Raw genomic sequence first — 69,040 nt, 5'->3', positions numbered from 1 at the left:
GTGAGAATTGAGATCTTTTTCTTTTAATTTATGACCTTACAAAGCTCAATAAACCCTAAATCACTGCATACTAAACCTTGGTTATGCATTTAAGTAAGAGAGCAATATTGGTACTGTGCTAAGTAAAAAGAAAGCGTGAAAATACAATAACTTAAAGCACCCACACAATAAAGCAACATTCTCGCAACATGAGCACAATCTAAGTTATTTGTGATAGAGAACCTCGTGTGCTTAAAGATGCTAAGAAAAAATATATAATGGCAGAACACGAGCTCACGCATATTTTCTCAAAACCACAATATTGAAACAAAGAGTAGCATGTGTTAGCTTAATTAGCCTAATTGAATTGACATATTCGTCTACTAACACTATTTGATATAAACATGTGCTTCTTCACATTAAGTACGCATTTGTTGGAGTGTGCACTTAGTACCAGTACGTAACGTAATTCACTCAAATACATTACTTCGAGTGAGCTCCTTTAAAACATTTATGAGGCAGCTAGGTTAAAATCCTAACCACAAAACAACTGCATGGATTTCTGGCGAAAAGCTCGGGGACGCAACCACGAAAACATATCCATCATCGTGTGCGCGTGTCAGGGCTGTGTGTTTTGCTATCACGTCAGGGGCGTAGCAAGAAATTTTTTTCGGGAGGGGGGGGGTTCAACCATACTTTATGTATGTGCGTGCCTATATACGCAAGCAAAACTGAAAAATATCGGGGGGGGGGGGGGGGGGGTTGAACCCCCCCAACACCCCCCTTGGCTACGCCCCTGTATCACGTCCCCAGTCTTGTGATAATTTTGCGTGTTATTGCCGAGTTTGGTGAACTCTCGCATCACCACAGTGAAAACATTATGGGACGACCCCATGTGTTTAAAAGCACACACTTTCTAACGGCGACAAGGGATTCTAGAAACACTCTCAAGCGATGACCTCGTACAGTAAACAGTCAAGGAATAACAGCACAACGACACGAGGCCTGCATGATCGAAGCATAAGATTGCGTAGCGCAATGCGCATCCTTCAAACATGTCATTTATGGTGGTGTATATAAGAGGGGAGTGGATATTCGCCCGGCATCCGGCTGAATTGCGCGAGCGGAACTTGGCCGGCAGTGTCTCCTCATTGGCCGGCTGTAGTCACGTGGTTAATGCCGGCATCCTGTGGCAAAAAGCGCTTTGCCGGCACGGGTATTTGCGAGTTTCATTTCGCGAGCGGCCGTCAAGCGAAGAGTGCCGGCATTTGGTGCGGGAACAATTACATGCCGGTAGTTTGACTTGCCAACGCCGTAGCCACGTCTGAAAACGCACGCCGTGACAGCAACAGAGTTGTCTGGTTGTGGTTTGACCGGCAGTTTGCTTTCGCGAGCGGCCGGCCGTCAAGCGACGAGCGAGTTTTGGCAGCTGTGACTACTACGACGGCACAAGTCGTCCGGCTGTGGTGTGACCGGCAGTTTGCTTTCGCGAGCGGCCGGCCGTCAAGCGACGAGCGCTTAGCGCGGAGACAATTATTTGCCGGTAGTTTTACTTATCCATGGTATAGGGTCCCCTGAAAACAGGCTGTGACTACTACGACGGCACAAGTCCTCCGGTTGTGGTTTGACCGGCAGTTTGCTTTCGCGAGCGGCCGGCCGTCAAGCGACTAGCGCGGAGACAATTATTTGCCGATACATGTCAAGATAGTGTGACGTAGTCCCGCCACGTCGGTGACAAACATGGTGAAATAAAGGGGAAAAAAATCACTGACGATTACGATACCACCTAATATTCTGAGCGCAACTGTTTAGGTGTTATCAGTGCCCTCAGTGATAAAATTCTTGAAGAAGATGTGAAAACAAAGCCAGATTTGCTGAACTGTGGTGTTTTGGATGAGTGCATGGACATCAACCTTGTAAGGCCCTTTTTAGCAGTGATGCATGGCTCTCTGTAACGAGCACAGTGAAGGTGAAACATATCAATGCACCAGTGGGAATGTGAACAGTGTCACGAAGAGCTTGAGAAGTTTGACTATTTTTTGTGATTGGTGTCTCTGCTGGTACCATATACCTTGCACATTGTTGAAGAGGCAGCCAAAAAAGAAACTGTGGCAATGTTCCAAGTGTGTGACTATTATATAGGTCAACATTGTGCATTGGCTTTCACGTCAACATTGTACAAACAACTTTGTTACTTGTTACTGATGGCTTGCATTGATGTCATTGAAAGCACCGTGTTGGAGCACCAGCATGTGGGGACGCGGCGTTTAGCGATGCCACATTAATGTTATCAAAACATCACATGCATGTACTTTTGTTATTTGCACACAGAGATGTTCCTGCCATGTTCTTTTCACAGACGAAACTTGTTTGTCATCAGAGCCACCATCGTGCAGTGCCAGTTCATTGAGAAGCTGCGTCTATGGCATCATGTGCAAGCCATTCTGAAATGACCTTTTGTGCACCATGCAACAACAAAAAAAGTGAGAAATGTCATGGAGACAATGAAGGGTTTGACTGGCACTGTAGCTGGTATCATACTCCTCCATCTGATTTGAGGTAGCCAAAGAAGAAACTGTGCAATGTTCCCACTGCGGGTGACTTTTGACAATATTTATGTGCATATCTTCCATGTAAAAATTGTTTAAAACTGAGACGTGCACCTTTTGTGTAGAGTTTGACCTCTACTAATTGCCATTATCATACCCCTTCATCTGATTTGAGGTAGTCAAAGAAGAAACTGTGCAATGTTCCCACTGCAGGTGACTTTTGACAATATTTATGTGCATATCTTGACCTTTGACAATATTTATGTGCATATCTTCCATGTTAAAATTGTTTAAAAATGAGACGTGCTACTTTTTTTATATCAGCTGACGTTACCTGTTGTGTAGAGTTTGACCTCTACTAATTGCCATTATCATACCCCTCCATCTGATTTGAGGTAGTCAAAGAAGAAACTGCAATGTTCCCACTGCAGGTGACTTTTGACAATATTTATGTGCATATCTTGACCCATGGTGTCTTGACCTTTGACAATACTTATGTGCATATCTTCCATGTTAAAATTGTTTAAAACTGAGACGTGCTACTTTTTTATATCACCTGACGTTACCTGTTGTTTGACCTCTACTAATTGCCATTATCACACCCCTCCATCTCATTTGAGGTAGTCAAAAAAGAAACTGTGCAATGTTCCCACTGCAGGTGACTTTTGACAATATTTATGTGCATATCTTCCATGTTAAAATTGTTTAAAACTGAGACGTGCTACTTTTTTATATCACCTGACGTTACCTGTTGTGTCGAGTTTGACCTCTACTAATTGCCATTATCATACCCCTCCATCTGATTTGAGGTAGTCAGAGAAGAAACTGCAATGTTCCCACTGCAGGTGACTTTTGACAATATTTATGTGCATATCTTCCATGTTAAAATTGTGTAAACTAAGACTTGTGTTGCCTGTTATAACGCCTGAAATTACTTTTTGTGTACCGCGCAACAAGAAAAAGAAAAAGCAATGTGAGGAGTGTGTTGTCGACATTCAAAGGCAAATTCAGGATAAGATGGAAGCTTGCAGAGATTTAAAAAATCATTGAAAAGGCATGTTGCTAGAGCCAACATTTCAACAGGTGGACTTGTTATCATCAAGGCTGCCCTGACAAAGCAGGCCCGTTTGTTGAAATGTTGGCTCCAGCGACATTCCCAGGCCAAGGACTTTTTCATCTCATAGAAACGCACAAGATGTTCAGTAGCGCCTTTGCTGATATCATACGTAGCCCTTCCATATGTCATCAGAGGCAGCCAAAGAACAAAAATATAAAACTTTCGTGTGAGTATTGTGCATTTCAGAATTTTTCGTAACTTCTAAATGTATGAGATTTATTTTGGCAACATAGAAATAAAAAATTAAAACACGACCCCCCCCCCCCCTTTTTTTTTTTCACTCCAATGTGCACTATGAAAGGCAACGGTACACTTGCGAAGTTCGCAGGGCATTCTAAGTGGACGTCAGGTTCTAACTGAGTTAAACGAATTAACAGCGCAAATGCCGGTCAAACCACAACCGGACGACTTGTGCCGTCGTAGTAGTCACAGCATGTTTTCAGGGGACGCTATACCATGGATAAGTAAAACTACCGGCAAATAATTGTCTCCGCGCTGAGTGCCGGCGCTCGTCGCTTGACGGCCTGCCGCTCGCGAAAGCAAACTGCAAGCCGGTCAAACCACAACCGGACGACTTGTGCCGTCGTAGTAGTCACAGCATGTTTTCAGGGGACGCTATACCATGGATAAGTAAAACTACCGGCAAATAATTGTCTCCGCGCTGAGTGCCGGCGCTCGTCGCTTGACGGCCTGCCGCTCGCGAAAGCAAACTGCATGCCGGTCAAACCACAACCGGACGACTTGTGCCGTCGTAGTAGTCACAGCTGCCTGTTTTCAGGGGAGGCTATACCATGGATAAGTAAACTACCGGCAAATAATTGTCTCCGCGCTAGGTGCCGGCGCTCGTCGCTTGACGGCCGGCCGCTCGCGAAAGCAAACTGCCGGTCAAACCACAACCAGACAACTCTGTTGCCGTCACGGCGTGCGTTTTCAGACGTGGCGACGGCGTGGGTCTAAATGCTGGCACTCTTTGCTTGACGGCCGCTCGCGAAATGAAACTCGCAAATACCCGTGCGCTAAGTGCCGGCGCTCGTCGCTTGACGGCCGGCCGCAAAATCAAACTGCCGGCCAAACCAGAACCGGACGACTGTTGCCGTCACGGCGCACGTGCGTTTTCGGATGTGGCGACGGCGTGGGTAAGTCAAACTACCGGCATATAATTGTTCTCTCATTAAATGCCGGCATCTTCGCTTGACGGCCACTCGCGAAATGACACTCGGCAAATACACCCATGCCGGCAAAGCGCTTTTTGCCTCAGGATTCCGGCATTAACCACGTGACTACAGCCGGCCAATGAGGAGACACTGCCGGCCAAGTTCCGCTCGCGCAATTCAGCCGGATGCCGGGCGAATATCCACTCCCATATAAGAGCACCCAAAGCACAAAACATACCTGCCTATCGGGTATCTGTTGATCATCCTCGCTGTGCCAACACGACGGTTACTGCAAACAGTTGTCATGCAATGAAGTAACAAAGTTACGTAGTTCAGCGACCTTCTTCAACTTACCCAAGTTTGGCACAGTCGCTCGTCAAAAGGCTCAAGCTTCCGCTCCTGTGGAACCGCGGTCGCCGCTTGTCAAAACACTCGGACGCGGATTGTCTTCGGAAGTACACTCGATCACTCGATCAACGTGAGTAATCGATGAACGAAGCAAGAAAGCACTTTTGAGCGCGGACACAAAGCTGTGCGTCCCGTGAGGCTGTGTTGAGTGGCAACGAACAACGACCATCATCCGCCACTGGATCAAGGCAGGAGAACGCCCCAACACGCGGAAAATGCCCAGTCGACGAATGTCGCGTACGATAAGCACGCAATAAACGCACACAATACACGATGAACATGTAAGCGCGGCACACATGTGTTCACGGGAAGCTGGTGGTGCTCCGGCAGTACGAGACCTGTTGCAACTGTTAGCTTACAGTCTAAACCAAAAAGAATGTAGGTGGCAGCAGTATCGTGATATGCTACAGGCCATAATTTTTATTAAAAATAAAACGTATTTGTGGCTTTTCACACAGGCGAAGGTCAGGGAGGCGGGGCTCTGTACATAAGCGTTGCGTCCGCCTTTCGCGTCGGGCCCCATATAAGCGTTGCGTCCGCTCGAGCCATTTCCGCCTCGGGCTCCATATAAGCATATAAGCGTTGCGACCGCTCGCGGCCGCATATAGCGGGCCCAATCCGTCACCGCAGAATTTGTCACGCTTAATGGCGATTGAAGGGCCGCTTATATGCAGTACGTTGTGGTGGAATAAAAATGGGCCGTTTATGTGCCGGACGTTATACGGTACTTGAATAAGAGTGTAGGGTGTAACGTTCTGTAACGGGAGGTCCCTACGTCCCCCCCCCCCTGTTCTGTAAGACGGGGAGGGGGGGGGGGGGGCGTCCCTACTAAGCGGTAGCATATTCTTCGGAACGAGAACTGCCGTAGAAGACTGGTTACAGCTTGATTTAAGAAAAAAACAAAAAAAAAACAAAAATGTAACTGATTACCCGTAATCAATTACAAGAAGATGTAATTGAATTACCCAGAACATTAGTGTCTCGCCATGTCTTCACGAGGGGAGGCTTCGTGCTTCCTTGGACAAGTTCGGGAGTGGAGAGCGAGAGCACCCCTGCCTCTCCGCAGCTTACGTTCCTGTCAAATAGTATTATAAGATAGGCGAATATTTCGTAGCGAAAATTCTAGAAGTACAACTCTGAGATTAATTATTTGTAAAAATCCTACTCTTCGTTATTGAAATAACTCACAAGTACCATATACTAAGCAAACGTATGTGGATCACATATAAAAACCGATTTTTCTGAGATATCACGTGAAAAATGCTCCATAATACCTTTGGGAAAATACGGGTATACTTATATGGATGGCCATATGATAACACGCAGATCATATATTGGCTATGCCTCATGTCAGGAAAAATGTAGTTTTGTATGTTCCACCGAGTGCTGGTATGGGTTAATCTGATGTGGAACATGCGTATTTCCCGCTAATGTCACCACGAATTTAAGCAAAACGTAATCTAGAAATGATCATGTATTGAAAACAACTGGTGATATTGTTTGCTGTCATAGTGTTCTTTCAAACAGTGCGTTACAACGAAATATGTTCCACTGTTCTTGACGCACCACATTTATCGCAATGTGGGTTGTTAGTCGAACAAAAGAGGCATATGCGCAGTTAGTGGTGAACGCGGCGTTCTGACAAAGTCGATGATACAGTGTCTCAACGTGACGTAGCAGTTCACGTGGTACCATTGTAAGTCGGGGTCGATTAATGAAGAAAGCGACATTGAAGCGGTAGATTCCACAGGTGATTCCATTCCATGTGGACGTACATTCTTTTTTGGCATTACTGGTGCGTCCGAATTATAAAAATGAGAAAAATTAGAAAATGAAATGAAAAATTATGACAACACGTTTTCACAGAAGAGTGAGCTCAGCTTCCCCACCACAACCTGACCAATAAACAATGCCAGGTTCCATGTCTTCTTTTCAAAGAAAATTCAAGCTGAAATTTAAAATTTTATTTCATATTCACCGAATACATTATCCTAACAAATATAGTCTAACCTGTTCATATCACAAGCATCACAATTATCTCACTTGTAAATACCGTGATCCCATACTTTCTCGCTTTTTATCTTTCCTTTCTCCGCCGTCCTCAGGGTCTTTCTGTTCCCGATTATGCAGTTTAGCGTCTAGTCGCCTTCATATAGACCGGCATCATTTATATTTTGTGTGTGTCGTGAAATGTGTCTCTCTTTCCCTCTATCTTTTGCTCCCTTATTCCCCTCCCCATGAGTACGGTAGCAAACTGAACGCAGTCTAGTTAACGTGTACTTTTTCACTCTCTGTAAAAGAGTGCCGTTTACTTCTTGAGGGCGTAAAATTCAGGTTCGATCTCTGCCCTTAAAACCGCACTACCCGTACGTTTGGTGCTTCCTCGCCCAAGAGGCCCCCGCTGCAGGAATACTGGAAGAAGTTCAACCCCATTGTGACGTCACAGATACGAGAGAGTATAACTGGTTTGCGCATCAATATATACACGATACTATTTGGCATTCCAATAAAACGTGCGACTTTGGTCATACCGATGACCATATCCACCAAGTCTATAGAACAGGTTCCAAGAGGCTGTGCCGGATTCCAACCGATTTAATCGAATTCCACATAACGTATTCTACCCAGGGCCATATCCAGGAATTTTTTTCGGGGGGTGTTTGTGGCGTTTTTTTTCGAAATGGGCTAAATCCAGAAACCGAAACTAGCTCAAATATTGCTCCATTGGTAAGTACATTCTCTCAACTTTCCTCTAAAAGAGAGATCTGAACGAAATGAGTCAAATACCAACAGCTACGTGTGCTCACAGATCCCGTTTCAAAACGAAATTGAGCCAGATCCATGCGCTGTATGGATCGAAATGAGTCAAATCCAGTATGCCGATAGTAGAGCGCTTCGGCGATCACGTGATTCGGCGAACGTGGAAGCCTCCGTGTGATTTCCCGCCTAGCCTGACTACTCTGCCTGTTTTCTGGGTGTTTGTGCAAGTTTTTTTTTTTTTTGCCCTTTCGGAGCTGGATTACGGAGCTGGATTATCATGGATTCTGGTGGAAGTGAAGAGATCGGCGAGAGACCGGTCCCGAGACGTCGACGACATCGTGAACAGAAGCAATGTCGACGCCGACGAAGCAAGAATGTGCCACTGCCCGAATTTCAATAAAGTTTTTTCAAGAATACCGCATTGAATTCCATGTCTCAATTCGAAATGAGCCAAATCCAAAGTTATCATGCTAATAATGGTGAAATCCGCTGCATATTTTTTAATTGATTGTGGCCAGAAGCTTCCCCTAGTCGACATGTAAAACATATCATAGAATAGCTTTGACAGCGTTGTATTTAGTTTGCATAGCGAATTTTTGCCGTTTTCTCAAATTCTCTTTGGATGGATTTGACCCATTTCGAAAAAAAAAACGCCTCGTTTGTGTGTAGAACGGCTAACTTTGACCACTAGTGGTCGCTGTGAGGGCGTGTAAGTATTTTATTATCACCCGAAAAGTTAAAGCATACGAAGAAATTTCGGGGGGTGTCAGAACACCCTCAACCCACCCTTATTCTACCGGTCTTCACGAGTCGGAGCTCAGAGTCATCTTTACGACGCGCCGCACGCCGCTCAGCCGCTCAGAAACCCGCATCGGACGCCGCGTCGCGTATACCACGTGTCTAGATACAGTGGCGCGAACATTCGCGATTAAATTAGCGTGACAGCGAGAGAAACCGCGACACCCCGCAGTATGCAACACGTACCTGTGGCATTGGTATCCCGGTCGAAGCAAATGACGCTGACGAGTAACATTATGACGACCCCGACATGCGGCGCAACCCCCTCGGGTTCGTCGTTGTTGTCCGAAGGCTTCTTCTTCGCTTTTCATCTCAGTCGACAAACAAACCCTGCCCGGTGAAGGACGAATGCGCCTAGAGCTAGGGCTGCGCGCTAACAAGCACGGCGAGTGGCGCAACGATCATTCGCGCTGATTGTCTGGGGCTAAAGAAAAGCGCGCTGAAGAAAGCATGGGAGGGGGCGTGAGGACTGAAAGATAGCCGAGCGTTTTGCGAAGTGGCACGACGCCAGAATCTACACGCATCGGCACGCAAGACGCAAAGGCGCCCGCTTATGAAAGCAGGGTGACGAATATGGGACAAATAGGTGGCCACTGACAGCAGTCAATAATATTCACTTAAAATAAAAAAAATGAACTTAGACTTTTGACACTCCGTTTATAAAGCAAGAGGTCGTGTCTACCGTTTGGTGGCCTTCGAAAGTTCTTCATTGCGACCTAATGAGGCGTACCTATATATATCCTCAGCGAAAGCACTCTTATTTTTTTTTAATACCAATCGTTATTGAGATCGACCTCAAGTTTCTTCATACGCGTGGCTGAGAAATGTCTCATTACTTGGGCCAACCAAGTATTGTCAGCGAGAGCTTAATCAAACCATTAGTCATTACTACGCTGTACATATTTTTACGCACTTGAAAGTCAACGTCGGCTTCATATGGATGACACTAAAACACGGAAACTTAACAAAATAACGCGTGATATTTAACACCCTGTTTCTTGTGTAATGGGGGCCATGAGGGCACTTGTGTTACATCATTAAATTTTGGCTGCATCATTATTAATCACGGGGTTGTGTACCATCAGATGATCCAACTTTTATACAGTCTGTAAATTTGTTCGAAAATGCAATGCAAGCGAGCCCATCTGTGTTCTGCGCAATAAATGTATATACATACAGTTCTAGCGTATACCATGACATACAGAGAAGTTCTCGGCCCCACGCATTTTGATTATATTGATATATGTTTATTAATTCCATTCGAAACAACAGCGTTTCATGCGACGGTGTACCAATTGTTCTCACATCCCTGATTAACACTTCAATATATATTTTTTTTCAAGTAGTAGACCATTCAAGTCACGTTGAAGGCGAGGGCATCATTTTCGCCTTTGAAGTATGGGTGGTCATAAAGTTTTTCTTTTTTTTTTCCCTCGACCGACTGTCAACCGACTCCACGCAACGAGACACAAGATGCGCAATAGAAGAAACTATAAATAAAGAGTTGGGAAGGAGATGCCGCGTTACTTCTGTTCATATCTGAATCTCATGGCAGGTGTCTTGTGTGCGCGCCTCCCCTGGAGTTGATTTATGTTGCAAGAGAGGACATACCAGTATTCGCAGAATGCGCGACTGCAGTTTTAGCTTTCCTTTTCGTGCAAAATCTCTTTGGAAGCAGGTACTTATAGTCCTTGAAGCCGAAGAACATGTACACGCCTTGAAGTCCAACAAGGATAGTAACAGCGATGTCGAGCACCAAAGCGGTGAAGAAGAGGTTGACGAAAGCCACAAGCCACGTAAGGCCCATAATGAGACCGAGTTTTATGAAGAGCGTTATGTTGGACCGGCTCTCACCGCCTTTGAAGTCGAAAGTTGCGGCCCGCTTGGCCGTTCTTCTTACGTGGACGACGATGTGCGCGTACAGACCAATGCCGAACACAATCATGATTACCATTGGCGCGAGAAGGAAGGCTACGAGATTCCACGTGCTGTCTATCCAACAGGAAGAGCGTCCGTAGTTAGGCGAAAGGGCGAAGTCCGAATCAACTTTATCTAGCACGATGCCCAGGACAACCATGACTACGGGGCCACCCCAAGCGATGAGACCGTAGACTACGAGTCTACTCCGCTTGCTGGAAGAAAGCCGGGCTGTCACCAGGTTTTTCCATATATCGAACGAAAGCACGCTCGTCCAGAAGAAGGTGGAGAGGAAGCCGAAATGAAGAAGAGGGGCGAAAACTTTGCAGTAAGGTCTAATTTCGTCGACGGTATTCACGATAAGGTGAAGCAGGTGGGTCCAGAACAGTGTTCCGGCAAGGCACATTGTACAACAGGAAGAGAACGTCCGCGAACTCCTGTAGAGCACAAATACAACGCCTTTCAAGAAGAGACATATGAGTGACAAGCTGATACATATGGTTGAGAGGTAGCTTCTGACATTGTAAGGATCGTCTGAGGTGATAGTAGCGTTTATAAAATTGCTTGTTTCGTTTGTGCCTGCCATCGAATAGTTCAGGAAGCGTCGGGGCACCCTCACGTAACACTTCCCGTTGTGCCACACGAAACATGAACTTTGGCTTACTACCGGCTTTAAGGTTGTGACTGTATCTGGATTAGCGATTAGCCCAACAGCACGGCCCCATGATTCGCGAACTGCTTGTTTCGGAATACACTTTAATGATGAAAGATTGGCTCCGTTGCAGAGACCGCAGTAGACGTTCTTGTAAACGACTTCGGAGGCGTACTGACCGACATCGGATTTTTCACGCATGTGCCCCACTGGAGCAAAGTAAGTCAAGCATCTTCGCATGGTCTCCGCGTCCGAGCCTTCGGGACAAGCGTCGACATCCACCAAGGTCGGATCGCAGGGCCAGAAGAAGACATCTTTGTTGTGCATTGCGTACTGCGGTGGATACACTGTTAAATCTTCAGTGTCATTCCCTGAGGCGCTCCAGAACATAGACGTGTTGTCCAAGTCGTAGTTGCAGAGGGCGCAGAACGCGTTGAAATACGTGACCTCTCGCTCAGTGGTGACAGGTACAAAGAAAAACGGATCGTCTTCCCTCGTGGCATTCTCACACGACATTCGTATTTCGTCCTTCGGCCAGTCCCGATTGCAACCCGAGACAGCATAAAACCCTCCGCCAAATTCATTGGCAGCGTTAAGTGAAACACACTTCGATCGCGCGGCAGGCGACTCGTGAACCTCGGCCTTCCAGCAGCAAGATCCGTAAACGTTGCAATTTCTCCCGCAACTGCAAGTGACGGCGAGGAGCTCCTCCGTGCAGTTGACTGGCGAGTCATTGCAGCCATGTTGTCCCTCTGGACATCGCAACATCTCTTCGATTCGATTGTATGGTACTGCCGGGTGGTCTTGGCTCGATATGTGCCAGGGAAGAGTAGCGTTGCAATCCATTTGGAAGCACTGGGCGCAGATTCGGAGGAAAACGCTGAAGGTGCCAAAAGTTGCGAAGGCATTCGTTATCTTTGGATGCTGCTGCATTGTATCTATAAGCACTGATGTTACGTTGTTGGAAATGTGGTCTCTGAGGTAGCTGCAGAGGAAATGGAAAAAAGATAAGCAGAATCAAAATGTGATTTATTGATGAGACGGTAATGATAACGATATAAGCTACTGCGACAATACAACAAATGTATTTTTAATAAGAAGCACTTCGCATTTCTACACCAAATACCCGCGGTTACAATGGTGACATAAAATTTAGCGGTGTTTTGTTTTGCCTGACGTTGCATTGACGATCAGAGCAAGGGAAGTGCCGAGAGCTCATTTTGCGGTACTTGCTATATTCAGGAGTTCACGTACATACCAGTTCAAGCACCTACCTAAACTCAGCTCATTCGCACTAATAAGACATAACCTGAATAAAGATGCTTAGTAGCGTAATTGGAGAAGTCAAATACTCAACAAGAATTCACTCGCGCGGCAACAAGTTGCAACGGGCAGGAACTCTGTTATATTTCGAATGTAAGTCGTCCACTTAGACATTGTAGCTTGCTCGATACATGCTGCTACACACGCACGAGCACCCTCGTTCTGTTTGCGTAGGGTCCTACATACCTCAGGTAAGCGATGCCCTGCTGTGCTGCAACGGAGGTGCACCTCGGCATCGTCAAGCGTTCATTCTCGGTCCTTTGTACGCATGGTGCGCAGAGAGTCTATGTCGACGATGAAATCCAGCCCCGTGTGGCAAATGGGGCGCGAACGTCGCTCCCATCAAAGTCGATAAGGAGAACTCGCTCCAGCGTATCCAGATGTCACTGCATGCACCGAGGACAAGCAGAAATGAAAAGTAGGCAAGATGGTTTCATTTAAGTCCGCTCTTTAAACTGAGCCTTAAGATAAAAATAAATGGAGCTGTGTTTTAATCAACAATTTGCACAAATATTACGTGCTGGAGGACACATACACCCCCCCCCCCCCCGCACACATACACACACAGGCCCGTAGCCAGGAATTTCTTTCCGGGGGGTGGGGGGCACTTGCTGAAAATCTTGACTACTTGATAAAAACACCTATATTTATTACTTATTTTTGGTAAAAACACTGCCCCCCCCCCCCTGGCTACGGGCCTGCACACACATGTCTAATAACTGGACACAAGATAAACCTTGATCCCATTACAAAAATTGTTTTTTGGTATCGATTGCAACGTGCTCCGTAAAATATAAGTGATCATGCGGGATTTTTGGGGTATGTCAATATGGGGCATTTTCATGGAAGCACATATCCAACTATAGCCTAATTTGTGGTATTAATTCAACATATACAGGGTGTTTCAAGAAATGTGTCCGAAAATACTAAAAAATTAGGAAGATGCGATATTTGTTCGACGCCTTCACAATTCTTTTGTAGCCGCAGGCATCTCAAGATAGCTAAAGACACCATTTGGGACACTAATTATGAAAGTTAGAATAAATAGCTTTTTTTATTAGTGGAGGTAGGTGGTTCATGGCGCACATACATTAACGAACTTGAAGAACTGCACCTCTGTACTCGTTGTCTTGAACAGTGACGTCATTCTGGTCGTCTGCTTGTTGCGCTCATCGGTGCTTCGGTTTCAGTTTCGCCGTTGAAATTGGTTGAATTTCATTACGCTGCAATAATTAATAGAGGTCGCTTTTTCTTTATCTCAAAGCTGCGATGGGTTCTTCGCATAAAGAACTTCAATTCTCCCATTTGACATAACCGCCTAACTCCATTAATTAAACAGTTAATTAGAATAACTTTCCTAATTACTGTCCCGAATGATGCCTTTAACTATCTCAAGATACCTGTCACTACAGAAGTAGCAATTGTAAAGGCAGCGAGCAAATATCGCATTTCCCTGATTTTAGAAGATTTTCGGACACATTTCTTGAAGCACCCTGTATCGGACATGCCTCGTGCGATGTATGCGGACATATTTCTTTAGTTGGCAAGCTGTGTAACACGAAAACAGTGAGACATAACTGAAGAGCGTGCTCGTTACCTAGTCAGACCTGTAGCAGTGTGGACGATGCGTGCGACTTAGAAGGCGCGAAATGTAATCCCAGACATAACTCTCTCCACTCGAGTTTTCGCCCATTATGTTCGCGATAAAGCTTAATACAATTCCCGCCGCTAGTACAAGTGTGGAACAATAAAGAAACGTGCGTCTATGCCTGTTTGATAACGCCTCATGTGATCTGGTTATACGGTTTTACGTGTGAGCTGAAGTACAGCTGTAGCGATTACCGACAACCACTTCCCTTAAGGTAATCTCATTTATTTGTCTTACATTAACGCAGGCTCAAGGTGTGGGACCTCTGAAAGAGGGTCATCAAGAGTCCGTAGAACAAGCACTGGTGTAAAACAGGAGGTACAATCGATGAAAAATGTCAAACCTGACGCCCTGGCATTGCGATAATGAATAATGAGAACAAACGCTCCAAATTGTTACATCGACTGCACAATAGATGTAGTATAACACCAAGACAGTAGCGTAGAAAATGGAGATGTCGCAATGATTGGTTCCTGGTTAGTTGTGATAGTTTCTAACTGGTTACAAGCAGTTCCAAGGGATTCCAACAGATTTCCACTAACTCTGACAGATTCATCCAGGTTCCATTATATAGTCGGAGCTCAGAGCTATCTTCCTGATACCCTGCACCAAGTGTTTGATTTGCATATAAAGAAAAGTTTCGCTAAGAAAGCCATAGAAGTGGCGACACGACGCGGAGTTCGACACATACCTGATGCGAGGTGCCTCGATCGAAGAAAACAAAAGATGTTGACGACTTAAATCGTGACGACATCACGCCGTCGCTGTTGTCATTCAGTCGCCATCTCCGTCGACAAACAAAACCTTTCCGGCGAAGAGCGAGCACGTTTCCAGCGTGGCCCGCATGAGCGCGCTAAAAGGCGCAGCCATATGCCGCGCCTGCCACTATGGGGGTCAGAGAAAGCGCGTGCAACTAAGCAGAAAGGGGGCGGTGCGGAATGAAGATAAGTAGCCGAGTGCTTTGCGATGTGGCACGGCGCCAGCGTCGGCGCGCAGGCCAGCTGTGGAAAATAATGGCTGAATAACATTCGCTCGAAATAAAAAGATGTAAAGAATGTTTGGCCGTTTGATACTCCTTTTATGCTCTTTTTTTTTTCTGGGCGCTCTATGACGCGCCTATATAACCCAACGTCGAAGCGATGCGACATGGTGGTTATGTGAGAGAACACTAATTATATCCACAGGCTACCAATTCAACAACAGGAAACGCTTCTATACTTAGGCGAAATAATGAAATCGACAAGGGTGGCGATCCCGACCGCGGCGGCCGCATTTCGATGGAGGCGAAATGCTAGAGGCCCGTGTACTTAGATTTAGGCGCACATTAAAGAACCCCCGGTGGTCGAATGTTTCCGGAGCCCTCCACATGCGGCTTCCATTATAATCATATCGTGGTTTCGGGACGTTAAACACCAGCAATTATTGTTATCATTATCACGAGGGTGGCGAAATGGACTTGTTGGTCAGTCATGGTTGAGACAAGTGCTAGCTATTGTTGCGCTATCCAGATAGCAGTTCAACTATGACAGAATGAAGAGTGACGTAGTGATCCCTAAGGTACTAGTTACACACGCACCGGAGGCGATGCCCGGGCCTACCGCGAAGAGAGGTCTGCCCCAGGCGATTATAATGTAGTGCAAGAGTCTATTGCGTCTATTCGAAGCAATCCTGAGTGTCATACCTTTCATAGAATATAGAGTAGTTGTGCACAACGGTGAATTGACAATTTGAAGCCTTGACTATAATAAAAAAATTGAGGCGGTGATAAAAAAACTAAAACACGCAGAAGTTGACGCGAACAGAAGGCGAATGCAAGCAATCACAGCGGCACTAGCTGGCAGTGGTGCCATGGATCGCCGCTGCTGTTGATCTCACAGGCGGCCGTACCCCAGTTTTACAGGCTTCCGACACACGCCTTTGATAGCTTGTGTACATAGGTCGCAACACCTCGTTATGTCAAACGACTAAGCCCAGCGCTCTGCCGCGACAGCGAGGGTGCACACTACAGGCGATGAAGTTTGTCGCAAAAAAATAACGCACCTGTGAATTCTGTGGTTTGCCTGCACTCAAAGTTGCTATTGGAGCTTCTGCGTCTAGAAAGTCATAGGCGTGCGCCAGGGGTAGGGGAGGCAGGGGGGGGGGGGGGGGGGGGCGGACGCCCCCTCTAATTATCTATAGGAGGGCGTCAGTTCTGCCCAAGTCAGACCTTTGACGTCATTTTTCAATGCTGTTTACTGACGACAATGGCGACCAAAGACCCCTAACGTTGCATTAAAAAAACTGTTTACTGCCCACCTTTCTCCCGGTAAGCCGGGGACCAACGGCAGGCCTTTGTTAGAAGCACGCCATCGCTTCATTTTCATTCTTGCATCCATTGCGGAGGTTGTTTTCTTTCGGACTCGATTAACCAGGGAGGAAGGGGATGAAACTACCCCCCCCCCCTTTCCCCTAATGGAGAACCCTGTGCACGCCTATGCACAGAGTGATACGATTGCCTATATTTCGGGTAAACACAGGCGTATGCCCAGCGCAATACAACGTGGTTATGTCTTACAGAGAGTGCCGGGCCGCATTCAGTTATAATATAGTATACAACTGTGCGCACGAAATAGTGGAATTAACATAACGTGAAGCAGGAGAGTACGTTGCGGTTATTTCTCCCTCCAGTCTCACCATGAGGCTCATTATGAATAAACATGAATGCAGTGATATCTGACAACGTGGTTCGACGGCGCGATGAAACGACTCTGAAGGCATTAGACCGGGAACTAAGAATGAGGCTTTATCTTAACTTGCCGAGAAACGGGAAAACTGTTTCACCGAATTCGGCTACGTGCGATCTTCAACAACCACTTCCTGTATAACATTTTACTCACTGATTCATAATCACATTCTTGTAACGAACCAGATCAGCACATCTCGCCTGTGATATCCGAGGTCGTACGCATAACAGCAGAGCTGTCTGTAAAATTAAGAACAATAGGGAGGCCTGCACTATCTCTATATAAGGGTAATTATTGGGCCGTTGCCATCGATCTCCCGCAATTGCAAAGAGGGTATTATGTGCCGTGCAGATCTCATTGTCACGCACAGCCTCGCTGCAAAGTGCTCGGCATATATATGCGTCCGACGTTTTCCTTTCATTATATGTTTCTCTTTTACCGAGTGTGCATGAGTTTGAACATTTCAAAAATACATTTATTTTGAGCCTCGGGCTTAATTGTGACATCGAGCCATTCACCATTTTGTTTTCATTTGTTTTGGTAGTCGACGTTTCCTTTTGTAAGTTTTGTCACTGACAATGCCTTAGCCTATAAATGAAATTAATTATCAGAAACCTTGTGCTTCCAGCCTCACCCCCTAGTTCCCTTCGGCCCCCCTCAAAAGAAAGGGTTGTCGGAGGCGTTGGTACGTCATAATTTTAGAAAGCGGAAAAACGAGGACACAGAAAGGAAGGGCTCGTGTTGTCGCCTTCTTTTCCGTGCTCTCGGTTTTGCGCGTTTTTCATTATGACCCCCCCCCCCCCCACTTCTCCCAGCTGAACATACATATCTAGAGGAAAATGAACAACCACCAGTTTGTTGCACAAATCTGCAAGGAAGTCCATACAGGTTTTCGCAGAAAGTAAGGCCTTCTATAATTGACGAAAAATTCGTCCCGGTCCAGGGATCGAACCCGGGACCAACACCCATCCAGAGCATGAAACACGAGAAACCCCTCATGTTCCAATAGAGAATAATGGGATTGCAGGTAACAACCGATAAACAACCGATAAAGCATTCACGACGTGAAAAGACCCATTGGGTTGAATTCAATAAAACATTAACAGCAAAAAAGGAAAGGAAAACGTTAAAGAGTATGTATTACGGTTCAGGATATTTCATGAGGGAGCTCTATAGAATACTGCCTTTACGTTCATAGGGGGTCCGTAAATAATGGCCACGCATTGGCAGTATTATGTCTCGTCGCTGGATCAGAGTTATCCTCATGAACGTAAAGGATGATGCGGTATCCTTGATGAGTCGTTACCTCGGATATATATATATATATATATATATATATATATATATATATATATATATATATATATATATATATATACACACGCGCGATAGGCGGTACGCCATAAAACCAATGTTTGTTTGCAGGAACCCTGTACTCTCTTTCGCCACGCCAAGTCTTGCATCTTGTATTCGAAGATTCGAGACGACTGCGATCCGGCGATTGTCTGTTCGTCTATGCATACGCTGCTTGTGATTGAATGTGAGCCTGTCGCATACTACTTGTGCACGCTCGTGGAACAATACGCCCGAGAGGGCATCGCTGAATACTTGTGTACCTGTGCTACACAACCTACTCGCTTTTAATGAGTTCTATAATGGTGCGACGAATAGGAGCCGGCACCACCTTAAGAACCAGTGGATCTCGCTAATTTATGTAACACAGGGATAGGATGTGATCGAATAGGGAAAAGAAAGGTCGACAGGGGTTGCACCCAATGTGTTAGCAAGCGTAAGAGAAGGAGAGGAGTGGGCGAAAGGATGCGGGAAAGCAACTAAGCGAGTACACACGTGGTCGTCTAGCAAGTACTTAGAGGCAGCAGCATAGTTCAGTACAACAACCACTAAGCTCAGAATGGCTCCTGTAGCTTTCGCACATGGAGAACATCTGATAAGTACCTTTTGTGTCGTCAAAGGTTTCTTAACTCGGCTGCCGCTGCCGCGTCGCGGTGGTCTAGTAGTTATAGTGCTTGGCTGCTGACCCGAAGGTCGCAGGATCGAATTCCGGCCGTGGCGGCAGCACTTCGATGGAGGCAGAACGTTAGAGGCCCGCGTACTTAGATTTAGGCCCGTGTGGCTAGATGAGCGCAGATAAATCTGCGCTTATCGTGGCGAATTCCGGCAGGACTGCACATTAATAAGCGTTTCTTCTCGAATTATAATGGTTGCCTTGAGGACACTGCTGGTATAATATTGAACTGAGTCAAAATGGGCTAATAAGCGGACATTCGTTTCTCTTAGACAATTTCATGGGCGTAACAAATACATCGAACGATGACGAAAAAAAAGAACAAAAAACCCTTGTGATAACGTTGTAACCACTCTAAAGGGCGCGCTTACGCAATGCAGGGAAGCTCACGTTACACTGGACTCACCTGAGAGTACTGCTACGTCGCGTCGCTTTCATAGGTTCGGGCAAGCAAAATAAACAATCATTGTTCAATAAAATACTCTCACCGACAATCATATGAATGAAGGGCCAACTGCGAATCTTTTCTCAGATGCAAGGACGTTATTTAAAGCAAGTCATTTATGATTCAATCCAAGGGCCGCTGGGGCGTTGTTCTTTCTTGCGTCGTTCAATTGAACACTGAAGTACTTTTCTGTTTCCTTAAAATTGTTACATCTAACAACACCACGTCCCGTAATTTCCCTTTTTGTTTCTTGCTGATGAGGTCCTGCGAATGGGCTTCATTCAGTGGCGAATTTTACACAGGATACTGTCCTCGTTAGCGGACAGGCCACAGGTTTCATAAGGACATAACCGCAGTTCACGAAAGACAACCGCAGGAAAGAAGACAGCACCTTGCGCAGCTTCTCCAGTTTGGTGGTCCTTTTTTTGCGCTGTAGTTATGTGTTTACGTAAACACCAACTCGCTCAACAACATGTCCTTGCACAGGTTCCTTGATGTTCAACCGACGCGAGAACATGTCGCTTAAACGCAGAATACACATCCATTATTAGCGATGCAGGTGATAGGTAGGTGTTGGGACGTAAAACCCCAACAAACATTAGTGATCGGTAGGGGCGAAATTAAAAGAAAATAGTTCTCACAAATATCAAAGAATTTTAGAGGTCCTTAACGACTCATCAGTAATAATGACCCTGAAAGGTACATGAATCTTCGCATCCACTTTTTTACGGCGAAAATAGTTAATAAAAAGAAGCCGCCGCTATCAACCTGGTTTGCAAGCTCTCATGTACATTCATTACATAAAATAGAAGATTCGGTTGTTTAGAGTTTAAAGTCAGAGCCTTCCACAAACGCTACTGCAAGTTTCGTTCAGAATTACATTTAACTGCACCGCGGTTTCAGTTCATGAGCAAGCATTTCCACCTCCTGCACAAAAACAGATGCGCACACATCTAGTACCTTGGTATACAGTTCTCGTCATCATAGTTATGTAAACAGACACGCTTTTGTTGTTGTTAAACAACTTCGCACACCAAGCCGAGATGTATTTTAGCCACGACGTCGTCGGTAAATGAGACAAGGACACTGCACAAACACACCATTAGTTCAGCTTCTCAGATGACCTGACAGCGGCAGACTGATTAACGTCTTCCCTCGAGCTGAAGTCTTTTCCCAATGAAGATAGCTCGGTATGTGCTGTCGAAGTACCTGCGGCGGTTCTTTGTTGTCTTTTGAATCGTCTAGGCAGCAGATGCTTGTAGTCCTTGAAGCCGAAAAACAGGTACACTCCCTGTAGGCCGATCAAGACGATTACAATGATGTCGAGGGCGAGAACGTTGACGAACGCGCCGACGAATGCCAGAAGCCACGTCGTCCCCATGATGAACGCTAGCTTCACAAACAGCGCCATGTGGGACTTGTTGCCACCTCCTTTGAAGTCGAAGGCAGCGGCTCGCTTGGCGGTGTTGCTGATCTGCAAGACGATGTGGACGTAGAGGCCGATGTTTAGGAGGAGCAATATCACCATGGGCATGAGAAAGAAGGTGAGCTGGCTCCAAAGGCTGCCTATCCAACAAGCGAAGCGCCCGTACTGAGGCGAGAGCACGAAGTCCGGCGCTGTCCAGTTGAGCACTAGGCACAACGTGATCACAACAAGTGGTCCGCCCCAGGCGACGAGAGCGTAGATCAGGAAACCGCCATGCCTGCTGGACGTCAGCCTGACTGCAGCCACGTTTTTCCAGATGTCGAAAGAGAGCACGCTCGTCCAGAAGAAAGTGGAGAGAAAGCCGTAGTGCAGGACAACGGCGAAACCAATGCACACCGACTTGGGCACATAGAAGCTATTTCCCAGGAGGAAAAGCAAGTGGCTGCAGAACAGCGTTCCGGAAAGGCAAAGCGTGTATCTCGACGAAAACGTGCGCGAGGTTCCGTAGAACACGTAAACGACGCCTTTCAAGAACAGGCATACGAGTGACAGGCTGAGGCAGATGATCGTGAGATAGCTATGCACGTTGTAAGGCTCGTGCCCGGAGCTCGTGACGTTCGTCATGTTGGCCATAGTTTCGTTTTCTGTCGTGGGCGTCAAAGCATTCGCATAGTGGTACTGGGGAGCCCTGATGTAGCATTTCCCGCTGTGCCACGAGAAACAGGAACCTTGGCTCACCACTGGCCTTATCAGCGACAACAGGTTCGGCCGGAACCCTGACTTTTTTTGTGCACGGGGCCAAATTTCGCGCACGACTTGTTTCGGCAAGCACTTCATCGACGAAAGCTCGGCACCGTTGCAGAGTCCACAATACACGTTCTTGTACACCACTTCGGTTTCATTGGTTTCGTATCGCACTGGCGCGAAGTAAGTTAAACATTTGCGCGTAGTCTCCTGGTCCGCGCCTTCCGGACAGGTCCCGACTTCGACGAGCCCGTCGTCACAGGGCCAGAAGAAAACCTCGATGTTGTCTAACGCATACTGGGGAGGAGCCACTTCAAGATTCCTCCCAGGAGTTCCCGAGACGTTCCAAAACATGGACGTGTTGTCCAAGTCGTAGTTGCAGAGCGCACAAAACGCGTTGAAGTAAGTCAGTTGTCGCTCTGTGGTGACCGGAATTAGGTAAAACGGATCTCCGAGCTGTGTTGCGTTCTCGCAGGAGCTGCGGACGTCGTCGGCAGGCCACTCGGGGTCACAACCTGACACAACGTAAAACTCTCTCCGAGAATACTTATCAACGTTTCTTCCGATGCACGTGGACGCCGTTGGAGAAGAAAGACTGGCACCGGCGTCCCAACAGCAGTCGCCATAGCGTTCGCAGTTCGCGACACAGGAGCACGTCAGGGCATACTCCTTTTCTGTACAATTGACTCGCGAGGCACTGCAGCCGTGGAGCTCTTCGGGACACCGAAGGAGCTCCTCGAGGCGCGCTGGGGGTATGTCCGGGTGGTCTTCTTTCGACACATTCCAGGGCAGCGTTGCGTTGCACTCACTTTGGAAACAGCAACATTTCTCGCAAATAAGTGTCACAGCGATCAAAATGAGGACGCCTTCCATGGTTTCCGGAGTGCCACCCTACAGGATCAGTGGCATGGTGTCACCTCGCAGCGCCACACGTGGTCTTGAATACACTGCGCGCAGAGAACACGAACGAACGAAAACATTTGGGCGAGTTCGTGATGCATGATGAACCACAGCGCAACTACTAAGACAAGGACGGCACAAGGAAGGACGAACAATGAAAATAAACGAAAATACAACAGAAAATAATACTTTTTCTAAACCGTACTTGGGACGCACATTTCGTGCAAGCTGCAATTGACCACGGCATCCCGAATTTCCCCTGGCAATGTGTGATTAAATGCTACAGAGCAGGAGACTCAAACTCACCTCAGCCTGCGGGCCGCAGTCACTAGATTGTCTCCCGCAAGGGCCGCGGCAATGCAGATTAAAGCGAGGGGGGCGGGGAGAGGTTGAAGAGAATGTCACCTAACGTTGCCATTTTAAGGAAGGCGCTTCGCATGTGTTATATACACATCATTTAATGAAGGGGATCTGAAGTCAGGATTCGAGGAACATACCGATACTGTTCCCCACATTGACTGAAATCTGGACGTCGCTTCTGGAATACACTTTTACAGCCGGGCTCTTAGAATCCTCCTAGGTTGTTCATTCCTTTGTGCGCAGCTTCGCCGGTCTGGGGGAGAGCTGATGCGAGGTGGAGAGGAGGAGTGAGGCACGTGCTAGTAGAGCAGGTCTCAGCGGGAGAGAGGGAGCGACGCGATGGGCGCAAGTATTATGACGCCATAGCTCTCCGATAAAACGCGCGCCCATGCGCTCGCTTCGGCGGTCCTCTTTCTCGCAGTGGAAAGACAAGTGAGGTGGCGTTTGCTTAACCCTCCTTCTTGCAGTGGAAAAGAAATGATCAAAACGCCAGGCCTGTGCGGAAAGTGCGGCACAGTCACAGCGAAAGCTGGAGGAGCGGCATTTCTAGAGTCCGTTATAAACTCTCTTGTGGCTACTAATACAAGTACACCAGCAACGTACCCACTACACCACAAATCATAATTTTTGTGAACTTGGGAAGTACCCACCACGACATTATTCGCCATTCTGCGGAGAAGCGAGGTACCATCTGTAAGGTATTATGTGCACTTTGTTGATGCTGTGGCTGATGGCGATGAAGAATTAGGGCAGAGCCTTTGTAATGGGTTGGAAGCATTCAACAACCCATTCGTTGCGCACTTCGCATTGTGTGACGCCTGGTTACAGAATTCGCGTTGTTTGAAACCTGGTTGTTATTTTACTCTTATACCACACTACATTACATATGTTAATATGGTTCCTTCCCGTGATGAAGCCTGTATAGGGTGTTCTTGCAAAGCAGTTTCAAGCACCGGCATTGCTGAGGTAGAATACTGGGCTCCCACGCAAAGGGCCCATGTTCGAACCTCGTTCCAACCCGGATATTTTTTCGCATTTACTTTTCTTTTCTTATTTCGCGCGATAATGGTTACGGACACCGGCGGCGGCGGTGGCGGACAACTACGGCGCCAAAAACGGCCCTTGTTGTGATCTCATGACAGCTTTTGCTGTAATACACAATCATTTTTCACTAAAATATTCTCAGCGACATTCATATGAATTGAAGACTAACTGGAAATCTTTTCTCAGATGTAAGAACGTTATTTAAAGCAAGTCATTCATGATTTAATCCAAGGGGCGCTCAGGCGTTGTTCTTTCTTGCGTCGTTCAAGCGAACACTGAAGTTCTTTTCTATTTCCTTTAACATCGCTACATCTAACAACAATACGTCCTGTAATTTCCTCTTTTGTTTATTGTTGATGAGGTCCGGCGAATCGGCTTCATTCAGTGGCAAATTTTACACAGGATACTGTCCTTGTTAGCGGACTGGCCACAGGTTTCATAAGGACATAACCGCAGTTCAAGAAAGACAACCGCAAGAAAGAAGACAGCACCTTGCGCAGCTTCTCCAGTTTGGTGGTCCTTTTTTTGCGCTGTAGTTATGTGTTTATGTAAACACCAACTCGCTCAACATGTCCTTGCACATCTTCCTTGATGTTCAACCGACTCGAGAACATGTCGCTTAAACGCAGAATACACATCCATTATTAGCGATGCAGGTGATAGGTAGGTGTTGGAACGTAAAGCCCCAACATTTATTAGTGATCGGTAGGTGCAAAATTAAAAGAAAATAGTTCTTACAAATGTCAAAGACATTTGGAAGTCCTTAACGACTCATCAATGATAATGCCACTGGAAGGTATACTTTCTGTGAGTCTTCGCTTCCACTTTTTTTTACGGCGAAAATAGTTAATAAAAAGAAGCGGCCGGTATCAAGGTATTAACCTGATTTGCAAGCTCTAATGTATACACATTCTATAAAATAAAGGATTCCGCTGTTTCGAGTTTAAAATCTGAGCCTTCCGAGAGCTCTACTGCAAGTCTCATTCAGAATTACATTTGACTACACCGCGGTTGCAGTTCATGAACAAGCACTTCCGCTTCCTGCACAAAAATAAATGCGCACACATCTCGCACCTTGGTATACTGTTCTTGTCATCATAGTTATGTAAACAGACACGTTTTTTTTTGTTGTTGTTGTTGTTAAACAAGTTCTCACAACAAGTCGAGATGTATGTTAGTCACGACGTCGTTGGTAAAAGGAGACAAGGACACTGCACAAACACACGATCAGTTCAGTTTCTCAGATGACCTGACAGCGGCAGACCGATTAACGTCTTCCCTCGAGCTGAAGTCTTTTCCTGATGAAGATAGCTCGGTGTGTGCCGTTGAAGCGCCTGTAGCGGCGGTTCTTTGTTTTCTTCTGAATCTTCTCGGCAGCAGATGCTCGTAGTCCTTGAAGCCGAAGAATAGGTACACTCCCTGTAGGCCGATCAAGATGATCACAATGATGTCGAGGGCGAGAACGTTGACGAACGCGCCGACGAATGCCAGAAGCCACGTCGTCCCCATGATGAATGCTAGCTTTACAAACAGCGCCATGTGGGACTTGTTGCCACCTCCTTTGAAGTCGAAGGCAGCGGCTCGCTTGGCGGTGTTCCTGATCACCACGACGATGTGGACGTAGAGGCCGATGTCTAGGAGGAGCAATATCACCATGGGCATGAGAAAGAACGTGAGCTGGCTCCAAAGGCTTCCGATCCAACAAGTGAAGCGCCCGTACTGAGGCGAGAGCACAAAGTCCGGCGCTGTCCAATTGAGCACTAGGCACAACGTGATCACGACGAGCGGTCCGCCCCAGGCGACGAGAGCGTAGATAAGGAAACCGCCATGCCTGCTGGACGTCAGCCTCACTGCTGCCACGTTTTTCCAGATGTCGAAAGAGAGCACGCTCGTCCAGAAGAAAGTGGAGAGAAAGCCGTAGTGCAGGACGACGGCGAAACCCATGCACACCGACTTGGACACATCGAAGCTGTTTCCCAGGAGGAAAAGCAAGTGACTGCAGAACAGCGTTCCCGAAAGGCAAAGCGTGCACCTAGACGAAAACGTGCGCGAGGTTCTGTAGAACACGTAAACGACGCCTTTTAAGAACAGGCACACGAGTGACAGGCTGATGCAGATGATAGTGAGATAGTTTTGCACGTTGTAAGGCTCGTTCATGGAGCTCGTAACATTCGTCATGTTGACCATAGTTTCGTTTTCTGCCATTGGCGCCGAAACATTCGCATAGTGGTACTGGGGAGCCCTGATGTAGCACTTCCCGTTATGCCACGAGAAACAAGAACCTTGGCTCACCACTGGCCTTATCAGCGACAACAGGTTCGGCCGGAACCGCGTCCTTAGTTGTACGCGGGGCCAAATTTCGCGTACAACTTGTTTCGGCAAGCACTTCATCGACGAAAGCTCGGCACCGTTGCAGAGTCCACAATACACGTTCTTGTACACCACTTCGGTTTCATTGGTTTCGTATCGCACTGGCGCGAAGTAAGTTAAACATTTGCGCTTAGTCTCCTGGTCCGTGCCTTCCGGACAGGTCCCGACTTCGACGAGCCCGTCGTCACAGGGCCAGAAGAAAACCTCGATGTTGTCTAACGCATACTGGGGAGGAGCCACTTCAAAATTCCTCCCAGGAGTTCCCGAGACGTTCCAAAACATGGACGCGTTGTCCAAGTCGTAGTTGCAGAGCGCGCAAAACGCGTTGAAGTAAGTCAGTTGTCGCTCTGTGGTGACCGGAATTAGGTAAAACGGATCTCCGAGCTGTGTTGCGTTCTCGCAGGAGCTGCGGACGTCGTCGGCAGGCCACTCGGGGTCACAACCTGACACAACGTAAAACTCTCTCCGAGAATACTTATCAACGTTTCTTCCGATGCACGTGGACGCCGTTGGAGAAGAAAGACTGGCACCGGCGTCCCAACAGCAGTCGCCATAGCGTTCGCAGTTCTCGGCGCAGGAGCACGTCAGTGCGAACACCTCTTCTGTACAATTGACTCGCGAGGCACTGCAGCCGTGGAGCTCTTCGGGACACCGGAGAAGCTCCTCGAGGCGCTCTGGTGGTATGTCCGGGTGGTCTTCTTTCGACACATTCCAGGGCAGGGTTGCGTTGCACTCACTTTGGAAACAGCGACATTTCTCGAAAACAAATGTCATAGCGATCAAAATGAGGATGCCCTTCATGGTTTCAGGAGTGTCACACTGGAGGCCCAGAGGCATGGTGTCACCTCGCAGCGCCACACGTGGTCTTGAATACACTGCGCGCGGAGAACACAAAACGAACGAAACATTTGGGCGAGTTCGTGATGCATGATGAACCACAGCGCAACTACTAAGACAAGGACGACAGAAGGAAGGATGAACAACGAAAATAAACGACAACACAAAAGACAACAATATTTTTTCTAAACCGTACTTGGAACGCATATTTCGTGCAAGATACAATTCACCATGGCGTCCTGAATTTCCCTTGGCAATGTGTGATTAAATGCTATAGAGCGGGGGTCTCAAGCTCACCTCAGCCCGCGGGCCGCAGTCACGAGATTGTCTCCCGCAAGGGCCGCGTCAATGTAGATTAAAGCGGGAATGGGGGGGGGGGGGGGGGGGGGGGAGGAGGTTTGAACAAAATGTCTCCTAACGTTGTCATTTGAAAGAAGGCCTTTTCGATAAGTTATATATAGATGATTTAATGAAGGGTATCTGACGTCAGGACTCGAGGAACATATCGATACTGTTCTCCACAGTAACTGAAATCTGGACGCCGCTTCTGGAATACAGTTTTACAGCGGATCTCTTAGAATCTCCCTAGGTTGTTCATTCCTTCGTGCGCAGCTTCGCCGATCTGGGGGAGAGCTGATGCAGGGTGGAGCGGAGGAGTGATGCACGTGCTAGTAGAGCGGTGCTTAGCGGGAGAGAGGGAGCGGCGCGGCGGGCACAAGAAATATGGCGTCCTTGCTCTCCGATAAAACGCGCGCGCCCGTGCGCTCCGCTTGGCGGTCCTCTTTCTCGCAGTGGAAAAAAAAAGGGAGAGACGCGGCTTTTCCTTAGAGATGGCGAACATTACCGTCAGGACTCCCGAAAAAGAAACCGCTCGATTGCAGGGCCGTCGAGAAGTTAATCGTGAGCGGATGCGGCGACAGCGATCCGATTCTGAAGCGAGAGCTAGGGAAGCTGAAACCACGCGTCGCAGTAGTGAAGATCCCGAGTTTAGACTGAGGGAAGCCGAGAGCTCGCGTAGGCGAACAAATGAAGATACGAAGGCTTGTGAACGTGGCCGCTTGACCAGTGGAGCTAGGCGAAGTACAGCAAAAGTTGGGACGAAGACTAAGTGTGAAACGAAGTGTGGGACGAAGTGAGGGACGAAGTGTGAGACGAAGTGTGAGACGAAATGTGAGACGAAGTGTGAGACGAAGTGTGAGACGAAGTAAACACCCAAGACCAGCTCCGCTGGTCTTTGGTGTTTACAATAGCAGAGCCGCGCATATTTTTTTCCCCGTGCTTATTTTACAACACACGGTGACTGCATGGGGTGGCTCACAAAAAAGATAAGGAAAAAAAAAAGATGTCTAAGATCAGTCACGCTTCTGTAGCTCACGAACATTCTTATTAAGAAGAAACAAAATATCGGACGAAGACAGTCATCTGCGTGCCGGGCCGCTAGCGATAGACCCAGCGGGCCGGGTGTTTGAGACCCGTGCTATAGAGGGAGAGTAGCGAAGGAGTTGCACACGAAAACTGAGTCGCACACTCCGTGATTACATAATTAACATTTCGCCATTTTCAACACTGTCAGCAATTCAAGTTGTCTTATTCAATCATGGGGGCGCTAAGCCTGATAACCTTCACAAACGCTTGGTTAAAATCAGTTGACTACCTAATTACCTACGTCCAGTGCGAGGGAAGACATTTTTTTTTTTTTGGGGGGGGGGGGGGGTAAGAACTCACCGTGATTAAGACAAATGGAGTGTCATTTGAGATGCCGCAGTTACACATAAATGCAATACAATGTGAGTTAAAAATTGCTCTCATAAACTTGGTAATGACTTCATTAATTAGCGCCAAAAATATACAGCCTAGGGGAAATACCCAACTTGATACTTTGAAGGAGACAATCACTGTCGAAGGCCATCCTACTTCATAAATTTTGACTCGATTGTATGTTCAGATATCTGCTGCCGGTATCAGAACTGAAAATACCTATTTATATTGATAAATTCTTATAGACCTACGCCTGCTACCAGGTCCCCAAGATTTGATCGTAATTCATGGCAATCCACATTTATTAGTTTATTACTTCAGTCTTCCTGACAGTACGCCGTTTATGCCGCGGAAGTCGGCCTACACACACAGTGGCTGTATTGCAATCGAGTTGATTTATGTGAGTCGAGTCTTTGTCGATTAACGTCAAAGGCCCTTCTGCAAGATGAAACCACGTAATGTAATTTTGGAATAGGAATAGTTAGATATAAGTGTCAAAAGTTTACGGGACATGAAATTTGCAAAATAGTCAAAAATTTTCTGTGAGGACAAGTCACACAACTTCGAATTTTACGTTGTATCGCGCTTCAAACAGTAATTTATTCACTCAGATAGAGAGAGAGACACATGAAAAAAAATAAACGAATAAATAGAGAAAGGAGATGATCGTCCAAAAAAGCACGAAAAGTGACTCGTACCTAGTAAGCAATACTTTCAAATCCTCGCTGCCCTTACAAAAATATGTTACGCCGTCTATAGACACTCTAAAAATGGGTATAGGCAGTCTATAGACTGTATAAATGGATTTTTGTAAGGGTGGGAATGCAACTTCGACACATAAAGCGAAATATCAAAGCTAGATTACTTCCGTGATTTAAGAAGGTGAGACAAAATTGACAAAGTAAACCAAGCCATTACTTGAACAGTATTTACCTCGACATTCCTTTCGTCATTCGATGTTGTTTCAGCTACGCAATCAGGATGCAGTGGTATCCCCCGATTCAGGTGCCATTGCAGCAGCGTCGTCGGTCTGGGAAGCTTTTTCCCCTGGCACTGATCTGGGAGAGAAGGAAAGAGAGAGAACGTTACAACAACGTGCGTGCGACCGCAACAGCCACGGATGAAATGCGCCGACAGCACAGGCTGTGTCGTAGAGCCCAACTGTCGTGACCCTGCTCGCATCCGGTATATGCATCCGCGCCAGACGCGATAGTGCATCTGGAGACCCTTAATTTGCGGGAAAATATAAAGCGGAGGCAGATAATAACACGCATTGAGCGTATGATTTGCTTCGTTTCACTGACGCTTAACGTAGCAAGGACTTGGGCGATGAGCACGTCATAGTGGAGGCCTTTGGGTAGTAGTCGTTTCGACTGCCACATGCTTTGCAAAACGATTTCTGGCTGCGGGTTTAATATGTGAAAATTGACGTCGCGTGAAAAGCAAGGTATGTACGAATAAATGGGTGGAATGACTGGATGAGCGGGATGAAAAGCCGTGCTTAAAGTACCGTGTACGCCGATTCGCATGACCATGGCATCACGCGTTTTTGTTTTGCCATCATCTTTATGCCTACTCGTTATTATTTTTTACCTCCTCTGTCCGTACATTTAAAATTTTTATTTCACATCCCTGTAAAGCAGGAAACAAGAATCATATTCTCCAGCCTGAGATCACTAACTTTTCTATTGTTAGTATATTCCTGTTCGTTGTACCTTGGTGAAAAACATAAAGCAAATGAAAAAGTGTTATTGCAGATTTGTTTTTGCCTGTGCTGCAGAACTCATGAAGTCATCGATACCTATATTTCCGCATTTCAGCCATGACATGATCAGTTGCTTCTCGGCTAACGCCACAGTAGATGTTTCGCAGCAAAGGCAGGTATCGGTGAAAAAAAAAAGAAGCGCAATCGCATGCATGAACGACAAAAGCATGCCGCACTTGTTACTGGGGCATGTGCAAAATAGCAAGAAAAATTGTGTCGCGAGAAACAGGCTGTAGACGTAGTTTGTCCATTTTTTTCTTTACAAGTTCAACGGCGAATGCTGTTTTCACTATTCGAATCAAGTAAAAGAAAAGGAACGTACTTCACTAGAACAATAAAAAGTAATCTGATTAATTGTTTCCTCTTCGTGACAAATGGCAGGAAGGCAACCGGCAAATGCAAGTTACCGGTTCTTCCAGTCCCGCCGCGTCATATCTCCCCTCCCGAAGTAAAAAAAACAAAACAATAAAGATCACACTGCGAATAAAAACACAATAGTCCTACCAAGGTTATTATAAATCACTAAACAAAATAATACCTCTACCACTGATCAACTACAAGCAGTTCGTGAAACATGTATCGCGGCATGCATTATTGCATGTATGTCTTCCGGGCGCCCTTTGACATCTCGCAGTGTTTACGGTTGTTTCCCACGACCTCTACAACGTGGCCTGGCCTAGAAACTAAATTTTTCTGCTTTCATTCTTTTGTAACACGGACTGATGGAGTGCATCGAGCCCGCGACTATATGAGGCGGGTCTTATATTTCTCTGAGCTGCATCTGTCTATAACGATAAGTATATATATATATATATATATATATATATATATATATATATATATATATATATATATATATATATATATATATATATATATACATATACGTTACGCGTGCATATTGTCAACACATGGCATAACACTTACGAAGTTGGTCACATGTCCCCTTGGTTCAGCTATGTGAGCTCCCTAGCAACTACGTAGCAGGCATACTCATGTCTCACTCTACGCAGTCTGTTCCAGGACCCGCAGTCATTCACATCAAAACAGAAAACATTAAGAGTTTACGCGTAAATATTTGGTTTTTGTTAAGTATATTCTCGGTGAGTCGTAAACATTCCTGAGAATCTGAAAAAGTCCGAAGCATAGAGGGCAGCTCTCACTTTTAGAAAAAGGAAATCGTAAAGTGGTTCTGGTTGTCAAGCAATGGGCTTGGTATTTCAGACAAGCAATATCGTCGTCCGCATACATTATCACTGAGTCATAGCACGGGGGTTTTGGGAAGCATAGCACAATCAATCAATCAATCAATCAATCAATCAATCAATCAATCAATCAATCAATCAATCAATCAATCAATCAATCAATCAATCAATCAATCAATCAATCAATCAATCAATCAATCAATCAATCAATCAATCAATCAATCAATCAATCAATCAATCAATTGTCATTGGAGCTATGCAAGTTGCAAAACCCAAGCTGCACAAGGATGTCCTTACTTCGTTTGCTGCTCAGACCTTGTTTCTGAAAGGGTTTGAAATTCGCAAGTGGATGCGATGTCCTTTTCAGGAAGTTCCGTGTCCTCCGTTGACGCACTCGTGGCTACAGCCTTGCCCTGTGTGTGCCGGCGCTTCGGGAACATGTGCCGGTAGTCCTTGAATCCGAAGAACAGGTACACACCCTGAAGCCCGATCAAGATGATGACGACAATATCAAGAGCGAAAATATTAAGGAACGCGCCGAGGAAACCCACGACCCACGTCGTGCCCATGATGAACGCGAGCTTCACGAACAGCGCCATGTTATGCTTCTTGCCGCCGCCTTTGAAATCGAAAGAAGCGGCGCGCTTAACCGTTCTTCGGATATGCACTACGATGTGGATGTATAGGCCTATGTCGTACAGAAGAAGGGCCATCATGGGGGTCAGGAAAAATACGAGCTGACTCCACAGGCTGCCTATCCAGCAGGCGTAGCGTCCATACTGAGGCGATAACAGGAATTCCGGGATCGCCCAGTGCATCAATGAGCAGAGGGCCACGATGGCAAGTGGAAACCCCAGGCTACGACGCAGTACAGCAGAATGCCACCGTGCCGGATTGACGAGCGGCGAACGGGCACCACGTTCTTCCATATATCGAAAGATAGCACGCTGGTCCAGAAGAAAGTGCAGAGGAAGCCATAGTGAAGGGCTATGGCGACACCAAGACAGAACGTCTCGGGTAGATCGAAGCTATTCCCGAGGAGGAAAAGCAATTGACTAAAGAATAATGTCCCCGAAAGGCACAACGTACATCCAGAAGAGAACAACCGCGCACTCTTACACGTCACGTAGACGACGCCTTTCAAGAAAAGGCACGAGAGCGACAAAGCTATGCAGATGATGGTAAGGTAATTTTGCACATTGTAGGGCTCGGCTCCAGCTTCGGTCGTGTTCGTCGTATTGCCAACAGTTACGTCACCGCTTGCCAAAGAACCGTTAGCAAAACGATACTGGGGATTTTTGATGTAGCATTTGTTGTTGTACCACGAGAAACAGGTGTCTCGGCTGACCACAGGCCTTACGAGTCTTACGAGGTTGGTCTGGAGGAGGCCTTTTTCTTTAACGTACGTATCCATAGCTCCGGCACAAAGTGTTTCGGTATGCACTTCATTGACGAGGGGTGAATTCCGTTGCACAGGCCACAATAGACGTTTTTGTACACGACCTCGAACTCGCTTCCTTCGAGCTCCACAGGAGCGAAGTACGTCGAGCATCTTCGCTTCGTTTCCAAGTCGGACCCTTCGGGGCACGTCTGTATGTCTACCAGTCTCGAATCGCAGGGCCACAGAAAGAAGTCTTTGTTCTGCGAGACGTACAGTGGCGGAGTCACTTGCAAACCCATCTTTCCAGTTCCCGACGCGTTCCAGAATATCGACGTGCTGTCCAAGTCGTAGTTGCAGAGGGCGCAGAACGCGTTCGAATACGTTAATCCCCGTTCGGTGGTAACTGGAATCGAGTAAAAGCCATCGCTAAGGTCGGTCGCGTTCTCACACGAGTCCCGCACTTCATCGTAAGGGCCACTCACGGCTGCAGCCCGACACCGCGTAGAAGTCCCTGCTGAAATACCTGTCGACGTTACGTCGAACGCACGCTGCTTCGGCGGGCAGGGGAGAGGGACACCTCAGCTTGCCAACAACAGTTCCCGTACAGCGCGCAGTTCGCCGCGCAGGAGCACATGACGGCATGTAAACCATCCTCACAGTTGGCCGGCGACGCGCTGCAGCCGTGTAGACCATCGGGACATCTCAGTAACTCGTCGAGGCGGTCCTGCAGTATGGCCGGGTGGTCTACTTGCGAGACGTTCCACGGTAGCGTTGCATTGCAGTCGGTGTCATCGGTGCGGACACTAAACACACAAAGAAGGGCGAACGCGATAACAGTTGCGACGTTCTTCATAATTTACGCATCGCACCCCATCATGTCTACACGCGCGACAGGCTTCGCGCCTCATCAGACTCCCGGGATGCACTCCGTTCAGAAGCGATGTTGAAATCTCATGCAGCAGTTTACCTTGGACGCGAACTTGTAAAACTGAAAACCCAGGTGGCCTTGATCAGTCTCATCACAGGTGGAGCGAGCGACCGGTAAGACCGCCAACCAGTGCCTCAGCACTAAATGGAGCAGATTATGTATGCAGCTCTTGTAGTTTCAGTCGAGAATAAAACTGGGGCCCAATACACAAAGCTTTGCCGCGCGTAAGTGCTCTTCAAATTGGTCTGCCACCGTCGCTAATGATTTATTCAGTGCGAAGATAAGCTGGAATTCGCTCTAGCGATTAAATATAGCGCGAGATTTTCTTCGTGATTACAGGGCCCGACAATTGCACTGAACTGTTATCCATCAGTTCCATCAACCCCGTCAATATGCACAACATTAGGCGCTAAACGTGTCTGATTTTTTCTGTCCATACTTATAGATCATAAAGTCTCATCTATTAAGATACCGCATTTAAGAGAAACACAATGCGCCCGCGAAAACGAGCTGACAATAGGCACTAACCTGACGCAATGGTGAGCCTCCGGACGTGGGTCACGTAACTGACGGGCCCGGCGGCATCCTCCCCGGCGATGTTTTGCCTCCGTTGTTTTTGCCGAGGAGGCCGCGCCATCCTCCGGCATTTCGCACGACGAAGAAAACCTGTCCTGCGAAGGCCGCGAGTGGCTCGCACGCACGTGGACTCGGAAGGCAGCCGTAATCAGCTGCGACCCTTAGCCCTCTTCTTTCCTTTCTGCTTTTTACATTGATGGAAATCGCGACAGGTGAGTGAAGGACGGCGTAAGGAGGTAAGTGGAGTCTCGCGTGTTATTCTGGACACGACGGGTGGTTCGCTGCCAAGACAACGCAAGTATTGGTTCCGGTTACACACAGCTGGTACGTCTGGCGGTTAGGCGTGTCAGGCGCAAGCTTCCTAAAAAAAAAAAAAAGTTGTCGAAGCTTGGCTGAACGGTTCAGGAAGATGGTTATGGTGGTTTCTATGAGCATGCCCATTGAAACGGCGCGGTGACAAATAGCCGCCTAGCCAGTGTGAGCTAAACAGGTTTTATTACATCTACTGTATTCTGAGAAAGGCAGCAGAACAGGCTCCTTAGTTTTCTGCAGTATAGATAGTGGTTTAGCGCGAAACAAGACGGGTGTTGTCCGGTATTTGGCGTACCCCTTGTTTGCCTTTACAAACTATCTATGGCTGTAAGGAAACTGGCCTTATACCTTCCTTGTTTTTTCTTCTTCACCAGCACTATAAGACGTCTTTTATCCCAAGTTCTCAGCCGCTGACATGCTGGCTCCGCTACCGGTTTTGGTCCAAGCACTTCTCAACCGCGGGCGTTCTCAACTGCCCTGGCTGGGTGAACACATGGCGTGTATATCATCCCTTGAATGTGAATTTAATCTCTCCTTGTATTTATACGTGCAACAGCGCGGCAGTGCTTTGATTAGTGTGCAAAACTAAAAAAAAAATATCCTTCCAGTGGCTTCTGTTACAACGGAGTTGTAAATGACACACCTGTTGATTTTGTGGCGTCCGTTCATGTCCGTCCACGAACAGAAAAAAAACCACGTGACCGCCTCCGAGCGAATGAGTACCTCACATAATCACGTCATCACGGCGTCACACATACCAAAAGTAGTGACGTAATCGTGACGTCAATAGGTGAACTGTGGGCCGGTAACGGAAGCAGTGCAACACCATTTCAGGTGCAGAAAGCGTTAGTGAAGCGGTACGCCTTCCGTACGAGTTTCGCCACGTCATTCGAATCTAGGCGCTGGTTGGCGCGGTCGCGAGTGACAACTATGGGCCGACCGCCCATTGTGAGAACGCCCGAGAAGCAGCGCGCTTATGAAGAGCGCTGAAGAGAACAGAGACGGGATCGAGTGTGCCTGTCAGCTTCGCTGGCCACCCACCTCCACAGAGTGGAATGGTTCCAACATTTTTGTTTTCATAAGATTTCTTACACCAGTGTCAGACGTTACACTACTTATGACGATTAAGTCTGAATGGGATCAAACTTCCCAACTGTAATTGGCTGCCTTATGTAGCTTGCCTAAAGGAACCAATCACGATCGAGAAACTCGATCCGGGTATGGCCCGATTGCGATCGTGTGACACCGGTATTAAACAAATGATGACGTTAGTATGGTTTAACGCGAGTGTTGTTTGTAACAGAGCGCTTACATTGTAGTATTTTTTCACATTCACTATAGGAGCAGCCGTGTAGACTAATGTATAAGCGAAGTCGAAAGAATTAATCCTTGAAACTCTCTTGAAGTTCTTTATCAGAGACATGTACGCAGTAGAAGTTGATAGGTAAAGAAGCACATCGAAAAATACCACGCGGAATGCCAAAAGCCCAGAGGCGTTTATATGAATATACCGTGCCCGGCAATAGCCAGTCGGTGACAGTTAATCCGAAGGCGATGTAGGCGACAACGTTGACTCGTCCATGATAATGAAGGTGAGGACGAACTACCTCGGCATTATCTCAGAAATTTGAATAAGAGTCTTACTAATGCCAATTAAGGTGTGCTTTCTTTAAGTGCCAGGAATTATGTTGTTATGAAGAACTCAGAGCAGTGAGCTGTTCGAGGTCCCGAGTGTTTGAGAAGCTTTATCACAGAAATATAATGAAGAAAAAATCAGAACAAAATTAAACAAAACCTTAATTAGACAAAACGTTTTCACAGCGTGTTCCGTACAACATTTATCGCTGTCGTGCGGACATATTTAAGAACGCTGCCAATGGAGTCCCAGGGTCACGAATATTTCCCCTCGCGAAGTAATTTGATTTCCGCGCTAAATCACGAAATTGAGCTAACGTTTCTGTCATCTACCCTGCCTTTTGGTGTTGCCATTACCGTTGCTTCTTGCGGTCTGGCTAGCAACCATAGCTATGCGGCGAAGCAGCCGTCCGTTTTTGTAGGCGACGTGCCTACAGTGTCGCCTATCGACATGTTTGGCGTGTCGAAAGCTGGTGATTAAATTGACTGTCAATTTCTAGTGTCAATCCAGTTCGCTGAAGCGGCAGCGTTAAGAAATACAAAAATTGTCCCGAGCGTCAGCTTCTCCGCAACGCATGGTGAATAGCGGCGTTTGGAAGACAGACGCGCAACTCTGGTACCTGAAGGTATCATACACAGTACCTCATTCCAAAGCGACGTCGAGCGGCGCCACTGCTCTTATCGTAACTGGGAATATCCACGGCGCGTCTCCTTTCGCCGCAACATTGCCGCCTCCGCTTCCGCGCACGCGCAGAATTGTCGGATTGCACCGGTGGTGCGTCACAGCGTAGCTATTGTTGACTATCAGTGCTCCGGGCCGAATGAGGAGCGCATGCGCGCGCGTGTCCTTGCAGCCGCCGCAGGCCAAATGCGGCGACAAACCGCATTCGCCGACAGCGCCTATCTTCAGTAACGCATAACTCGGCCGCGCGAGCGTCGCGCCCAACTTGAGCTTGGGTTCCCTATACTTGGTAAGGTGACATTCATAATGGTATTGAGCGCAAACACTAGACAAAAGGCGAGCGAGAGGACAAGGACTCAGTACCTTTATGAACAAGGACTCAACACCATTATGAATGACATGTTCCAACTCGCCGAACTGACAACGTTGTTGGTAAAGTGAAGCGCAATAGACGGGACAGAAAAGTGATACAGACGGGAGGAGCGCTACTAACAACTGTATTGGAAAGAATCGCCACAGACAAATGCGCGTGCGCGCAAGGCCATAGGTGATCATCAACAAAAAAAAAAACAAAAAACAAAGAAACAAACAAAAAACACCCCAGGGGAGTCGTGGAAAACCATTGTGACAACACGTGGAAAATGTATGCAAAAAATTAAACAGATCCCACGCGTTGTGGGAATCAGTTTTATGCGAAGCAGTAGACGAGTGCTTCTATGCTGTATTTTATGGCTTTGAGGCAAGCATTACGAGGTAGATCGACGCTCTTTTGTTAGTGCATTCATTTTTAAGAGTAGTAGCTGTGTGTACCCTACTGAAACGTTCCATATGCCATTCCAATAATTCCGTATGCTTCCGTAAGAATTTTACGGAAATATGTGGAAAACATGGAAAATATACGGAAAACGTATGGATTCCGTATAGAAACATATGGAATTATTGGAATGGCTTACGGAAAGTTTCAATAGGGTACATCGCGGGCTTTACCAGGCAGGTCGACAACACTGGCGTTTAAAGGGTAACTTACGGTGCGATGAAACGTCAGCCCTCACGTTAGGGTACATACGCCGGTATTATCGCAACTATGTGGACATTATGGTGCAATCACGTGAATATCATATGTAACTTTCGTTAATGTACTCCTCCGCGATCAGAGCAATGCTTCAATATAGCTTGCTGAATCATAGAAATACAAATGTAATGTTTGTTAGACTGCTATAAAAGCGGAGCCAACACTGTAACCACAGACGTTAATCTGACATGACGCCTGTATCGTAAGAGTACTAATGTATTGTTCAATGCTTTCTTGTTAAATTAGATAGCCAGCACAACAACCACAATTGACGTTGGACCGACATTACGCCTGCATAGCCTGCCTGTTTTTCCAAACCAGTTCGTAGATCAGGCGTGGCTCTGTGGTAGAATACCTGATTGTCACGCTGAATGCTTGGGTTCGATTCCTGCTGGTATCCTAATTTTCATTCTTTCCATTTGTGGGATGGACGCATCCGATGTCGGTTTTTCTTAAGACTCTCGCATTTAACTTAACAGTGTTTGTTCTCGCTGTTCCTGGGTAGATATAAATTTCCAATCACCTGTGGCGCATACCCGTACTCCGCGGCCCGTAGTAAACGGGTATGTGCCACACATGTCTGGAGGAGAGGGTTTGACGACGCACACGACAGGATTTTCACGTTATTCATGTCATGACCCGACATTCATATTCTTCAAATCATCTTACCCTACCATGGCAATATTGGTCTACACCAAGTTAAGGAGGCGATCATGAGAGCACCCAGACGTAGGCGGATAGATAGATAGATAGATAGATACGTAGATAGAAACGCTCAAAGTGCGAAAGGTTCGCTAAGAAATGCTTCGCATTTAAAAAAGCGATAGAAATGTGATGCCTAAGTACGCCGTTGACTATAGGCAAAAGCGGCAAAGTAGTCAAATAAAAGCATATCACATATTTTCTAGCTGCGGCGATACTTTCCAATAAATGTTCAGAGCTGTTAGTAGCGCCCGTCATGTCTGTCTCACTTTTTTTTGTACTGTTTATTGCGTTTCACTTTACCATGTATGCATCACCTATTGCCCCAGACTTATAGTCTTTTAAAACATAAATATGGTATGGGATCTATGAACGCCGAGGTCAGTGTTAGTGCAAGTAAAAGGCGGACAAGAACACAAATTGGCGAAGCTTACACTAAGTCGCACAAGGCTTGAAAGAGCGAAACTGGACGATTCTGAAGTCTAATCTGGTTGCTTCTAGGTTATTGCTACTAGGCTTTATTTAGGTTAGTCACAACACGGATGTCCAAACTCCATTACCGAGCGTTCGCACCTCTCATAGAACGACCCTTTCTTTTATCTCTGCTTTTGTTCACTCTCTTTCTTTTTCTTTATTTCTCTCTTGATCTTTCTATTTTTGTTCTATCTCTTTCTCTCTCTTTTTGTGTTCGTCTTTCTTTCTCTGTCTTTCTATCTTTTTATGTTTTTATTCCCATTATTTCTTTCAATCTTTTTTTTCTCTCTCTCTCTTTCTGTAGCTTTCTCTCTCTCTCTCTTAGTGAACCAGCGGTGAGTAGTGGGATCTGTCCAATTTCTGTGGCACATACCCGCGATGATAGCCATTTCTTAGGCTAATTGTTGCCTTCTTCATTTTTAGGGGAGCAGTGGCAAGCAGCGGGATTTGCCCAGTTTTTGTGGCCCATACCCGTTCACGATGATGATAGTTTTCTGATAGGCCGCACAAATTACGGCTAGCTTAAAGAATTGGCCGCGTATCTACGTGCTCCGCTGCAAATGCCGTGTAAAGACGATAGAGGAGGCGCTGCGTCTACGCTGCGTGAGATATGAACGCCATCTGACAATACATCGGGAAACATGAGCTTGTGCAGAGGGTTTCCTTCCTCCGTGGCAGAGGGCGTTCGTCGGCGCGCATAGCATGGCATTTTCAGCGCAGCCGCAGCCGCAGCCTAAGAAACTAGGGTTTTTAGAATTATGTATCTATGTATTTTCTATTAAAGGAACACACCACCTAATACTTACCTAGTGATGTTGCGCCTCAGATATGCGTAATATTTACTTTTTGATCGACAACGTTCACAAGTATGAATAGCCGTACCAGTTCAAGATGGCTGGGCGTGGAGCAAGTGGTTCAACTTTGGCCGGGTGGCTGAATCGGGTGACAGACAGAATGTGAGAAGGGCCAGGGGGCCCACCTGCACCACTAATGCGGGTGACAGACAGACAAACAGAAAGACAGACGGACAGACAGACCAAAATTTCTGCGTTTAAATTCCCCAAGAAAGACTATCGTCTTTAAAAGCTTCACTGTAGGAAAGCGGGCGTCATGAAGACGGCTAACAGTGAATGGAGAGAAGATCATTATGAGAAGAAGTGGTAGATGCCCAAGAGAGCAGAGCAGCATACGTTGCCCTTCGACGCAGGATCTTAATGAAGTCTTTATCGGTGCTTGAGGCGATAGAGAAAATTGATGGTCTCCGTAGCAAGGTCGCTTCGGTCGAAAGCAAACAACGCCCCGCCCAGCGTGCTGTATAGTCGAGAAAGTTTCTTGTGTGTACGAGCGGTCAGTGACTGCAAATATAGTGAACATTAGCAGACTTCTAGAAGTATGCATTAGTAGGCTATATTAAAAAAATAAACATAGTGTGGGTGTGAGCGTAAACTGTCTATGTTTAACGCATTCACAGTAAACGACTGAAGAAAACAATGATTGTTTTCATCTAAGCCTCTCGTAAACGTTGCAGATAGGCAGGATCCTCTTCGGGCGGGAGATTGTGCTGTTTTGAAATTCACGCAGTCAGTGTGCACTAGTTGCCCGCTAACAGTTAACAGTTTTGGCATATCTTTGTCACTTACTTGAATTCATGAATATGTATCTACGCTTTAAGAGTGTAGAAACTCTGAACAGCTCGAAAAGTAGCACTCTTGCTATCGTAGGAATGTGGGCATAACCAACAAACACCCGCTTATTGAACACAAGTAGCGTACACATGTTATTCTACGGCGTCCCGTAGCGACGGTGCCTATACCGTTGTGCTTCGACGAGTATCCGCAGGGTTGTAGTTTGTGCGTTGACAGGCGGGGTGTGGCCGTATATACGTGTCTTGCATGCCATGGTGAGAGCCATGGTTCGATGGTTTAGGTGCTCGCTGCGCGCCAGCCTTGCAGGAGTAATTATTTAGCAGCGCGAACAGGGAGACCTGAACGGCGAAACGTAATTGTAGTCTTCATATCCCGACGGTTGAGTATCTGAATAGCATGGTCCAGTTAGTTATCGGAATACAGGAGGAAAACAATATGTCATAATCATGTGAATGTAGTTTGTAGCTGGTATTGTTGCCACCTCGAAATATGGTTCGCATAATGAGGCAGAAGAAGATGTAAACAAAAAAATAAATAAATACTACAATAAGCACTAAACAAATAATCAAACCTTTTTGCACCAGCTTCAACTTCTTTGCTCTGGGACAACGACGTCGCCGCGGGATGTATATGACAATTTCTTTTTATTTACGCCTATTCGTCATTTCGAACATCGACATCACGGAGTGCTAGATAGAGATAGAGATAGAGAGAGAGAGAGAGAGAGAGAGAGAGAGAGAGAGAGAGAGAGAGAGAGAGAGAGAGAGAGAGAGAGAGAGAATTTATTTGAAGGCAGAGAGGTCGGCCTGAACTAGTGCGCTCTAGCCTGCTACTCTGCACAGGGGAAAAGGGAAAGGGGAAAGAAAAGTAGTGATGAGGGGTGATGGTGGGGAGAGGAAAGAGGTTTAGTGAAGTGCCTTCGCGTATACACAAGAAAATATATATTTCCTCTTACAGTACGATACCTTCTTACACGTGGCAGTCTTCAACGTAACCTGAACTATTCCAATGATGCCTTACGTGGTCTGACACTGAGGATTTCACATTATTATACTCCATTTATAGGTCTTCCTGGCCTCGCGTTAGCTTTCTGAGTGTACTACATTGATCGTTCGGTTCCATTTGAAATCGATCTATTAATATTATTTACCGATAAGCTATCTAGAGGAGCGAGCATACCTACTCGAAATCTTTGACGTCACAGGGATCTAGAGCGGAAATATTAGGGCAGAGTAACCTCTGGCCTTTCGTTCTTGCGTCTTCAAGCTCGGCCCCGTTTCCATCTTGTCCGTATAACACGCCGTTCTGTTTTTCGCCCTGTTATTTCAACAGAATAAATGTGAGAGACAAACAAATGTGCAAGGTCTTGTACATTTTGTCATCTATGGTAAATAACAGCGCAGAAAACGGAACGTTCTAACAGCAAATAACTCCAGAGAAAGCCTTGCTAAGCCTTGCCAAGCCTTACTGTAAAGCAATTTATAGACACACGAATATTTCTGCCTAGAACCGCATGTGTTGCTGTGCAGAGTAACAAGAAGATAATGGCTAAGAAAAATGGTCATCCGGCTTGCGGCGGTTCCGTGACGTCACGAGTGAAGGCCCTTACATAGACTCTTGGCGACGGCCTGTTGTCGAGGGTCAGGGTAAAAGTTCACGCACGCAAAGCGGCGTCTGCAAAGACACGCGCAGGAGAAGACGTCACGCAGAGCAGCGGCCTGCCGTCGCCACGTCCGCCTGTTTGGTTGAGTCGCCCGCCGCGAGGCTTGACCCGAAAACCCCTCTCGCGAACGATTCTCTTACACGACTGGGTGATACCGCGTCGCAAGGACGCTTACCGAGGTAAAGCTATTCGCTGGGATTTCGATTTCTATCGCCTCGCTTCGGCACCCGTAGCGGCGGTGAAGCAGTCAGTTTGTGCGCGCGATAAAGGTGTCTGAATAGGGTTGAGTTGCCTGTGCTATACAGCCGGTGTAACGCCGCTTCTGCTCGGATGCGCGCTCAACTTAACGTGTCTTTATATCGGTGAGGATGATTAATAACCAAGATGAAGATAACGTTTAGCGCGAACCAGAGCCAGCAGCAAAGGGATTTAAGCGAAGCACATCATAAGGGCGCGCGCGGTAGCGAAGCCGCACGTCAACTTTTGAAATGTGCCGTATCTGTCATCGCGAATGGAGCGCTGCGCGCTATCGCACCTGCATAGTGAAAGGGCATGCCGTGTCTTTTGCAAGGGACGCCGCACCGCTTCTGATGTTGCCGGGTAACGAATACGAAGCTTTCATCGTAGAAAAAAATAAAGCATGCAGAAACAGACACAAAAGAAAGAAAACGCCCAATGCAAACGTTGGTGTTCGTGTTTGTTTTATCAAGAGAAGTTTGTTATGACTCAGAGATTTCGGTGGCGGCGTCGTACGCGAAAATCCAGGCCCCGGCGAGTGTACAGAAATGCGGCCCTCGAGATGTGCCGGTCACACATGAGTATTTGTAAGCGCCGTTTCCCAATAAGTGATGCTCGCTCGATCGTGCGCTTGTCGGCGATCTTCCGTTTTTGATACGGCAATCTGAGTTCGTCGAGCTCACTAGTCATTTCACGTTGCCGCATTTCATTGCTGCCTGGATATTAACGCATGACCGTCGTTGTTGCCTGTAGCAACTGAACTGTTGCACTGCTAAGCACGCGGATGAAGGCCCGATTCACGTCGTGGAGGAAGAAAACAGTTAGGAAGGAGATTTGCGCAATGCAATAGAACGAACGAACGAAAGAAAGAAAGAAAGAAAGAAAGAAAGAAAAAATTGTACGTCAGGCACGCACACGCCAATTCTCGCTTGCCTCCAATTTCCCGATAGGGCTCCTGAGTTTTTGTTTTTAGTTTTTAGTTCTTGTTTTCAGTTTTTACCTCTTTGCTTCACATATGAGGAAATTTAGGATGGCTGCATTCGGACAGTACACCAAGGCGAACGTTAAAGGAGTACTGACACGAAGTTTAAAAATTTTCCGATTATTGTTGTAAATAAAAATATTCGCCTAAGGGACACTAAAGGCAGATATTAAGCCGACGTCGATTGTTGAAATAGCGGTCCAGAAACCTCGTAGTGCTACTTTTGTGCCAAGGAAGCACTTATTTTGAAATAAAATCCCGCTTTAGTGGTCCGCATCGCGTTAGCGCACTTCAAATCACCCGCCTGAAAGCAGTCTTTCTCACGTCACTGTTGCCGTGCCCAACGTTGCCGCCTTTACTGCGCGGCGGCGTGCACTGGCGGCGGGCACCATTCGGGCATCCGGCAACATCGCATGCATGAGGCATTTTGTCGAACTTTCTGCCAGAGCGACTTTCACAAGCGCGCAAAACACACGCGGCCGTACGCGATACCGAAACTACCACTGAGACGCGACCGCGTGAGCGAAGCAGGGCGCCGGGCGAAGCGCAGTTCGGCGAAGACGGAACCTTTGAACCACGCGCGCCGATCCCTATGGCAACGCCAAAGAGGTTCTTTTTTCCATGAATCAAACAGAAACGAATAAGCAGCATTTTATTACGTCTCTTGATGCACGGAAGGTTCTTTTTTTCTTGCAGCTAGTTTGATTACGAGTGATTAATTGTAGTCGGACTTTCTCACGTCATCGGGATCATTTCCAAAATGTCCCGCTCGTGGCGCTCATCGTCAACGTTTCTAGAACTACTTCTATAACGAACTACTTCTGTAAACAAGTTCTATAAACGTTTCTCATCATGTGACACATTTAGCTTAATTTCTCGGTAAGTAGGGCACTGCTGTTGATAATATTGCCGTTTTAGACGTTGTCATACATTGAGCTTTCACTCTGACATAAATTGGTATTTGCCTTTAGTGTCCCTTTAAAACGAGTATTGTGGTGCGTGGGAATGCATCGAATATATTTGTATTACCGCTGCATTAAATATACACTTTCGGTTTCGATATCAAGGGGGTGGCTTCTCAGTGATGTTTTATATCAGTGTGACGTCACGGGGATACAGAATCTCGCGACGTATTAGCGGCATATCCGTCATCTGCTCGTGGTGCACATAAACAACGATGAGTGAATTGTCGTCCAGTGACTTTAACACTGACTTCTGCGATTTAGGCTGCATGCAGGACGCGGAGCTCGCAAACTCGTGGGAACTATGTTGACTCGTCGGGATAAAGTCCATTGCAGTGGGTCTGTCTTGCAGATGCTCAGCGACGAAAACTTCAAAGTCAAATTAAAATATTTTATGCGTGTTCTCCGACTCCGGTGTGCGGATAGCTTTGACAGTATAGTATACATGCCGAGGAAACGAAAAATGTCCCTTTTGCGATGTCTCAAAATCGTGTCAGTACTCCTTTAAGCGGGAGCGTTGTCTGACATCTATTACCATTTATTTTTTTTTTTCACGAATGCATAGGAGATTGAAAATCTATAAACTCTCTGCGCGGCCTTTTAGTAACGTTAACGGCCGATGACAACGAGATTATGTGAATTCGCGCTTCTTAGCGCAGTGGATATGCCGGTGTTTTCGATAAACTTCGTAAGAACTCACCTTAGACAATCGTCGGGATGTTACGGCGTTGCTTATATGTCCCATTCTGTTCCTTTTACGTTGATGTTTTCGTAGCTGGCTATCGTGACGATACGTGTGATTTCTGACACCTCCAGACATTGATGCATGCTAGGCCCACGCACTTCAGATCAGATATAACGTAACCTTGAGCTCCACTACGCGTTTCATGTTGCCGACGTTTTTGGTATCACTTCCAGTGCTTTTTAGTTTGTAGGCCTTTGGTTCTTGAGTCACGAACATCCATGATAGTGAAGCGGCGCATACCGGTAAGCCGGACAGACTAAAAGCCTCTGTGCGATAATAGCGTAACGCGCCCTGTTCGCCGTATACATAATGTAGGTGCGAGTGAGAATGCGCGACGGCTGGCCGAGAGGGAATGTGTGTTATCCGCGCACACAACGTTGGGTGTCGCGCGCTCAATGGCGCGCAATACAGAGGAGGACGCAAGGGAGCACGCGTTTCATCTGCTATAGCCGCGGCCGGGCTAGCGGAGGAAACGACGGCTGAGTGAATAAGTGGCCTGCGCGCCGTATCTTGGAGGTAGCCTGCGGCGAGTGCGAAGAACGAGTGCAAGCCTAAATGGCTGGTGACATCACGTGCTCTCGTGTGCCCGTTTTTGAAGATTCATCGTATTCGGAAACAGCGCTGAAAATCGAGGAACACAGAGAGTTACGGAGACACCCGCAAAGCGCAAGGAAGTCTGAATACAAGGAACATGCGTGTAGACTCCCAAATGTTTGTCGTGTCTAACGGAGATAACACCGCTGACATGTTAGTGGGTAATGGTAGTATGTTTTCTGTTCGACGTCTCGTGGCGCTGTATGGGACAAAGTATTGTTAGAGCTGTAGTTGCACGTCAACAAACCATGCGAGAACGCAGAGATGCTACAAGTAAAAACATTCAGGCTCAGTCATCGTTTGTATCTGTTCCGCTGGAGGCCTTAGAGGGCCCCTAAACGACCTCTGAAAGTAAAAAAAAAAGAGTGCGTTATTCATTTTTGGCTCAAGGCGCGTTGCTGGGCTAGCTGGTTATGATCCATGAGACTGTTTGGCGTAGCGCGCAACCACATGGACAAAAGGAGGACACACACACACACAGCGCTGTGTGTGTGTGTGTGTCCTTCTTTTGTCCATGTGGTTGCGCGCTACGCCAAACCGTCTCATGGATCACTCTTGGCGTTTCCCGTCTTTTTAGAACAATTCGTGACAACAGCAGTATGTTCACGTGACGTTATCATGAAATAAGCTCTCGATTGGTTCATATGCGAGGAACATCAGTTGTGAATTGTCTCCTATCCTGTTTTGCCATGAAGGGGCACGCCCGTTCTGCCTTTTGTCGCATGACTATCGTGCGCGATCAACTGATTTGACTTCATTTTGTGCATTTTCGATTGCGCAAGCCGAGATAACCGCGTGTAGCAGAAAAGCGTGAAATCCTGATTGGCTCAACGCTTATTGCTGATATTTTCGACGTCTTTTGTAAAGAAACAAGTGGTGAGGAGGAGATAGCGCAGGTAGGAAGGGTAGTGAAGGCGAGAAACAAACCACTATATTGTATTTTGAACTCGGAGTGGTTGAGGGGCCCTTCAAAGCCTTCGTTAAAATGGGGATATCTGTTTTCTTATATAAAAGGCTGCAGTGAATCTCGTAGTCCGTTGAACGTCCACGTGCAATGGTTTTGTTCGTCTGAGTGACTGTGAAAAGTGATGTGTGTGCGTTTGCGTGTATGTGCATGTCTTCCAGGGTTTTTGATGTTATTCATGCCCACGACGAGATTGCATAATAATAATAATAATAATAATAATAATAATAATAATAATAATAATAATAATAATAATAATAATAATAATAATAATAATAATAATAATAATAATAATAATAATAATAATAATAATATCCTCGCTCAGGAAGTCTTGTGAGCACAATATGCGGGATAGTTTTGTTTACCAATCGGCTCGGCTATCAAAAGCTGGTTACCCTCATCCGGTCATTGCGTCTGTGGTGGGTTCCCTGCACCGTAAGCTAAAAGAAGGGGCGCTGAAAAACGGGGCTACAGCTGGTGAGCGGAGCGGCCAACGGCCGGTAGTCGTGCCTTATGTGCATAAGGTGAGCCATAACTTGAAAAAAGTGGCTCACAGGTACGATGTATCTGTGGCATTTTCCGCACCCAACAAGCTGGCCCAACTGTGTCCCCGAATCATGGGCGCCTCCAAGATGGCTGCCGGGTCAAGCACACTGCCCGATACACTCGGTGTGCGTCGGGGGTGGTGTATGAACTACCCCTAACTTGTGGGAAGTTCTACGTAGGACAAAGGGGCAGATGCGTTAATTACCGCATGAGGGAGCGAGCAAACAATTTAAAGAAGGATCTCACCGCACACCTTTCGGCGCATTGCAAGAGCTGCTTTTGTGAGCCGAGATTTAATGATGTAAGGATCCTCGGCAAAAGCAAAGATAAAACGGCGCGTGAACTTCTCGAGTCTTTCCACATAAAAGAGAAAAATAGTGATTGCGTCAGTCAAACGTCCGTCTATCTGTAAAACCGGGAACACAGCTTCTTCCCATCCTTGATTTGACACGCCCCCTATGGCCTATGCGATTTGATGATGCGTCTGCGCGTTAGGATTTCTGTATATGTACCTCACCTTCGTAGTCTTGATTGAAGTTCTGAGTAGCGCCTGTACCGACGTCTTAGTGACTGTGTTTTAGCGCTGCATTATGTGTCTTAGCCAGCACCAACTCGCCCAACAAAACGTTCTTCTGCATGAATTATTGGAGTTAGGCGGTTATGTCGAATGGGAGAACTGAAGTTCTTCATACGAAGAACCCATCGCAGCTTTGAGATATAGAAAAGGCGGCCTCCAATAATTATTGTTGCGTAAGGAAATTCAACCAAATGCAACGGCGAAACGGAAGCCGAAGCACCGATGAGCGCAACAAGCACACGACCAGCAGACGTCACTGTTCAAGGCAACGACCACAGAGGTGTAGTACGCTCACTCATTCTGGACGTCTCAGTAGAATATGGCAGTAGCGCTCTTCCGCATTTGGGTTTCAGTTTGATCGCTAAATTTGGGTGAATTTCATTACTTCGTAAATATTACTAGAGGCCTATTTTTCGAAATCTTAAAGCTGCAACGGGTTCTTCGCTTGAAGGACTTCAATTCTCCCATTCGACATAACCCCCTTACTCCTCTAATTAGAAAGATAATTTAACTTTTTTAATTACTGCCCCAAATTATATCTTTAGCCGTTTTAATATGTCGGCGGCTACAGAAGAAGCAATTGTGAAGGCGTCGAGCAGATATCGCCTTTCCTTGTTTTTTGAAAATTTTGGACACCTTTCTTGAAACACCCTGTATAGTCTTGCGCGCCACAAGAATTTTGAAGTCAAGTGAAAATGAGTCATAACCGTTGCGGTTTGCATTTAACCTCTGTAGAACTACGATTCCATAGAAGTAGGTCTCGCTGTAGCGGGCGATGACATTCAAGCACTACTAACATTTTTGTTTCAATTAAAAAAAAATCTGGGTTAGCTGAAATCTTCGTATTGAGCAGAGCGACAGATACCCGAGGCAGCTAATAGATTTCATGACATGAAGAGACACGTGTGTAAAAGACGTGAAAGACGCAGATCCAGTTGATAAATAAAGAAAAACAAAGAACTGCTCACACGCTAGCACATGTCACGAAAATAAATAAATAAATAAATAAATAAATAAATAAATAAATAAATAAATAAATAAATAAATAAATAAATAAATAAATAAAACAAGTGCAATAGGCGGCTCAGTTGTGCCACAGTTATGTAAGAGCCAAAAGGCAGATACAATCGTTTTGTTTTTTTTTCCTAGAAAGATTTCACTGGAATAATGCGCCTGCTTTGTTCTGTTTTGTTTGTTCAAGCACATACATATTTTTGTCTTAAACTTTCTTCATGTTTGAACAAAGATCACTAAAGGCCGCTAAAAATTTGTTGACGACGAATTGAGAGTAACATTTTGCAATAAACATCATAGACGAGGTGGAACTAAGCGTGGCTAATTCAGCGCCAGCAGAAAAATACGAGCAAATAAATGTATTAATTTCGAGCAAAAAAAAGTGCAGTAGAATGCTTTTACTATGTTGAACTCCCGGCTCAATATATTGTATAAGAGGTTCATATTTTCAGATTACGGCGTATTCGTTATCACGACTCTGGAACGTAATGCAACGGATGTTCGCGAAGCCGTTCGCTGGCAAGTTTTCTCAGTTGCAGTGCAAACAGGTAAAGATCGTGTTCTCGCCAAAAGCACTTTGCTGGTTCTGGTCGGATCGTTGCCGTTCAGACCTTGCTGCAGGTGTTGTAACTTGCAAGACATGGACAGGTTACCGCACGCTTCTTAGATTGATGGGGCCACAATTTTTTTCAGAAAAACATCCGCGTGGCATAACCTCGAGAGAACGAGCTTCGACATGAATTCGTGAATTGAGCGTATCAAGAGTGAATATAAAAGTATACAGTGTAGGCAGACTCGTAAGACGTCTGTATGCCTGACGACCGCTTGCAAAATCCATTGCATCTGTAATTTTTTCGCTCTCGTTCTGCGTGTGCACATTCGTGTGGTGTTCCAGATTCGCAAAGCGCTAGGGAGTAACCGCGCTCACAACATCGGTTAAACTCGTTTCACTGCCAGTTAACACATATAGCTCTATGGTGCGTGCCTTGCTGAACTAAAGAAAAGAAAATGTATGCGTTAAGAAGCGTTCAGTCTTCGGTTGGCGTACCGCTTTTGGAATGCGTCTTATTTTGTCACAGCTCACGTAATCTGCACAGGCGTGCTTACTGATGGTCGGTGAGTTTCTTGCGAGCGATCCCCGGTCTTATGGAAGGAAAAAAAACTGCACGCAGCCTGGCACCGATGGCGCGACATGTGTCTTTGCCGAGGACGAAGTTCCACAGCTGTTTGGCAATACGTAACCGGCTCTATACAGAGGAATAAAAAAAGTGACGTGTTGCGCTGCATGTAATATTTAACTTCAGTGACAACTTCGGTTCGTTCCATGCGTTACAAGTCAAATGATGCCAACTTTCTGCTATGAAGAAAAAAACAGCATTGAACGAGTAGGAATATAAGTCGAAGAATCGGCTTATACGCAAATGAGATTCAAGTTAGCAAGCCTACAGGAGACACTAGTTTTCCCTGCTCAAGTGACCAAGTGGATAAATGCCTTTAAGTCTTACGTTGACAACAATGTGCTATTTGTTAGATTTCCACTTATTCTAACGTCGTAATTTGCTGTGTAAATGCTTGTTAGCATACCGTCTGTAAACCGTTTTTTGCTTGTCTTAGGAGTTCTAAAGTTTTCATTATTTGCATCGCTCATCCTCAGTGATAAAGTTGGCATTGAAAACGCTGCAGTTTTAGGTTATTTAAAAAGCTTTTTTTGTGTGTGATTTCTTTAATCCCGCTTTTTAGGTGTACCGGCTGTTAAAGCTTGGACGCATGGTAAATTTATGAAACGAAGTAAATCACAAACTCTTCGAACAATTTTTTTTTACCGAAACGCCATGCTTGTCATTCTTTCTCGCGTCTAGAAGTTCACGCTGTAACAACTTCATCTTAAAAAAATCTGCGACGTTGTACAACATGTAAATTTGCTCGTCTGAAAGAATTCTCTGATGTGCGTCATCGAATTCTCTATTTCAAGGGGCAACCATAATTCGCATATTGAGTATTGTCTGAAGCAAAAATAAAGAGCTGAAGAGTGGTGCACCAGAACTTCCTGGTCACGATACCTGTGAGCGAATTTATAACCACATTTACAAAAAATTGTTCAGAGTGCAGCATTCATAAGGCAACGCTAACACAAGACATCAAGTTGGGACAGCGATCAGCATTTGGAATGTGATAGCAGGAGTTATAAATAAACAATTCCATAGCTAATACTTCTCGGCGTTGGCGCCTGTTTAACATCAATGACGGGCACTAAAACAGACTGAACAGAAAAGATATTCGAGAATTTTTATCTTTAGGTTAGACTGCTTGCTATATAGGCGGCCTTCGCCAATATAAATGTTGACTCGATGTTGCTTACTGCTAGTTTTACTGAAGCTCTGAAGTGTATGCGATTCACTTCCACAGGGTTTGCACTGCAATAACAGACACAATGCATCACTGCTGAACACATTAAAATATAATACCGCTCAAGTTTTTTAACATTACCAAGAGTCCATGCTCGTTTCTGTCGGGGAAGGTGAGCATCCAGACTTGCTCTTCCCGACTCGTAAAAGGACGCTGTGTCTCACAAGCAAGGAATGTTTGGTACGCGAGCAAAGTCTGAGGAAGATCAGAACTAATCTTTCGGCGCTTGTCCTTTAGTACAGCAGTCTTTCAAGACTCTTCGAACATACCTCGTTTTGGTGGCTCCACCAATGCACTAAAGTTTTTGTCTGTACCTCGCGTTCACCTCTATAGCACTGGCTTAGTCCCGTGGCATCACCTCGCAGCTGATTTGTTTGCACTTTGACTTATTCGCGTTTGATGCACATACTACAGACATCACTTGTAGCGAAGCATAGTCCAGAATTTGTGCGCATATAGGAGGCTTCGAAACACGCGTGCACTTCACTCAACTTTTTCCACTTCGTTCGAAGACCTCCGACGAATAACGTTCCGTTCCTCGACGCTTTCTTCAGCGGCGACTACTGGCGCGTTCACTGTAGGTACGGCAGAAAGAACACACTTCCGCCTTTTGCGGAAGCGCTTCGGTATCAGATGATGATAGTCCCTGAAGCCAAAGAACAAGTACACGCCTTGCAGTCCGATCAAGATGATGACGACGATGTCCATGGCGAGCACATTGAAGAAAGCCGTGATGAAACCGAGCATCCACGTCATGCCCATGATGAAAGCGAGCTTTACGTACAATCTCATGTGGCAGTAGTTACTGCCACCCGTGAATTCGAATATGGACGCACGCTTCGCCGTTCTACGGATCTTGACGACAGTGTGCACGTACAGACCGATGTCCAGCACAAGGAGGATCATCATGGGCATGAGGAAGAACGCCAGCTGGCTCCACAGATTGCCTATCCAGCAGCCGAAGCGGCCGTAGCGAGGCGAAAGCACAAAGTCTGGGGCGGCCCAGTTTATGGCCACGCTTGTCCCGACTATGAGCAGAGGGACGCCCCAGGCTATGACACTGTACAGCAGAAAGCCACTACGCTTGCTGGAAGAAATACGCGCTGACGCGACGTGCTTCCAAATGTCAAAGGACAGCAAGCTGGTCCAGAAGAAAGTGGAAAGAAACCCGTAATGAAGAACTATGGCGAACACAACGCACACCAAAGTGTGTACGTCGAAGCTGTTTGCTAGAAGGAATGACAGGTGACTCCAGAACAATGTACAAGACAGGCACAACGTACAGCGCGTGGAAAACGAACGAGAAGTTTTAAAAAACACGTACACGACGACTTTCAAGAAAAGACACGCGAGGGACAAACCGATGCAAATGAGTGTGAGGTAGTTTTGAACGTTGTACGCTACTATCCTTGTCCTGTTGGGGACGTCGATGTCATCGTCGCTTCCATCCCCAATCGAATGGTTCGTGTAGTAGTACTCGGGCACTTTTATGTAGCATTTGTCGTCGTGCCACGAAAAGCAAGACTCCTGAGTTAGAACGGGTCGCATCAAAGACACGAGGTTCGGCCTGAACGATGTTTTGATGTGAACGCGAACCCACGTCTCTCGAACAGCTCGCTTCGGTATGCACTTTAGCGAGGAGAGTTCGGCCCCGTTGCAGAGGCCACAGTAGACGTTCTTGTAGACGACATCCGAGATGTTGTCTATGTGTTCGACAGGAGCAAAATAGGTATTACACTTTCGCGCTAGTTCACTGTCTGCCCCTTCGGGGCATTTAAATACGTTAACTAAATGAGGGTCACACGGTCTGAGGTAAGTATCCACGTTCTTCAAGACGAATGGCGGAACGTCGACCTGAAATCCGCTTTGGGGCTTTCCCGTGGAATTCCAAAACGTCGCCGTGTCGTCCAAGTCGTAATTGCACAGAGCACAAAAAGCATTCAAGTACGTCACCATCTTTCTGGTGGTCACAGGTATCAAGTAGAAGGCCTCCTTCGAGTTCGTCGCATTCTCACACGATCGACGCACGCCGTCATCCGGCCACTTTGGGTTGCACGCGGAGATGACGTAGAAGTTCCTTCCAAAATGATGGTCGACATTCCGCGCCACACAGGTTGCCGGCGTTATGGACGACAAATTAGGTCCGGCGTCCCAACAACAGTCGCCGTAGAGTTCGCAGTTATTCGCGCACGAACACGTCACCGCAAAGAGCTGCTCGTCGCACACAACCGGCGAAGGAGTGCATCCATGTAGTTCGTGCGGACAACGAAGAAGATCCTGGAGGACACGTCGCGGTATGACCGGGTGATCGCTGTTCTCCACACTCCAGGGAAGAGTTACATTGCAATCCCACTCCGAGCACAGGGCGCTGACCAGGAACAGTAGGGTCACAACTGCCAAAGACGCGTACTCGTTCATGCCTTCATGAAAGACGAGACGGCGGTTCCTTCAAGGTGGGCTCTCTGCCGGTTCTGCGTCTTGAAGTCTGGGGCTGCGCGTGAATAAAGACACCTGCTGAACGAACGCTCAAGGAAAAAACAGTCGCACGCTTTAATGATTCTTGTGCTTTTGTGGATAGCTGCGCTTAAGTGTGATAACGCGAGCGTGAGTTTAGGTGATATGGTTGAATGATGATGTCCTAGTGACGCCGAAGGTTTGAAGGCGCCAGTACATGTGGGCTCTAGCTTATAAATTCGGCAGTTGTGATGAGCCTTTTCTATGGTGAGCATTAGGCCTGACAGATCAATGATGAAGCAGATGGCTGCCGACCTACAATCTTAGGCAAGAGGTAGGTGTTATCGAAGGGCTTGGTCTAAAGTGAAGTGTCACCTTTTGGACAGCATTGTCAATCGGAATTTGTCAAGGCACTGACGGAGACAAAACCACTTGTCTGAGGCACCGCCCTAGGCGGAAAGTATTGGTAATTGATATGAAAATTCTTGTGGCTTGAGCATGGTGTACCTAGACGTGGTAAAAAGTGATGGAATTCACTTTTGCAAGAGTGTGTTTGCACAAACTATACGTGAAAGTTTATCCCCTGTTTGTACAACACATAAGTATTATTACGCCCAACGTACCTGAAGGAATGAGCACCTCCTGAACGCGGATGGAGTTGCGTGCAGCCCATGCTTCCGCGGGCCTTCGTTTCGTTGTTTTCGAGGCGACAGACGCGAGGCGTTGTGCATCCAGCTCATCGAAACGCGTCTGGCGAAGGTCGAAGGCGATACGGTACGCACGTGACAAGTGTGACGCGAAGGCGAGCAACGCAGGGTCCGTACCGTCCGTGCCAGGGGGGGTGGGGGGTCTCGTCGACCGGTTTCCACAGCGTCATCAGCCCTTTCCACTAGGGAGGATAGCGTATACTGCATATTTGGCTCAAGAACCTAATTTAAAATCTAAACGCACATATCTCTCCGAACGAGCGCTTTGTGCAACTGCCAAGCTATGCAAGGTCGTCGTGGCTCTCCGAATACATTTGCGCGCTTTTTGCTAAGGATCGGCAGTCTGAAATATCAAGCAGCCTAGCGTGGCCTACGTACCAGGAAGGAATACGCCGGTCTTAAAAGCTCTAAAGGACGAAGAGTGAGGCACTCACAGCTGTACAGAGATCGCCTTTCTGACACCTCTCCTAATCAGCCAGCTTAAGCCAGCGGATTATACACGTAAGGAAGTGGTTGCTTCAGAACGAACAAATGAATTATCAAGAGAGGAGGTAGGGCGTGGAGGGGTGCTCAAATTGTCAATCGGAGAAGCGCTTGATACTAACCAACACGTCTTACGCATTCATTTGCCATCTAACAGTGATATTTCTTATGTTGCTTGGAGTGTCCCACTAGAAAGTACCGCCATTAAGGCGACAATCAGTTAAACTAAAGTTCGTTGCCACAAGCGCCAAGGGCAAATTATCTAAAGTAAATCAGGCATCCCAATACTAGATTTAGTTGAGTAATGTGTAACCCAGACGTCACATCGCGCATGATCTTCAAAGCAACACAGCACACATGCACATTTCGAAATGAAGAACTAGTGTTCACTAACAGAAGGATATAATAAGCGCCAACTTGTAGGCATTAGATTAACTGCGTCCACAAGCGCCAAGGGCAAATTATCTAAAGTAAATCAGGCATCCCAATACTAGATTTAGTTGAGTAATGTGTAACCCAGACGTCACATCGCGCATGATCTTCAAAGCAACACAGCACACATTCACCTTTCGAAATGAAGAACTAGTGTTCACTAACAGAAGGATATAATAAGCGCCAACTTGTAGGCATTAGATGAACTGCGTCCATTCCTCGACGCGTGTTCTCTCGCATGATTCAGAACGCTTAAGATTAACTGCGTCCATTCCTCGACGCGTGTTCTCTCGCATGATTCAGAACGCTTAAGATTATATCCACGAAGTCGCGCTGAAATAATTAAGCCGACGGTGCTATTTTCTGCGAAGGAACGTACGTTGAATTCCTAAGAAAGCTAGAGAGCAGGATGCAGGTTTGGCCTGTTCGTATTGACGTATGCAGACGTACAGCTTGAACAGAAAATTTCGACAAGGCAAAGCACAAGCACGGTGCTATATTGAAATGATTTATTATTTTGAAAACGCTCGCTTTTGTACAATTCACGGAAAATTTGCAGAAAAAGTGACCGCATAATAATGGAAAATGAAAGTATGCAATTAAAATTGTGGGCCATTCCGCTCAACGAAGGTTCATGACCAGTGAAGCTGCTTAGAGCCCGACACAAAGGTGGCGCAGAATTTTAAACCACAGTCGATCACACACCCTGCAACTACATCCGAAATGTCTGTCCAAAAAGTCCCTTTTGAAAAAGTCAGTTTCGCCGCAACGGCGAAGCAATCAATTCGATAGCAACAAATTGGAATGTAACGCGAAGAACGGAAAACAGCTCGAAATTTCCAGCGCGTCGCTCAAGCGCAAATGACGCACGAAAAGAACACACACAGGACGAGCGCGAACTAACAACTGTCACAGTTGTTACTTCTTTCTGTTTGAACAGCGCGCTCCTTCCGCAAACGCGGCTGCTGCAGCGAGCGAAGTGACTCCGTGTACGCTCTGTAACTTCAGCGCGGACATCGCGAAAGCAAAAGACATACAAACCACCCCCCTCTCGCGCGCGCAGGCGACTACGCCCTGTAGGGCAAAGTGCACCTCGCAAGACATGAGGCGCGTGCGCATCGCAACGAGCGGGGCAGCGACCGTTAAAGCGCGCCCCTCGCGCCTTCGGCGGCATCTCACTGGTGACCAAGAAAACACGCATGGTGCATATAAATAGATCGCCGTTAGGGGTTATGGTAAGTGACGTACGGCTTATGGCCGAGCTGTCTAACGCCGCGCGCTGCGGAGCGAGGGGTCGCCCGTTCGAATCCACGCTTCGGAAAGTATTTTTCTGAATTAGTTGTCTTTGTGGCTTTCATATATACAAACAAATATAAACATATACGGGACATGACGGCGACGCCGACGACAAAGAACAGCCGAGAGTGTCCTATAATTGCTATTGCAATAATATTGGCCTCGAGGAGTTACGGAGTCGCCCTCTATCGGACGCGCCTCGATTGCGTGCTAGGCAGGATACCGCCGGCGCGCTCCCCATAGATATTGCTGTCGGCGCTCTACAAAAACACCTCGCGGAAGCCCTCCAGGGCATTTCTGTAAGTACTTTCGAAATGAACTGTGTTCTTTACTGTCAAAATAATCATTTTCGACGAACTGAAAGCACAAAATAGTCTACAGTCGCTGTCTCTTTGCAGAAAACCGAGCACCCGCTTCACGCTGTCACCGCGTTGGAGACCCCTAAACCGGCTTCTTGCGTCACTCGCTGAGTGCAAACTATGTGAAATATCTCGTTAGAGTAGACTGCCTGTACAACCAAACGGAGCATAACAGAAAGAAGCCTCAAGCCAGCGATCGCACGGGTTCGCGACGAATGACGGTGCCTCTGCATGTATGATCGTCTGCATGTATGTTCGTACTGATGGTTTCGCTTTTGCTACGAGCGCGTTTTGGCACCGCGCTGTGAACTTTAGGCCGCAAAATATGAGAATTTGTGAGTAAACAGACAACTACTGTTGCGCGGACGCTATCAGAGCAGTTCAAAAACAATTTCCTTACAGCTGCGGCTTCGGTGCGCATGGCAACTTTGTGATCTGCCGTCCCGACGATTCAGTGCTTTTTTTTCTTTTTCGGTCTAAATTCGGGTACGTTTCAATGTCATTTTGACAAGTTGTCTCGCACTGCGTATTGATCGGTCTTCTCAGCGGGCAAATGCCGCTGCTTCTGTTTCTTTATTCAGCGCATTCGTTTCGTTTGGTGCTCACACAAAACGTGAGCAAATGCGACGCCTTTTTTTAATGCTCCTTAATTATCGTTCCGTTTGCATTCCAGTGAACTTGCCGCTCGCTGTCATCAACAAATTCATAGACCAAAGCTTCACCACTTCGAGATTGCTGGTGGAAGAAGAACCAGTCTACGAGACCGAGCATGTAGTAGCATGCGACGCCTATAGGAAACGAAAGAAAATACAGTAATGTTTGCCGTACTTGTTCTGCAAACGTCGGCTGTAAACCAGGACCCACATTAACTTGAAATAGCGGTGAATAAAATAGAAGGTATTGCAGCAACCAGGATAGTAATTATTTGGCGTGTACCCCAGCCATTTTGGCAGCAGTGTCGTGTCTAACGCCAACAGGGTGGCATCTTTCCCACGTAAATAAATGAGGCTCCAAGAAAATACATGGAGTTGGCCGGTGGGCCGATCACGGAGGCAATGCAAAATTTATGTAGCTTATGAAGCAATGCATGCCTAATCAAATGGGAAGGTTGCCCGTCGGCGTCCTGCGTCGGCGCCGTCAACGCGAGTGATGCAAAAAATAATCGTCACGTGATGGTGTCACCGTATGACGTCATCATGACGTCACAGATCGCCAAAATATGAAGCGTCATTATGACGTCACATAATGTGACGTCACATGATGTCGTATTCACACGTCATGGTCGCTTTGCATTGCTTTCGTGATCGGTCACGGAGGCCGTGCAAAACCGCGTTAGGTGCAGAACGCTTTTGGAGGGGGCGCGGGAGAATCAGTACATCGACTGACAAGAAGAAGATGGCTTTCGCATTCTAGTCATCTTTAACGAATGCATAAGGGACCCTGCGCGTTCTTTAATTTAACGTATCTAAACAATGACTTGCGCATCTGCAGCCGATTTTGTGGACGCTGAGCACGGGGCCGACGATCAAGAGGTCGCATTGGAGGGTTCTGAGACGGCATCGCACGTGGTAAAAGGTAGCGCTTTTACCATCCTGTGGCAGATAAGCATCATTTGCCGGCGGGAAGCGCGCGCGAGCCATCGTCTCAGTGCGCGCTGTCGGTTACTCACCGAACATCGCAGGCCCGGCGCAGTAACAAAAGTCTTCGTCCTGGAAGTGCTTGTTGCACACAAGACTCGTAGCGAATGGCTACTTGCCGGTTCTTAGCTTTACAACCCCTGCATCACGCTGTTTCTTGTCCCGCGGTTACCAATGCAGGCTGACATTGGGCTCCTTTGCGTAAGCGCGGCACTGCGGCACCGAGCGGTAGAGCCCCATATTCGTCGCCTTCGGAGGCAGCCACTCTATTACAATGGTTTCAATTGAGTAGAAAATGACAGAAAACTTCCGAATTTGAACAGACCGCAGCGCATGTGGGACTTGAAGTTCGTTTTCAAAGCACGCGGCAGTGCGCCAGAAGCAGCCGACGCGGCCGCTGAGACCACGTGATCCTGCCAAGCACGTCACGCCGACGGTGGCGCCGGCGTTTGCAGTGGTGGGCCTCGAGGCCAATAGCGTATGCTCCTTCAAAGTTTTCCATTTGCAGCAGATCTTGTGCGACTGTCCTCGCTATTCTGCGCAGAGACGATCAATCGCAATCGCTCCCGCTCACCTTGACCACAGACCGATGTCGCTAGCAACTGTCCTCGAGTATCATCCTGAAAAGTAATGGAAAATTAAGCCAACAAAGGCATTGTTGAAATTTATAAGGACAACAGACTTGCATGAGCCGTTGTAGACAGTGATGCCGTATATCGCACAAAACTGCCGGACTGTGACTTTGTGAGTGTGCCCCTCATCTCTTTCTGTTTCTCTCTTTCTTTACTCTTCTTTGAACTTCTCCCATCATTCTCCCCTGTGCAGGGTAGCATACCGGTCATTCTGAATTGGTTAACATCCCTGCCTTTCCTTTCTCTCTCTTGTTTTCCGTCTTTTTGAGCAACACGCTACTTGCTTCTTTTTGCCGCATTCTCCATTTAGCGACATGTATGTTCTTGTCTGGTTTGCCACATGCAATTGGCGTTTCGTGCCCGATCATAAATGGTGTTTGTCGCCCGTGTGTTCCCTTCTTCATTTATAGCGGACCAGTGGTATTTGGTGGGGTTCGCCCAATTCGAGTGGCAGACACGTTTTTATTCGCGCACAGAAAAACTACACGGAACCCTGGCTATATACAGGTTCGCTGTAGAAGGTCGAAAAATAAAAAAATAAATTCCCACCAAATCCCTCTAAAGCACCAGAATCAACAACGACAATCTATACGTTAACACTTCCCCCTTTCGACCTCTAAATATTTTATTTCGCAGGTGGAACAAGTATACGGGCACATTGAATACTTCTTTTGGAAAGAGTAACCCGCCCAGAGCCAGAGCCATGCTTGTCTGTTGTCTTCACTGGTATCGAAGTTTTTCGTTCCCGCTGTAAGTCTAAAGGAAGTGTGACAGCTGATCGCATGGCACATGCAGCGCATCAAGAGAATGACGTATCTCTAAATAACGTTTAGTAGTGCTTCCACTGGGGCTAGTTGGTAAGGCATTGCGAAGTGGAACGATGCGCTGCATAGGTGAACTGAGACGAAACACACGAGAACACGAAACGGACAAGGACCTCGCGCACTAACAACTTCTATTCAATCGCTTTCGCTCGTGAAATATATACAAACAGATAATGAAAGGTGACGTGTGCAATGCAACAAGAAATCTCTACTACCTCTCGCAGCGAGCGATGCGCGACGTTTGTTGAACAAACTATGCCGTCAATTATCCAAAGAAACTTGGTTCGCAAACGGTGCGCAGATCTCTCAATTGTATAAAATAGATGGTGGAATGGAATTTAATATTCTGAACAAAATTACCCGTTCTGTTGAAATAATAATTCATATGCTTCGGCTAAGCACTGCCTACAATGAGAGCTTCCTGTATAGGATAAGAAAAACTAACTGTGCTACATGCTCATGTGAAGAGGCAGAAGAAGACATAGAACACCGTCTTCTACACTGTGGAAATTACGCTGTTGCCCATAAGAAAATTCTAGGAAAATTTATTATTTTAGGTAAACACCACCATCACTAGCAAAAAATTTTGGGCCCATGGTCAACGGAAACGTTTCAAAATGTCGCAGCGCGCGCACTAGTACAGTTTTAGAGGAATCAGGAACATCGGAAATATAGTAATTCACATAAATAGTCATTGTTCGCATTGTTAATTAATAACAGATACTTCTGGTCACATGTCTCGCGTGTTTTTGTGTCTCTCGTGCTTCATGACAGCTGCGTTTAAAGTGCGGGCAAGTGCTGAGTGACTGTTGTGTGATCACCTTAATGAACTCTTCTGTAAAGCTTGGACGTTTCTTGTGCGTGAACATTTAAAGGGGCTCTGAAGCACTTTTTCAGCATGGTCAGAAAACGCCTCCGATGGGCAGTCGAGGCTCGTCAGAAAATGCGAGCCGAACATCGTAGCGCAGCCCGGGGCCTAGAATTTACAATTAATTCTTGAAGACCGCTTGAAATCGCTCCCTCTTCTCTCTACAGATGATGCCATATACCCAATTACTGCGCCATATACCCAAGTCCACGGCCGTTAGCAGATTTGAGCATTGTGAGCTGCATAGTTACGGTGGCCGCCGCCGGATGCCGCCACGTGCCCACGCTCGCGACCACACTGAAAGTAAGCCGCTTGTTCGAAAATAATAATGAAAAGAAAGTACTCAAGGTCATGACGCGCGCTTACGAAGGGACGCATTTTCCTGCCCCCTTGTCATCCCGCTCCGTGCGTAACTTTCAGCATGCTCGCTGGTACGAAAGGAGAAAGAAAGCGCTTAAAGCGTCCGGCAAATTCCTGTAACTCCTCTCGCACTCGACATATTCCAAAAATTTTTGCGGCAGTCGATTCGTGAGGCAATGAGCTATTTTAATGAAGCCATCATATGATTGTTTAGAAAAGTGTTGCAGGGTCCTTTTAAGACGTGCGAACATTGTTGTCGACGTCTGAACACTGCTGGCGTGTGAACATTGCTGTTGTGAATTTGCATGTTCGTGGTGATTGACAGCTTACTGATGCAAATTATTATTTAAGAGAATAGGAGTGGCCGGACTTATACCTGTAAACACCAACCTCTTCTTAAACATGCTTAATTAAAAAAAATGAGGACAGCTTGCAGTAATGGTGCAAGGCTGAAGCCAACAGCGGAGCTTGTGATGAACCTAGCTTCTTCCGGTTTTTCTAGGCTTGGCCAAGTTGTCCTATCCTTGGGCATAATTAGTCTTGGCTTACTTAGTCTTGACTTAGTTAGGCTTGGCTTAGTCGGTCTAGGCTACGTGTTGTGGCACATTTTGCGGGAGCGAAGCAGATAAAGAAAGGGACGAAGAGGATGAAGAGGACAAAAGAGAGCACGTGCCGGTTCAAGATGATAATTTCGGTTCGCACAGCCCGGCACAACGAAAAGCTTAAACGGCTCTGCTGTTAAAGGAAAATTTCCAACCAAATAGCCCGAACCAGCATCGATTTCTGTGTGTCGCTCTGGAATTCCATGTGCGTCACTTCGCGGAAAACAGCATCGTCGGCTTAGTATTTCGGCTTAGTTCAGCGCGACTTCGTCTATCTAATTATAAGCGTCGTATAACTTGCGACAGAGCCCAGTTCTAGGAATTCATACTATTTAAGCTAACGCTTAAACAAACTAAATATGTTCAGAACGTCATCGCTGAAGCCGCGGAGCAGTTGCCTAGGCCGGTGTCGGTATGTGCTCGAGGTGGTATAGATGGTCAACTGAGACTGCCAGCGAACTAGACGCATGCATAAGAGATAAGAAATGCGCAGGATGATGCTCGCGCGCATCTTATTTATTGCGTAGGCATCCGGTTCACTCGTTTCCACCTTACTTGCGCGGAAACTGGTTCGAGCTAGTCAATTATATATATATATATATATATATATATATATATATATATATCTATATATATATATGTATATATATATATATATATATATATATATATATATATATATATATATATATATATATATATATATATATATATATATATATATATATATATATATATATATATATATAGCCGGGGAATAGCCGGTGAGCGATGTGCCAGCGTGCTGGGCTGCCTCCTCCCTCTTTCCCAGAAATAAAGTGCCGAAAACAAATAAAAAGCAGTCTTTTCAATTGACGGAGTACATTTATATATATATATATATTTTACAAAATTTTGTGCTGTTGTGTAAGTGAACATCGTTTGGTACGAATCTGACGGGACCGGTCTAACGCTACTCTTTCCACCATGTGTACAACGATATTAGACACAAAAACATGCAGCGTCAACTGAATGGACTGCATAAATAGACAACTAAGCACAGCATTTGCTCTATAATCGATCATTTTTAGTGATACTCAGAAACCCTTCGCAATGCCTTCTATAGCACTGGTTACTTAAACCTTCATTCACCTTTAAATCACCACAGCATCTTGCTCAAGAACGCACGCAGCAGCCAGCGCTCGCCTCGCGAGGCGATTTTCTTTTAAAAACTCCGAAGGCAATATTTGTCATACGGTGCGGTGCTTTCTAAATCGCCATTAGCGACGCTATCGGCTTCCGGATCTGAAATTGGAAAGCGTCCCTCGAAGAATTCAACGCAAAATGCGCAAATAATGTCGAATCGCAGTGACCTGGCATCATGACGAGCACTATGGCTTAACTTAGGATGCCGATCACGACTTTCCCTCCGAATGGCAGCTCTGTCGATATCGAGGCACCGTTTCCTCCTGGAGCGACCTTGAGGCAATCTTTGTTGTCGTCTGGCACGTTTGCGAACTCTGGATAAAAGATGTTAACACGATAATAAATACTAGTAGTCTACGGGCCGGCGTGACGTTGTTAACCCCTCGGGCGGGCTTCGAGAAGCAAGCAGGAGACTTCCCGCTGCGATTCTCCCCAGCTTCTTCACCATCGCGGAACGCCAGATAGGTAATCTTCGATTGCGCTCGCATTCGAGCCTTTCGCTTGCTTCGTTCTTTTGCGCCTTCGCGAGGGCTTCGTTTCCTCGGCGATAGGCCAGCGTTGTTTTGGGATCTGTATCTCTCGGTGCTTTATGGGGCTTCACGGAGCGGCAAGTATACAACGGCTGGGCGCATTAATCCGTATACGTGCGTATATGTTTCCCTCCCCGCACTCCTTGCAGGTAGAAGGGGCGGTTTTTACACTTTCGACTCGCCTGCGCTTTGTGGTTCACCTTCTGATGACCCTGCGAGCTGTTCAATGTGTTTTGCTGCGGTATATCTAGATGTCGTTCACCACTCGCTGTTTGTTTCTGATCTGAAACGAGGGCTTCGCAAGACAAAGCTTTAAGAGTTGCCAACATGCGAATTGATCAAGCCTACGGTTATGAAGCTCGGCTTAAGAGATAAGCGATTAATCGCTGCTTGACTTTTGGCGTGAAATAATAGCAATTAATCATATATTTGCGTGCGTCGTGGGCCAAACTTTAAAACGTAAAGAAAACATAGACGCCTTTGAGCTGTCTTTTATTTGCTGGGCCTGTTATTATTGTTTTTAATGAACCAACACAACACTGTCTTCTTACGCGGCACATACTAAAAGCAATCGTTTTGCCTGCCTCAGTAGCAAAGCTGATTTCAACTTTCGCATTCTTTTTTTTTTTTTCGTGCTATGTATGCGCCTGCAGCGAACAGCAAACATTTGAGTGTAGTGGAGCCACATGGCGTATACAGATTCTGCACGAGCTCATACCATAAAAAAAAGATTAACTTTTCAGGCTTAATGACCCATTTTCTGTGCGCTTTTCCACACAAGGCAAATGTTTTTGCAAGGGCCCTTTACTGAATGATTCTGAATGATTACAGAATGATTACTGCATGATTACTGAATGATTACTGGACTCTCAATGATTACTGAATGAGGTCGTGACACATCAAAATCTTGAAACCACCATGGTGCTTCAGGGCCGAACGATACTGAATTTCTGAGAAGGACGTCAGATCCGATTCCTTGGTGAACAGCTTGAGTTCAATAAACACGAAACGCAATACAAAATCGCTTGTGCGATTACATCTTAACGCACGTTAAATATGCAACACCAGATGATCATCGGAGACATCCCCAACGGGTATACCCTTACAGCTCAGCTGGATCCTTGAAACCTCAAAACCTTGCAATAAGTGAATAATGAACTTTTTCTTACAGGCACGCAATGCCACACGGATGAGGAGACCGTTAACGGGCATCTGAGAATGTTGTCGAGTTTCATCGAAGGCCGTTTCTGTGGCCTGACTCACATTCCGCTTTGTACACATGGCATCAACGGTGTGTTCGTGTGCATTCTAATGAGTTTGCAGGGGCGAAGCAAGCTGACTGGTGTTATTCTTCTAACGCCAGACAGTTAGAGGATGTTAGGACTGTGCGAAATAAAAGAAAACGCTTAAGAAATGAGGAAAAGTTATTTGGCGACCATCCGCTCGTCTAGTGATAAGCAGCTGGCGAAAAGAAACTTATTTGTATGAATAGTGAAGTCTCCAAACATGCTGAGATGTGTTTGGTTGTTTTGCTACACTCTTTCTCATGGTAATCTTGGGTTCAAAAATAGGATACACAATATTGTCTGTGCTGGAGCGTAGAAGAAAGATATTCTGAATTGATAGCTTGTTTTGCCAGAGCTAGTATGGCTTACAGTAGAGACTAAGTACATCGCTGAACTATTTACATACAGTAGCAATAGCAGCGGGAGAATTCTGTCACTAGCACGGTCTTTACGGCTAACATGTAGTTTGTTACCTGAAAAGCTAGTGAGAAAATTTTAAAATTTTCGTTATGAATTGTTTGTTCTTACTGAAAGCCAGGTATATTCGGTGTTTTCTTGGCTGAAGCGCACGGACAACTTTGCAGGTATGGTTGTAATTATTTGTTCTTTAACGTTGCGCAAACACGGGGCCGAGTTTACAAAGCTTTTCTTTCATAAGTGCTCTTTAATTGCCATTGACCGGACGTGTTCGCTAATAATAACGTGACATTGGAGGAAGTTTTCTGTAAAAAAATTACTAGCGTAAGGCCATTTACGGATTACGCCCTCCATCTTTCGAGCTGAGAGCTTTCAAAAAGGTCTTCTTTTTCATTTGCACAATACTCTTAAACACAAGTAGTCGTAATATAGCAAGCACTAGTATATTAAGAATATAAGTCACCGTAAAGCTGCAAAAAAGTGATTGGCTTGCCCGTATTCGGGAGTAGATGAAAGCATGAGAAACAAATAGGCCGGAGAGGACACTAGCCACTATCTTAAAATGGGTATAGTACATGTTCGCAAGGGCACATCCCACACCCCCCACTGCGCCGCAATTAAACCTATCACACCACATTTCACCACACCATACCACACCTCGCCTCACCTAACCTCACCTCACCTCACCTCACCTCACCACACCACACCACACCACACCACACCACACCACACCACACCACACCACACCACACCACACCACACAAACTGTGCACAGCAGGCGCGGACATGCAGCTTGGAGCCATCTCGATAAGGAGGCAGCGCGACGGCCGCGCCGTGAAACTCACGGACAGCTCGCATTGAAAAAAAAGCGCTGGCAACCCTCTCTCAGCACCAAAAGATGACAATCAGGAGTATGGTGCCCGGTATCTGCCTTTGAAACGTCGCTCTTGGAAATGAGAAATAAAACTGAGGAGTACTAGAAGCTACAGCTTCAGTGATATTGTGAACAAACATTAAGAAGAACTCGAGAGCGATATTTTTTATAGCTTGTTTGGGTATTAGAATAACAGAGAGCTGAGCTAGTTGGTAAGTATTCATTCTAAAAAGACAGGGCGTGCAAACACGGACACAAGAAAGAAGTCAGGACACCACAAACGCCGGACACCACAAACGCCAAACAAGAAAATTCTTTCTTGTGTCCGTGTTTGCACGCCCTGTCTTTTTAGATTGTTTGGGTAGTAATGAGCGTACGTAATGCGGTCCTGTACAAAGGGTTGAAGACCAGAGACCGCATTTTAACTTTTGACTGGTTGCCCGGATATTCTTGTCTGAGTGCCCAGATAACGGCTCTGGCTTTTGCTCGAGGTCACTTCAAGGTCGCCGACAATGGGAGCTAAACGCATTTCATGCTTAAAATTATTCAACGCGTAGAGACAGACATAGGTGGCACCTTTCAAGAGCGGTACTTCGTGGTGTAACATAAAGCTGCCTTCGCAAGTAGTCATTTCCGACTTTGTTAGCACGTAACCCTTGGGCGGGGTTTTAAGGAAATGCTACCGTCGAACACACCACTAGACAGAACAGCTCATCGTATACCACGGAAGTCGCAATTCTGTACCTAATTGCACGCACTTCCAGTCGAGGACGTCTTGCAACATTGACGGTTAATCTTACCTGTCGGCGGTTTCAAGCGAAAGAACGGTATTTACAAACGATTTTCTCCAGGTATGAGTATTGTAGTTCCACCCATTGTGCACCGGGTAAGGACAACGTAGTAGTCGGTGAGAAGTTGCTGAAACGCATTCTATTCATTTAAGGCAAACACGACATTTATGGTCTGTGGAAAGATACGTTTCAAATGTAGTTGCAATTTCATGGTCGTCATGTAAGCGTGAAGTGCTCACGGTAGCAAAGGTTCGTTCCCAGAAGGAGTCTCGCAGGGTCCTGCTAAACTTAGGTATGTCATTGGCATTCGATAAATCGTTGGATTCCCATACAGTAAAATGTATATAGGAAAAACGTGCGTATAACGTTCAAGCAGCAAAACGAAGCACTCAACCACAATCCAACGTACGGCACTGAAGCAAGAAAGTTTCGCGACACCGCTCAAACACAGCATCAAACCTTTTACCGCTGCGAGCGGTCTTCGTTATTTTACCACCGTCGGTCTGATACCTGGGCTAGCTACTTCACTCAAAACGTTGAAACCTTGCCACTATACAGGTGAACCTCGTTGCAACAAAGACTGATATAGCGAATTATCGGTTATAGCGAATTAAATACGAACTGTTTGCTTACGCTTCATTTCAGTGGCATTTGTTGTTTTTATAACGAAACCGAAAAAGTGGGAGCTGCCACGATATCGCTGCAACGAAGAAATATTTGGTTCGCGCGAGGCTTTATACTTGAAAGGAAAAGGAAAATAGATATTGCAAAACAATTAACAACCAAACATGTTAAAATGTGGTTGTGAAATTAAAAATCTGGTTTACAAATGTTTCAAACGAACCTCGTTTTGTCTTAATTTCACCTTATCGTGTTCCATTTTATTTAGTTTGAAATGTCGCAAGGAGGCAGGTAAGAATTACCTCGTTTATAGGGGTTTGAAGCCTATAATAATGAATTTTTCTATCTATAGTCGAATACAACTTAAGATGACCGGAGAGACCCCGCCCAGACGACTGTAGCGCGGCAGTCGATCGACTCCGCGACTAAAGGAAAAAAGAATAGTCCCACTTATGCATTCGGTGACGTTCTCCGAAGGTGGCGTCACCGGACGTCCAGCTTATGACTTCAGTCTGGAGGGCGCGCCCATTGGTGCAGGCCTTTGTACATCCTCCTTTAAGGAGGAAATGCCGCGGACTACTAAAGTTGTATCCAACTATAGGATTTTTGCACGAGCTAGATTGGTGATTTGTTAGCGCCAACCTTGACATCTACTGGTGCAACGAATATCGGATAT

The 69,040-nt window shown here is 46.4% G+C and overlaps 3 protein-coding genes and 1 pseudogene across 6 annotated transcripts; all 4 read right to left on the bottom strand.

The window, feature by feature from the left end:
• Nucleotides 1-8,769: 8,769 nt before the first annotated feature.
• Nucleotides 8,770-15,220, bottom strand: LOC119393902 (uncharacterized). Its single transcript, XM_037661092.2, has 3 exons — nt 14,997-15,220; nt 12,844-13,043; nt 8,770-12,319 (listed from the first exon to the last, which is right to left on the bottom strand). The coding sequence occupies exons 2-3, from the start codon at nt 12,891-12,893 to the stop codon at nt 10,354-10,356; spliced, it is 2,016 nt and encodes a 671-aa protein (XP_037517020.1). The 5' UTR covers nt 12,894-13,043; nt 14,997-15,220; the 3' UTR covers nt 8,770-10,353.
• Nucleotides 15,221-20,201: 4,981 nt separating this feature from the next.
• Nucleotides 20,202-34,895, bottom strand: LOC119393903 (adhesion G protein-coupled receptor E4). Of its 4 annotated transcripts, none has more exons than XM_049416413.1 (4): nt 34,746-34,895; nt 29,872-29,996; nt 26,290-27,218; nt 20,202-21,687 (listed from the first exon to the last, which is right to left on the bottom strand). In XM_049416413.1, exons 3-4 carry the CDS (start codon nt 27,178-27,180, stop codon nt 20,602-20,604), a joined length of 1,977 nt encoding a protein of 658 aa, XP_049272370.1. In that variant the 5' UTR covers nt 27,181-27,218; nt 29,872-29,996; nt 34,746-34,895; the 3' UTR covers nt 20,202-20,601. The 4 variants fall into 4 exon arrangements, 3 of the variants coding, with proteins under 3 accessions (XP_049272370.1, XP_049272371.1, XP_037517021.1); XR_007416388.1 differs by having other exon boundaries at nt 20,236-20,267; nt 24,856-27,218; nt 34,746-34,889; XM_049416414.1 differs by having other exon boundaries at nt 20,584-20,927; nt 25,530-27,218; nt 34,746-34,890.
• On the bottom strand, nt 32,202-34,854 carry LOC119394771 (adhesion G protein-coupled receptor E3-like; annotated as a pseudogene).
• A 16,708-nt stretch (nt 34,896-51,603) lies between the features above and the next one.
• On the bottom strand, nt 51,604-55,225 carry LOC119393901 (uncharacterized). Its single transcript, XM_037661091.2, has 2 exons — nt 55,084-55,225; nt 51,604-54,497 (listed from the first exon to the last, which is right to left on the bottom strand). Exon 2 carries the CDS (start codon nt 54,422-54,424, stop codon nt 52,490-52,492), a length of 1,935 nt encoding a protein of 644 aa, XP_037517019.1. The 5' UTR covers nt 54,425-54,497; nt 55,084-55,225; the 3' UTR covers nt 51,604-52,489.
• Nucleotides 55,226-69,040: the final 13,815 nt, after the last annotated feature.

This window comes from Rhipicephalus sanguineus, chromosome 5 (genome assembly GCF_013339695.2).
Source record: "Rhipicephalus sanguineus isolate Rsan-2018 chromosome 5, BIME_Rsan_1.4, whole genome shotgun sequence".
NCBI lineage: Eukaryota > Metazoa > Arthropoda > Arachnida > Ixodida > Ixodidae > Rhipicephalus > Rhipicephalus sanguineus.
Note: the sequence above shows the minus strand (reverse complement) of the source record. Positions and strands in the feature narration are given on the sequence as shown.

What these genes read in the sequence shown, in the direction of transcription:
- LOC119393901 (XM_037661091.2), bottom strand. Translation starts at nt 54,424, where the DNA reads ATGAACGAGTACGCGTCTTTGGCAGTTGTGACCCTACTGTTCCTGGTC.
- LOC119393902 (XM_037661092.2), bottom strand. Translation starts at nt 12,893, where the DNA reads ATGCCGAGGTGCACCTCCGTTGCAGCACAGCAGGGCATCGCTTACCTG. An exon ending in CAGGGCATCGCTTACCTGAG is followed by an intron (nt 12,320 to 12,843) that starts GTATGTAGGACC and finishes TTTCCTCTGCAG; the next exon opens with CTACCTCAGAGACCACATTT.
- LOC119393903 (XM_037661093.2), bottom strand. Translation starts at nt 27,180, where the DNA reads ATGCCTCTGGGCCTCCAGTGTGACACTCCTGAAACCATGAAGGGCATC.